This window comes from Lissotriton vulgaris, chromosome 10, assembly GCF_964263255.1.
Source record: "Lissotriton vulgaris chromosome 10, aLisVul1.2, whole genome shotgun sequence".
In the NCBI taxonomy this organism is placed as follows: Eukaryota; Metazoa; Chordata; class Amphibia; order Caudata; family Salamandridae; genus Lissotriton; species Lissotriton vulgaris.
The window spans coordinates 1,002,913,547-1,002,985,635 of NC_141698.1; the positions used below are offsets into that span (position 1 = coordinate 1,002,913,547).

At 45.9% G+C, this 72,089-nt stretch overlaps 1 protein-coding gene across 2 annotated transcripts; it reads right to left on the minus strand.

The window, feature by feature from the left end:
* Window positions 1–13,195: 13,195 nt before the first annotated feature.
* LOC147689135 (tumor necrosis factor ligand superfamily member 10-like) lies at window positions 13,196–58,646 on the minus strand. 2 transcript variants are annotated; one of them, XM_086942021.1, is made up of 6 exons: window positions 58,228–58,646; window positions 30,882–31,043; window positions 24,462–24,498; window positions 20,699–20,806; window positions 15,262–16,828; window positions 13,196–14,265 (listed from the first exon to the last, which is right to left on the minus strand). In XM_086942021.1, exons 1-5 carry the CDS (start codon window positions 58,468–58,470, stop codon window positions 16,371–16,373), a joined length of 1,008 nt encoding a protein of 335 aa, XP_086798147.1. In that variant the 5' UTR covers window positions 58,471–58,646; the 3' UTR covers window positions 13,196–14,265; window positions 15,262–16,370. The 2 variants fall into 2 exon arrangements, with proteins under 2 accessions (XP_086798147.1, XP_086798148.1); XM_086942022.1 differs by lacking the exon at window positions 30,882–31,043 and having other exon boundaries at window positions 58,228–58,643.
* Between the last annotated feature and the right edge of the window lie 13,443 nt (window positions 58,647–72,089).

Consider the following 72,089-nt stretch of genomic DNA (forward strand, 5'->3'; position numbering starts at 1 on the left):
GGGCTGGCCACAACGGGTATGGGCCAGGTTTGTAATGGCGTGGATTAAGAATCCAAGAAGGAACTAGCAAGATGTAGAGTTCCCTAGGGTAAAGTGGACGGGCATCAGTCTCCCGCGGAACGGCAGATAGTGCTTTGCGGCGTGCCAGGGGTTTGCTCGGTCGCTTAGGGGAAGGAGCCTTCTCAATGGACTCAGATAGCTTCCTTGGCCGTGAATCTATTGTGGGCCTGAGTTTGGCATTCTATTAAGTCATCTGCTGAGCTACAAATTCTCCGCATCCTAAAGAATTCTCCTTAAGGTATGCTTTTGATTAGATGACCAGGGTGGGCACTACTCGCATGGAGAATAGCATTTCCTGTGGTTTTCTTTCTATGTAGTCTAGTGTGAAGTATGTTGTTATTTATGAAGACCTCAACATCTAGAAATTGAACGGATGATGTGCTTATGTCTGCTGTGAAATTGAGGTTTAAATCATTGTCATTGATCATTTTATCAAAATCTAAAGCTGTCTCAGACGTACCCTTCCAAATCATACAGACATCGTCTATGAATCTCCAGTACTCTACCACATGAGAGTCATACAGTGACCCATGGGTGTCCCTGAGGACATGTTCCTCCCACCATGCAAGCATTCGTAATTTTGGGAGAAACATGCCCCAATGGCCACACCCCTTAGCTGCTGAAAGACCTCTTTATTAAAGAGGAAGTAATTGTTTTCCAGACACATCTTTATCATTTTAACAAGCATGCAATTATGATCACGATAATTTCTATTGCGCTTGTCTAAAAAATATTTAACAGCTTTGAGGCCATCCGCATGGTGTATACTGGTGTACAGAGTACAAATGTCCATAACATTCAGAATGTAATCATCTTTCCATTCTACGCCAGTCAATTTGGATAGGAAGGGACCAGTATCTTTTATATGGGAAGGCAAATTCTCTACAAAATCATGGAGAAAATGGTCCACATATTTAGGTAGTGGTTACAAAAGGCTTCGCTGGGCCGAAATAATGGAACGTCCTGGTACAGGTGTGACTTGTTTATGGATTTTCAGAATGATATATAAAGTTGGTATCATTGGAAATTAATTCTTCAAAAAGTTATGTTCTTGTTTGCTCAGCAAACCATCTCTTTTCCATTGGTTCAATTCTTTGTTGCCCATTTTTTTGAAACAGCGGATATCAGAATAAGAACTCTTTTTGTAGCAAGTGCTGTCTTCCAGTTGTCTCTTTGCTTCATCAAGGTATAAAATGTGTGGCCAGATGACAATGTTTCCCCCCTTGTCCGCTTTATTTATGATCAGATTGGAATCACTTCTTAATTTCTTCATTAATTTGGTATATTGTTTTTCCATATATCTGAATCTCTTTTTTTTGCACTAATTGGTATGTTGTCATTTTTTCAGATCTTCAATTACCATATCATTGAAAGTATCTATCGCGTCTTTGGGCATTAGCAGAATAAAGTTAGATGGGGGTTTAAAATGACTTATACAAGGGAGATTGCTCTTTATACTCATCGACAAAAGTTCTTCTTGAGTAGATAGTACCCTCTCGTCATCATCTCTAGCTAGCGCATTGACTGTTTTTAACACCCTTGCATCAGCCATTTAGAATAAGTTAGTTTGGCGCATCAGATCTGATATGTCTGTTGCTTGCTGCTGAGCTTTATTCAGTTTGAAATGTTTTCTTTAACTTTAAGTTACGAATTAATTTAAAAACATGAATTCTAGATTGCACATAGTTAAAGGAGTTTTTTGGGCAGTAGGAGAGACCCAAAGATAGCAAATGGGTTTCTGGCAACCCTGCATCAGATAAGTTGACCACCGTATTGTCAGGAATAGTTGTTAGTGTTGAAACTTTCACCATTTCTTTCCCCTGCCTCTCTTGGCGAATCCTCGTCCTTTTGCTTTTCCTTCTTTGTCTCCTTCGGTTGTTTGCTCTACGGCATTTGCTTTCGACTGTTGTTTTGTTCGGGGTCTGAGGGTTTGCCGACAGTCCTCGACTAAAAAACCCAGGTCTTCTGATGGGGTGTATCTTGTGAGTGTTTGATTATTTCCCATATTCAATCCTCCATCATCAGATTCAGTGCTGCTGGCTACTGAACTACTGTCCACCTCTGATTTGGATGTATTTTGTTTAGGTACCGCAGAGCTTTTGGAAATTAACACGTCTTTTTATGGTGTCAAATATATATATATATATATATGTATATATATATATATATATATATTCCCAAGGTAATCTTCCTCCATTGAAGTCGATTAGAGGCGACACAGCGGGGCTTTAGGTGAACACCATTTATTAACATTACGGGCATGACGCGTTTCGGAAGTAGTCCTTTATCAAACGCCCTTCCAGTAATCAAAGTGCCTCTGTTGCTTTTGTTTCCCCATTCAGTCTGTTTGTAATGTCCAATGCACTGAAGTAGTGTTGGGCCCCAGGTAAAACGTTGCACGGAGTCACGGACGTCTCTTCAGTGAAACTGCATTCCCCATTATGCAGTATTGCCGTGTTGCTGGTTATATATATATATATCAAACACACAGTCACTTTTCTCGCGCTCTGGACCAACTCCAGCCAGAAGAAAGCCAACGGACACGGACCAGTTGAAGTGCTCCAATTTTTATTTCAGGTGCAGTAGAAGCCTCATGACGTTTCGGCTCGCAAGAGCCTTGTTCACATGACAATGTTCAATTAGAAAAAACACCGTTTTATACTGCCAGTGATTGGATGAAATTTGTCACATGAGGGTAGTGTTATATCATAGTGAACATAGAAGAAGTACTGATAGGTCTTTAAAGTGCATATTTGAAAAACATATATAAAGACCAAAGTTTGGGATACAGAATTACGGTAAAATACCCGATTGTTGCCCAAAAGTCACTTTACATTAAAACAGAGGTAATTAAGCAAAATATATAAATCTCATCACTTCTTTTTCTAATCCAATAGGACTTATTTAAATAAACCTTTAAATAATTGTAATTTTAATTTATTTAAATTAATTAAATGCTTAATTACAATTCAGTTAATAGTTCTCTAGAGTTTCAATTTCATTTATTATGATGCTTTTATTTAGTATTTAAGTAAATTCCAACAATCAATTTATAAAAATCAAAGTATAATAACATTTAAAATACAATATGTTTACTAATTCTTTAAAAGTTTAATAAGGTTTTTAAATGTTGCCTTTACTGCACCATAGTGAGATTGTGGCTTCGGTTGTGATGTACTACCAGTGAAAAATTACTATTAATAACTTTACACTATTAACTTAATTTTAGAGGGCAACTAAGATCTTATGACTCAATGTTGATTTTTATTCTCGCCTTTTACTTTTAAAACCATATCATACTGTAGTTCTGTAGTTTGAGGGTCTGAGGTTCGGTGGTTCCGAACCCTTTCAGTAAAGGTCGTCGGAAATAGACGATTTTGGTGTCAGCGGACCGCAAATCACGAGTGCGGTGTGTACGAGTGTTTTCGTCTTAATCGATCAATGAGAACACTACGTATTCAGGGATTTCGTTTGAACTCCCTTGCGCGAGGCTGACCTCGCTGAGCCAGTTCCTTATTAAGCAGCTGATCAGATAAAGATCAAAGAACAGGACATTGCCGAATTTACAGTACACTGCACCCACCCTTCTATCTCACTTCTCATCTGTTTCTGCTCCTTCCTTTACGACATAACCACTTATTTGGGTTAAGGTTTTATGATGGGTTTGTCCGGCCTGATCCGACAGGATATTGGAATGCGCTTGATCATTTCTGGTGGGCTGGACAACGGAAAATGGGATTGTCGTCATGCACTACCTTTGAAACGTCATGATCTTATTGGACAGTTTGTGTGTAACCGATGCTACTTTGGAATGTGATTTTTGGCATAAAAGACCATGCTCCGCTCATTGAAATTGTGCAGTCTTTAGCGAACCACCCGTGTTGTGCTTCGTAGATCTCTGTTCCTGGTTGCAGCCAATAAACCTTGGCCTTTGACGTCATCGAGAAGTGTCCCGTGTCTCTGTTTGCCGAGGCAGGGGAATCCGAAGACTACGAGCATTTTCCCTGGCGCTGCTGGGTTCTAAAACCCGGTTCTTCAATACCCTGCTGGCAAATCGCCTTGTATCTTGTGTGACACCTTCAGCCATGCGTGACTTTTTAGGCAAAATACGTTTGTTTGCTGGGTTTTACTAGCCCAGCCTATAATGTTTACTGCAAAACATAAAGTCAATGCATTATTAGCTAAACTACAAGGATTGGAAGAAGGCGCTGCATGAGAGAGGCCAGTTTCTAACATGCACTCAAGTACATGATTGCAAACATATTCTTGGCAGAGTTTTCATTCTAAAAATATTCACTGTGCCATTCTTTATCAGAACTGATGCAATGAGGTGCCAGCGAGTCTCTGGAGGACCTTGTTTGACACTTACTCCCAGCCAAATTGTGCATCACCAAAGAAGTTACTGAAAGAGTGGCTCTGAGAGGTTCTGTTTCTGTCCCTTTATCTCAGCACTGTTCTTCAATGTGAAGTCTGCATTCTTCAGTGATAGCCTAAGCGCAGCTCCCAGAGCCTTGGCTCCCTAAATCCATCCATTAACCCTCCCCCACTGCACTGCTGCTTGATTTATTCCTGCCTGGCACACTATGGCTTATTCAAGCTGGTACCAAACTGGCTCGTTCACTTCATTTCCATGACATGAGGGTCAGCCGGTGGATAAGATACTTGACCATGCTCTGCGGTCTGGGCCTACCTGCTTCAAAGCTCTTTTTCTCAATTTTTATATCGCGAAATATTTTGCACTGAAGTTAAGTATCAATGTAAAGCATCGAACAATTATTGAGGCCGTTACCTCATTTCCTATGTCTTATATGAAAATGTCATTCCCCAGCTTTCTGCTCACTCCACTTCATATTTACCTGTCATGTATATTAAAACCTAAATGGGTTTTCATACCTGTTTTAAGTGCACATGCCTGCTAGGAAGTTCTCACAGAGTCCTATTAAAAGTATATGTGATGAATTACATATCTTTGTGTCTAAAATTGTTTTTACAAGCATACTTGTGTTGTGTGTGCTTGTGGCTGCATTTCTTAAATACATTTTATTGTTTGTGGCGGGCAATACAAATGATTTTAAAGTGTATTCAAAGTACAAGCTTGCCAAGTTCAGACCTATTGACTTTGTTAATGCTTGTTTTCCCTTGTCCTAGTGTTTTGGTGCCTAACAATGCATAGGGGCCAGTGTAATACTAATAGACAAACAGAAAATCCTAATTATCCTGGTCAGTGACTTTTTTAAACAAGCATCGGCAAAGCCAATAGGTCTCGCCTAAACAAGAGCTATTGGCTTGCCAATGTGTTTGAGCCATATTGTATACCAGCATGGCTGCTGTTTAGTATGGCTAAAAGTTAATATCTTAGAGGTGAGTAGAGCGGGGTGTCGTGGAGTGGAATGGCGAAGAGTGGAGAAGAGTGTCACAGAGTGGAGTGGCAGAGAGTGGCATGTATTGGGAGTGGCATAAAGTAGAGTGGACCAGTGTAGAGTACATTGGCGTAGAGTATCGCAGAGTGCAGGGGCATAGAATTCAGCAGCGTACAAAGCAGTGTTGTACAATGCAGTGGTGTAGATTAGAGTATTGCATATTACAGTGAGGTGGTGCTGAGTGGAGTGATGCAGAGTAGAGTAGGGTTGTGTAGAGTAGTGGTGTACAGTGCAGTGCTGCATTGTAGAGTATAGTGGCACAGAGTGCTGTAGCATAGAGTGGTACAGAGTAGAGCGACGTAGATTGGTGCAGAGTAGAATATAGTGTCGTAGAGTGCAGTGGCATAGAGTGTAGTTGTAGAGGGTGGAGCACTGCAGAGTGCAGTGGCATAGAGTGGAGTGATGCAGAGTAGAGTGCTGTGTGGTGTGCAGTGTATTAGCATAGAATGCAATAGTGAAGAGTAGAGTGGCGTAGAGCTCAGTGGCGTTGAGTGCAGTGTTGTAGAGTAGAGTCTTGTAGAGTACAGTAGTGTAGAGTGGCATGGAGTGCAGTTGCATTGAGTATAGCGGTGCAGAGTAGAGTGTAGCGGCATAGAGTAGAGTGCTGCAGAATAGTAGAGTGCACTGGAGTGCATAGAGTAAAGTGCAGGGGTGACTCCTCCGTAATTGCGGAGTTGCTTCGCCCCACAGGTCAGAATCAGTCACAGAAAAATAAAATGATATTAAAACAGAATTTGTTTTAAAAGAATCTGTGACGGGCTCTGGCAGAGGCGTGCGTGCGTCCAGGGTGTGGCTGGCCCATGATAGGGAGGAGTGGTGGGCAATTAGAAGTGCGCATGTGCGTTTGGCTGGCTGTCTTAGGCCGGACAAGCATACATGTGCACTTCTATTTCACCAAACCCAGCTGTGTTGCCCAGTGGGTTGGAGAAAAGCTGCTGTCTCCCAGGCACTGTCTGAGCAGCAGACCAGGCCACTCAGACCAATTCTGACGCTGCTGTCATAGCATGGGTTGGGTTGAAAGCCGGTGCCTTCCCAGAGACTGCCTGGAGTGAAGCTCCGAGGCAGCCGTCAGCATCAGGGCAGCAAGAAGTACTTTTAAAAAAAATATTATTTTTACCCTCAATTCCCTGCCCCATCCACTCCCCCTCCCCGTCAACCCCCTCCCCCCACTTTGGGTGTGCAGTAGCCCCTACTGTTAGAGTGGACTGGTGTAGAGTGCATTGTTTTAGAGGGTTACAGAGTATAGTGATGTAGAGAGCAGTGAAGTTGAGTGCAGTGGCATAGAATTTAGTGGCATACAAAGCAGCGTCATAGAATGCATAGGGGTAGATTAGAGTGGTGCATAGTAGAGTGCAGTAGGGCTGAGTGGAGTGGTGCAGGGTAAAGTGGCATAGCGTGCATTGGTGTGGAGTGATGCAAAGTGCAGTGGCATAGAGTGGATTGATGCAGAGTACAGTGGCACAGAGTGCAGTGATGCAGAGTAGAGTGGCATAGAGTGCATTGGCAGAGAGTTCAGTAGTGCAGAGTAGAGTGGCGCAAAGTTCAGTAGTGTAGTGTGCAGTATTGCAGAGTAGAGAGGTGTAGAAAGCAGTGGTCTAGGGGTGGTGTAGAGTACACTGGAGTAAAGTGCCGTGATCTAGAGTGCAGTTGTATAGAGTAGAGTGGCATATGCTGGAGTGGGGCAGAGTGGATTAGAGGGGCTAGAGTGCAGTGGCATAGAGTACAGTGGTGTAGAGAAGATTGTTTTAGAGTAGAGTGAAGTGGTGCGGTGGCTTCGAGCAGAGTGGTGAAGAGTGCAGTGGTGCAGAGTAAATTAGAGTGGCGTACAGTGGGCTGGCATAGAGTGCAGGGGCATAGAGTTGACTAATAAGAGTAAAGTGCATTGGCGTGGAGTGTATGAGCATAGAGTTCAGTTTTGCAGAGTGGCACAGAGTGGAGTTGTGCAGAGTAAATTGGAGTGGTTTAGACTGGAGTGGTGTAGAATGCAGTGGTGTAGAGGAGAGTAACTTCGAGTGCACTGCTATAGAGTAGAGTGGCACACAGTACAGTAAAGAGGCATAGAGTGAAGTGGGGTAGAGTGCAGTGCCATAAAGTGGAGTGGTGCAGAGTGGAGTAGAGTGTGATGGTGCGGAGTGGTGTAAAGTGAAGTGGTGCAGAGTGGAGTGCAGTGGCATAGAGTGCAGTGGCACAGAGTAGAGTAGTGCAGAGTGGACTGGAGTACAGTGGGACGAGATTCTAGAGTGCAGTGAACATTATAGTATCCAGTATCAAAACATTCCTCAAGCGGCAGTGGCTCTCCCAGCTCAGGTGAGAGCTAATACTAAATTATTCACTGCACTCTACAATCTCACCGCATAATGCTTTGCTGGGCCTTTGGTTGTCATTGTATTTTTGCCCATAACGTTGCTTGGGGTGCTACTAGGAGGATGGGACCACCACCGAATCGTTCAGCATGATATGCTCTTTGTGTTCAAGGCATCTGCTTGGTCCTCCCCTAGGTTAGGGTGGACCCCAAAAATCATCACCTCTCTCATTGCATGATATTTTTCAAAGCTCACTTTTGTGAATTGGTTATATGCTTTTTAGCATGTAAAGGTAACGTTGATTTATTAAAGGGTGTGGGTGCAGTAGCTATTTCCACTAATAAATCTCCGCTCGGAGTTCACATCTGTTCAAGCCCTTGTACTCATAGGTCTGTCCATCCTGACCCCCCTTAAAGGCATTCTGAACATCACAGGATAACTCATTTGAATGCATCATTTACAAAGCCATCGCAGACCGAACCATCACTTATCTTGCAAAAAAATCTTAATCTCTATTGGTGGCTCTCACTCTCTCTGGTGGATCTCAGCACAGGGGCGTAACACAGGCCACTGCAGCCCTGCGGAGCAGGGGGGCCCGAGATGCAGGGCCCCCCCTCAGAACAGTATTCAGCCCGGAGAGCTCCAGATTAAATCCAGAGCTGGGGCCCCTCCGTGTACCTTGTAGGGGGGCTCCCTCAACTTTCGTTACGCCACTGTCTCATCATATTTACAAGCAGAAAAAACAAGGCAGCAGCCCTTCCCATATTAGCCCCCAGGATCTGGAACAACATCCGTGTATCTATCAAGACTGCCCCAAAGTTGCTCCAGTTTAGGAAAGAGTTAAAGATGCAACTCTTTAAAGAATAACACATCACAACGCAGTAGCAGTATTCCTCTGCTCCCAGAACCCAGCTATCTCTCCTATCCCTCGACTATGCTTTTGTTTGACCATGTGTAGGCCTAGGGTTTTGCTAGGTTTTCATCATACATACACGAAATACACACGGACATATATACTATCATACATGGCCATGTAGCAGGCCCAGTAACTAGGGTGGCTGTGTAAATGAGTTGCATGAGGGTGGAAGAGCAGGGCCTGTGACAGGCTACCTTGGAGTCTAGAGGCACTAAATAAACTTGCATCGAACACTTTAACTATTTGTGCCTTGTATGGAGGTGGCTGTTTCATCTGGGATTTTCGTTTGTAGTCCCTTTTCTTTGTCCTTTGTTGTGTTCGTCCGTTTTCTATATCACTGATTATGCACCTCGGCTTTTGCATTAGAGATGCCTTGTGTTTCTGGAGACCTGCAGCAAGGATGTACTTTACGGCCAGAAGATCAGTGGGAGCTGAATGCTAAGTAGCTGAATTCCAAGGAACCCGACAGGATGCCTTAGAGCAGAGGTCTTCAAACTGTGGGGCGCGCCCCCCTGGGGGGGGGGGGGGGGGGGGGGGGGGGGCGCGTGGATGGGTTGCTAGGGGGGGGGGCGCAAATGCCTCTGCAAGTACATGTGAATGAGGATGGCCTGGAAGCCTGGAAGTGCAGCGATGTAGATTTGCTGCATTTCCAGGCTGTATTCATTTACTCCGAGCCCTTGAAATGAGAACTGAGATCAGAGTGCAGTGGGTCAAAGAGGTTGCTAAAAAAAAAAAAGTAAAAAGTACGTGTTTTTTGTTTTCACAGTCATGTAAATGCAGTAACAAGTTAATTGAAAAAGAAATGCAAGTTAAACTAACTGGTGATAAATGTAATCTTTTAGGTTATGAAACCTCAGTTAGTTAGTTACCATCAATCCAGATGTCTGTGTGTGTTAAAGCTGAGCGACACATAATTGAACCCTAATTGGCGCAGAGGAATAGTGACCTTTTTATTTATAGTCGGGCCATTGGAACTATGAAATTGTGTGGTTTTGGCTTTTTGCTTATAGTAATGGATATCCTGCATTTGCCACATAATTCGTCATCTATTGCATAATTTGTAGATTTTAACAAAAAAAATGTTTTTAGCTCAAACGGTTCAAAAGTTACAAAAAATGCAGCAACACGTTACCCCCGCAGTGGAAGGCCCTTTGTAAAGGTTGACCGGTCACTGTTCTGTTACTTATTGCTATATGTGGGTGTTAAACTGGTACTTATGAGGGGCAATATATGCCAGGACAGTGTTAACAAGTATAAAAATGACAAAATAATGTAGTAATGCTATCACAAAATATGAAGCATTATGCAGCATAATTCACCTTAGTTTGCTGCATAATCAAGTCAACCCTGCTGCATAATTTGGCCTTCTTTATAGTGCTATGAGGTCCCAGGCTACGACAAAAAGCATTGTGAATATGTAAGTCATTATTTTAAAATAGTGTTTACATAGTCTAAGCTAGGCTGCTGCAAAAAGATGCAGTGATTGAGATGAAACAAGTTTTTACAAAATTGTAAGTAATCAAATTGTATCCAATGCAGATACTTTTATAAGTGTCTCCATTACTCAAGATATCGGATAACACCCTACATTACATGTCAAAAAGAATACATCTTTGTCACCCTAAGCAGAGCGACTGAAATTATTCAGCAGAAGAGAACCACATTATGCGGCAGGTTTGAATAAATTATGCAGAGAGAAAAGGTAAACTATGCGCTGAATGCAGCACATTTTATGGTTAGCATAACTTTATTATTTTGTCAGTTTAACTCATGATAACACTGTCATAGGAAATATTTCACCTCATTAGTACCAGTTTAACACTCAAATACAGAAGTAAGCAACTACAAGATTACCAGTGAATGTTTGCAAATGGGCTTCCACTGCTCCGGAATACTTTGCCACGTTTTAAGTAACTTTTGTTCCATTTGAACTAGAATCAAGTTTTTGTTAAAATCTACAGCCTATGCAGCAGATTTTGGATTATGTAGCAACTGCTGCTGCAGAAACTCATACATCCAGTGGCCCTGGCTTTAAGTGAATCAATCTGTTAGCGGCGGGTAAGAAGTCTGGTTTCTTTTTTAACTTTATGCACTACCACCAGACCCGTCGCTTTTGTGAAAGGTGAGTCCATGGGGTGGCAGGTAGAAGGTCAGCAGGGTTGCACTCAGAAGCAAAGCCTAATCCTCTCGACTCCTGGCGCCTCACAGTAATGGTCGAGGAAAAAAAGGAAAGGAACAAGATTGATAGATTTTGCCAAAGAGATGGCCCAGAATAGAGAGCACTGTATGGGGACTCATTTTTAAGTTTAAAATGGCCAAAGACAGCTTCTTCAGAGAGGTACCCCGAAGAAGGGGACAATATAGGTGGCCTTTTTTTAAAAGGACCATTCGTCAGTACAGCAGGTACTGCTGCCAGGTGTATAAGTGGCCACTGCTGGAAGCAGATGCAGCAGGACTGGAGCCCAGGGGATTCAGGGGCCCACTGCATCACAATTATGGCTGTCTACCTTTAAAAAAAAAGGGCATAGGAGCTTATTTTTCTTTCTAACATTAGGACTGAGGGGCTGGTCCGTCATAGTGGGGAAGAGGTAAAAGATGCATAGGAGATCGCCTGCTACTCAGGACTGCAGTTATCATTAGTGCAGCAGGTGTAGTTGCATTGTGGTCCAGGAGTGTGAGGGGCTCACATCACCCCAATTACGGGGAGCAGTATGTTTGGGATAATACTTGTTTTTGTTTAATGTATTTGCTGCTTTATAAGTGTTATATTTCGCTGTTTATGAGCTACAGAAAAAGTACTCCTGAAATCATCTCATAAGTCCAGCATGCAGCCATGTCCCTTCTGCACCCCCAATCCTTTCCATATAGTTTTGGAGGGGGGCCCTACCTCAAAACATTTTGCTTAGGGGGGCTCGGAGCAAAAACGTTTGAAGACCTCTGCCTTAGAGTGAGCAACAGCGAACTCAGCAGAGGGGAAGGGTGTGCTTCTGTAGCCATGGACTTAAGAAAGCCAGTTCATCTGAGACTGGTATGGAGGACTTAGCGGGTTAACAATTGACATTATGAGATATACCACGGACAGCTAACCCAATCAATGCTACTGTTTTCCTACATGGGCTATGAGAGCAAAGAGATTCCTAGGTACTGTAGTGCACCTTATATTTCCCCACTTCTCCTTAGTGTGACGTGTACTGCACCTGTTAGCCTTTAAAATTCCACAGTAGTCCCTTCAAAGATCCCAGATACCCCATCAAACTGTGACTGCCCCCTACACGCCCATAGGTCCATAATAACCCTAAAAGATTCTTCAGTGCTTCTGTGGGGAGATATTTGTCCAAAAATGCCAGGCAGCAAACATGCAAGCCCTCTATCAGACAAGGACCCTAATTCCAAAGGTACATTTAAGGTATTCCCTCATAAACTCTTTACGTCTTTGACGTCAATACATCCTGAGATCCATTTACTGCCCCGCCAACTTTTCCAATACATCTTACTTCTGCCTCAAGTGGAGTGCACCAGTGCGCGTGCTTCCAGTGCAACACTATTGGTCCATGGTGCTTCTTCGATGCACTGCCCTGTGATGCAGTAGATGAACTCTGGAGGCAGGGCTCTGCAGTGACAAGTTTTAGGGAATCCTAATCTGGATGAGGTGGTCTGTGGAGCAAACTGTTCTCTATCTGTCTTCACCCCTCCTTAATCCAAGCTACTTTGAGTCCAGAGCTGTTCCTGTACTCACCTCAGAGAACCAGACTGCATCCAGCACATTTTAAGCTATGCTGTTGTGAGCCTTTAGTGACAGAGGATGACAAAAACTTTGGTGAAGTTTAATCTACTGCAGCCGGTGCTTTATGGCATACTGTGTGTAGTATGTACCACATGCAACAGGAGTGAAACATACATAGCCATCACCTCATAGTAGAGATCGTCCTGCTACAATAATACTGTTATCTGTGAAGTTTTTTTTGTACATTCTGTAAAATATCAACCTTTGCAAATGATTGTGGTGTTGAGGTATATAAACACTGATAACCACTGATTTTTAGTATTGGGAAAATACGAGAACATACCCAGTGGAATTCCTAAAGCATAAACAGCGACAGAGGAACCCCACCGGGGCATGCTACTTTCCAGGTCACAAGCAGCGGGGTGTGTGTCACGGTTAGATCCAAGATGGCTTCTCGCTCACCTTTTTTCTCTCACTCTAGGAGAGGGCTTTTTATTTTTCAAAATATAAATCTAACCTTTGTCTGAGCTACAACATCCGTCTGATTGTGAATTAATGAAGTGCACAGGTCATATGCAAATCATTCACTATTTACACAAGGCCTTTTCACTACAGGCAGCGCCTTAAGCTCACATTTTCTCACACTCACTCCAACTGAAACCCTGCCCAGTTAATCAGGGCATGTGGAAGGTTAAAATAGCCTTTAGACACAGAGGGCATTATTCATATGATAAAATTCTGGTTTTTGCTTTCTATGAACATGTAAACTGCATACTTAAAAAATGATTTAATGCATGTTAAGATTGTACATTACTTTAAAAAAAATTCAAAACTCAAAAACTATAAAATGCAGTTTCTTGGCTCTCACTTTGTAGACTCTGGCTCAGTGTCCGAGATACAAATCTCCATTGTCAATGCAACAGGCACTGGTTTGAAAAGTTTGTGTTCAATAGCTTCCCTTACCAGTCCCACATGTATTAACCACAAACATCTGCAACACAGATCACAATTGGGTTTTCCCCCTGGATTTTCAAAAAATTAAAATCCTAAAAGCACAATTTTTAACAGAAACCAAGTGAAGAGCAAGCGGCAAAGATATTCTGTTCCAGAGTACAGGAAAGCGTGCTGAATGTCCGGCTTACTACATTAATTCTGCCAGTAGTAGCAGAGTAATACACCTTGGAAGGTCACAGAATGTTACATAGTAACAAAGAGACTACAAGGAATGTATGGTCCACAGAGGCCACTGTCCCACTCCTTGGAAACTAATACATGCAGAGGCGTTCACCGTATGTCCAGGATGCACCAGTCAACGAGAAGATCTCCAAGCCGTCCTTTTCAGGTAAATTTACATTCAATGAATCTAAATACATGTAATGCACCTAATTCATGACTAACCTTAAAATGTGGAAGGGATACGGCTTTCGAACTTTTTAAGTACGCTGATCACCGCTGCTTAAAGGCTACAGATAAAGGCTGTAAACTCAACTATGCCCATAATTACAATGTAAAATAAATTTGTCATGAAATCTGACTATGTTGCTATGAGCAACTTCTGTTAACCCAAATCAGAAACTTGACCCCTTAATACTTCCCAAATATGCTACAATGAAAATTGTTGAACTACCAAGTTTAACCCTCATCTTATGTTGCTTTATGTACATTCCCAGTTGAAATTTACTACAATTTGTGCACTGGGCATAGAACCCGGTGTGAAATCACTTTTCTACTGCGTCTAACTTAGATGTTTCCTCCACAGGTAGAGTGCAAGTGAAGAGCTGCTGCCATTCTGCACCAGGTATGACAAATTTACTGTGGTTCAGTCCCGCTTGGCTTCCTTTACTCCACTTTCAAAAAAGAGAGAGTTTCCTAGAATTACAGAAAGGACTTGGTATCAGACAAACAAAAAAAGGGGGTTTCCTTTCTGTATGACTAACATTTAGTTTGTGACCAAAAGGACTACACAATAACGTAACTTTTTAGTGTTGTGGGGTGACACGGGTAATTCGATCTGCACAAAAACCTAAAGTATCTTTTTGTTTCACAAATTTTATTATAAAAGAACATATGAATTCATTTGCTACATTGATTGCTATAAAAACATTACATTAGTTCAGAGTATATCTTGCATACAATTTGAATGCACTGGTTACAATTAAAAACATTAAATACAAAACAATACACATGTAGAGCAAATTTTAACAAAACATTATAAAAAGATGCCGCAGTGAGTCCTTTGTCGACGCGTTTCGGTGCTTTAAAGCATTTCTAACACCTTCCTCAGGACAGACTTATTTAAAAACCAAGTTTCTTCAATCTAGAGATAAATACATACAATTAAAATCATATATTTTTTTGTGTGTCACACAAAAAAATATATGATTTTAATTGTATGTATTTATTTGTATGTATTTTTAGAACCTTGGTTTTTAAATAAGTCTGTCCTGAGGAAGGTGTTAGAAATGCTTTAAAGCACCGAAACGCGTCGACAAAGGACTCACTGCGGCATCTTTTTATAATGTTTTGTTAAAATTTGCTCTACATGTATATTGTTTTGTATTAAATGTTTTTAATTGTAATCAGTGCATTCAAATTGTATGCAAGATATACTCTGAACTAATGTAATGTTTTTATAGCAATCAATGTAGCAAATGAATTCATATGTTCTTTTATAATAAAATTTGTGAAACAAAAAGATACTTTAGGTTTTTGTGCAGATCGAATTACCCGTGTCACCCCACAACACTAAAAAGTTACGTTAGTGTGTAGTCCTTTTGGTCACAAACTAAAAGTTAGTCATACAGAAAGGAAACCCCCTTTTTTTGTTTGTTCCTTTACTCCACTGGCAGCAGTATAACTAGTCTCTCCTCATAATATTTAGCTATTTGGAGTAGACCATGCGAACTAGAGGTGAATAAGGAAAATTCTGATTGATCTCTCTGTTCTAAAGCTGATATCTGTGTATCACAACAGACCAAAAAAACATTGCTTCTAGGTAGTGCAAGAGCAGTCTTCATTTCAATTTCAGATCCTCCTGTGAGCTCAGCCTCTCACTGCATCTCCTTCCATTAGTGGTATTTAGTCAATTGATGTTTTTCTGCTGAAGAATGTCAAAACTGGGGTAGAATGGCACGAGATGCGGCCGTGTTCCAGGGTTCACTTTCATCAATTTGATGAAGTCCATCAATAGCCCCCAGTAGATGTCCATCTGGAGGATATTTGTTTCTTTTCAGCATTCCATGGAGTGTGTGCTTTAAAACTACTCAGTTGGGTGGGATTTTGAAAAAGACACTTTTGGCTCAGTGCTGTCCTAATAGAATAAGTGCAGGGTGGCTTCTTACTCGGCATTGAGGTGTGAGCCGGGGCCACTAACCTCATAAGAGTGATCTTTGTTCGGATATGGTTCACCATTTCACATTTTACAACTGGTCCTTTATGGGCCACAATGGAAGGCAGACTCAAAGGGATAAGACCCCTTTGAAGACGGAGAGTAATTAACTACCCCCCTTTGCCAATAACTACTTCTTTGTAATTGATCTCAGTGGAGTCCTACCTTTGGGTGGACTAGCCGACTGCCAAGATAACATTTTGTGTGTACAGCGGACCAGTTGTCATCATTATTTACTCCTTCATAAAGTGTTTTTGCTTCAAGATATTTCCTTTTTAGTAGAGTCTACTGGAAATATGACATGCTCATCCCTCCTGACCATCAGGAAGATGCGTTAGATGTTTGTACGTATTTAATGGGAGAGGATACTGTCTTTATAGTGGTCAACTCATTGTTCAATAAACCACTGTCTTAAGAGTTACACTGGTCTCCCATCTTAAGCACCATCGCAGTGTTTGCTTGGACAAACTGTGCCTCTGCAACATGCCCGTCGCCTCCTGGAAATGTAATGTCCAAGGTTAGACTCAATACTAAATGCCCAAAGAACTGCGTCTTTCTCTTACGCATCCAATTTGAAAGTCCCAAAGTAGCTGGCAGTCTCCTCAGGGTCAACCATCGCTAGGCTGGAGACAGATACAAAGAGCTCATCTCCCATCTCTAGCTGAAATACTCCAGCCTGATGTACTGAGTGTAGGCCGTACTCAGCATTGGGTGCCCAACACTTGGTGCCCACACCTTTGAGGAGCAGGATGGGGTGCAGATAGGAGGTCTTCTTGTGAATGCATTGTACAAGCTGTTGGCCAATGGCATGGGAGGTGTGCTCACTCCGGTGAGGGTATCGGAAGTAAATCTGAGAGTACACATAGTACTTGCCGGGCTGTGAGATCTTTAGCCTGCCCTCGTGGTAGCTGATGTTCTGCCGGTGCGACCAGATGTTCTTATCTTCCCATTGGCGGATAGGGTGCCTGCATGATTGCGGAAGGCTTCCAAAGCCATGACTTCCTGATGCAGAATCTCCTACAAAACAAATAGGTAACATTCAGAGACAGCAGCATGGTTATGAATCATTTATGTTACATTATACGTTATATTAAATAAAATAGGACAGCCTAGCATATGTTTAGAAGAAAAATGGAGACCAGCTCATGCCTTGTGTTCAGAGATTGCTGCAAGGAACAGTTGTAAAATAAACACCATCCTCATCTCGCTCTTCTCGTTCTAGCGTTTTTTAATCCCTTGCGAGCACATGACGGAACTACGCAGCTATGAGCAACAGGCAGCGTGTGCTCGTGACGGCGTGGTTCCGTTATGCGGCTGCCGCTCCTCCCACGCGGCATTAATTCCCCGCCTGTGCGGGTAAATTAATGAGCGGGTGTGGTCACGATGGAACAAGGCCGTCGTGAGCAAACGCCGCCCGCGACTCATGACGGCGTGGTTCCGTCATGAGCATGGAAGTGCCACGCTCACCCCCTAGCTCCCCCACGCCGCAGCGGAATTCGCGGGGCAGAGAAGGGGTTAAGGAACTCATCCATGCCACAGAGAGTGGAGGTTCCAATAAGGCCATATGCCTAAAACCTAGTGCAAGGAAGTCCACAAGGTGCGTGTGCGGAACGTGGCAGAGGCTTCCAACATATTACCTCCTGGGCCTACCAAAATCACCCTAACCTGGCATCATCAATACTGCAGCTACTATTTCGACCTATCTAACGCATCGCAAGGTAAGTTTAGGTGAAGAGTTATTTAGTTATGGTTAATAAATATACACTTATATTATACGTGGAGAAGTGTGGCTCAGGGGTTAGAGGCGGCAGACCCGGAAGCTGAGATCGGCCCTGGACCAGGGTTCAATTCCCCGCCCCGACGGGGGTTGGGCTCAATAATTCCACGGACTCGATAATTCTCGCTCCGGTGCCTACTCGACTCACGGGATCACACTCTGCGACTCTGGGCAATAGCTTGCTTAATCTCCACAACGGCCCCTTGCGGCGGGATGCCTGGCTTTCACCTTGTGGATACCCTGCCGGGGTGTCTCACAGGGTAATACCAGGACGGGTTCCCTAAGCAAGCGCATAGATGTGGGCGATTTGCGCTATATAAATACATGTACATTTACATTTACATTTTACTTATCTTGTTAAGGTAGTGGTAGGCGATGTAGTGGTTGCAATATTTTTGTAGGTTGCTATTGTTGTCCTTCATATAGTGACGTACAATTCTTTATACAGTATATGTGGTTATATAGTCGGTATATGCTTATGTCAAGCTAATAAAACTATTTTCTTATCTTTAACTTTAAGCAACTGTAATCCTTTGAATTTTAAGCACAGATGCATCCCTCATCTGGAGTACTCACTACTTGAGAAGATAACCTGGACTTTTCTGCTTTAATTGTTCACTGTCCTTTAGGAAAAAGGATAACCTTCGAGGCACCCTTGGAAACACTTTAATGCGGAAGTGCAGGCAATGTTTATTTTAATTACGTTTTCTATACTACACATGGATAAGTACAATATTATTATCATTATAGCACTTAAGGAATATTTGCATCTTTAGATGACTGTTTTTATGCACCATGTAAAAACTCAGAATGTTATGACAAATTGTAAGTATTTTTTTGCACGGTCATATATTTATAGCTTGCATAAAGTAAAAGTCGAAGTACGAAATCAGAATACTTAGTAATAGTAATAATTGTAAGTGCGCAAAACTAGTTAGATATAACTAAAATGAACGTTTAATTAGATTGGTTTTGTATTATTAAAACTGAAAGTGTTTCCATCGCTAGCTCGTGAGTACCTGCTTTGCATTCGTTAGAGTATGCGTTGCGTCACAAGAGGGTGTAATCTAGGTGAACACAGAGGCCTTCTGGACTGAATAAAACGGAGCGGTTAGAATGAGAAGGACTGCGAGGGGTGCATTCTCTCCACTAAGGCCCTCTTTCCACTGTGATAGGAAATTCCGATGCTGTAACGTGAAATCACTAATTTTGATAAGCAAAACTACAGTACTATTCAAAGTTCTCACCTACAAACCTACTTAGAAAATAGGTGTTTTGATTCCAATTTCTGTGATAATTACCAACTTTTTCTAGTGCCATATTTCGACAGGTTTGCCCTGATGAAAGTGTTCCTGGAAACACCAAATGTAATCCCACAAGCCAAATTGCAATTTTACTCGCAATTTCGGATTCAGACAAACACTCCAGGGAAATGTAAAGAATACCTAAGTTTGTTAAGTAACCCTTACATAGTGCACCCATCTCACACTCCATCATCTATAATGTTAACCACGTACTGTATAATATAAAACCCTGCCATAAAGTTCTACCTGACACACATAAGTACACACCAACTTAATTCGCTATCGACAAAATCAAGTTGTCATTTACAAACAAACCTTTTACCATTTTCCATATATATCACGCAATTCCTGCTTATTTTGTCTGTTTCACTGAAACCATGCCAGACATACATTTACATATACGTCATAGAATAGCCTTAACCGTTGGCTTTGTCGGAGCTTGCTCAGAAAAACGCAGAAAATCTGTGCGTAACAGACACCAGATTTTAAGGCTAAACCATAACAAAGTTACTGGGTCCATTTTATTGGGAGATCTGTAGTACCAGATCCCTTATGATACATAGGGAATTGTATGTAGGCGTATCTTTATTATCAAAGTATTGATACACATCTATTCTTCTAATTCTTTCTTCTATCCTCCAACATTTAAAGCTCAACCCTTAAAATGTCTTAATACCATCAAACAAATCAGCCAGCACAACTAAAAAACAATTCTAAAATTAGCAAAACCAGTTCTGCAATTGTTTCCAAATGCAGATGGAACAGACCAAAAAATTACCCTCGAGCATGGAAGATTTTTGAAAACTACCTCTGTTGATTCTTTTGATAATTACAGACTTGAGGCCAGACAAACAAAAGCCTCAGGCAGACAGAATGCCCTTTCTGCACATTAGAAAATAATCCATCAAGGGGCTGATTCACAAAGAAGCATGAAGGAGTTCCCAAACGACATAATGTGATTTTAATCCTATGCTTTGCATGCACATTTGATATTAGAAGATTTACAACCCCCCCACAGACACCCTTTGGAAGGGGACATGAATTGTGACTCGCCCAGAAAGGGGTGGAGCTCAGTCCTAGACAGCACCTCTCTGAGGTGGGATACATACCCCACTTTCAGAAGCTGACCAGGCCGAAGTGCAGTGTAAGACGGACTGTGGTGTGTACCCCCCCTGCCATTGTTCACCGAATTACTCTCTGCTGAGAGCGCAGTTTGTTTGTGGGCGCGCATATGGTTTGGGTCTGTGCCAGTCAGTGTTAAATTTGTAAGAAAATATGTGCCAGGGCCCTTGTCAAGAGGCAGCTCTAGCTATATCCACCCCTTGCCCATAACACTGCGGCCAATGACAATACCTACACAACTACTAACCATAAAGCTCCTACAAATGCGATAATTCAGACTATTCCAGGCCCCCAAAGCTAAAAGAGTGTTTTGGGCGGCAGGAATTAATCATTTTTAATGTGTATCGAATTAATAAATAGCTCTTCTTCTGCTCATCTCTAAATTACACAGACAGTGCTACCATGTGGCAGACCTGCATAAGCGTCCATGTTTAATATTAAGTGCTGGCCCTAAGCACCAGAAACCCCAGGCTTAAATTAAGCACTCGTGCCTGTCACAGAAAATAAGGGTGAGCATTGGTGCAGGGTAAAGCAATGCAACCAATTTGGATGCAGGGCCCCAGGATGTAATACATGCCTGACTGGCTGAGCATTCCTGGCACCCTCTGTTGTTTTGTGGCAATATGGTTGTGGGTTTTTAGCCTGCTTGGCAAGATTTCATCCCAGGAAGGATTCTGGACTTACCTTGATGGGGGGAGCTGTGATCTCTAAGTGTGAGATGAGCTGAAGGCTTGGAAGACAGACCTTGTGGCCTCTGGAACTCTGAACTGTTCACATAGTTCCTCCTGATATCTGGGGATGAAAGAAAAGTACAATAACTCTGGCTATGTGGACATAAACATTTGCCCCAGCCTACTGTGATTATTTAGCAGGGCTCTCCTCCACCCTTCCCTCCTCTCCCTTTATGATCCTATTATTACATCTTTAGCACTGCATACTGGGGATGGGTGTGGTATCTATTTGGGTTTAAATACGGTTTATTTGTCTGCATTTTGATTGGATGCACCAACAAAAACTTAAAACGAATATGACGTTTCAGTGTCATAAAAAATTGTAATATAGATAAAAAGAGAAAAATCATCAGTAATATAATAACAGATGAATGTAAAAATAATCTAGAGACAATATTGGCTTCATTTATATTGAGTATGAGCTACTGGAAAACTTTGATGCAAACAATATCTATACTCTTTGGGGGAGATTCACAAAAGCATTGATGAGTGTGGAAAGTAGTACTGCACGAGTGCCCCTTTCGGTACTCTTACAAACCTTTGTAAATTGGCCCCAAAATGTCCTGCTCCTACTTAGTAAAAAAGCAAAGAGGGCACATTCCTATCTGTTTGTACAAAATCTGCACAAATACTCTATGAAGAGTCTCATTATATTCCCATTTAAGATGTTTTAGGGCCAATTCACAAAGGCATTTAAGAGTATGTACAAGAGTAATGCATGACTACTATTCACGTACCCTAAAATGCCTTCATGAAATAGCTCTAATGGATGACAATCTAGCAGTCCCCTACAAGGAGCACTGCTGTGATGCTGCTTGTATTCCATCAGGGTACTCTGCTGAAGTACAGGGATGTACACATTCGGGAACATTTACTAAAAAGACCTGCTGCGTTGCACAGGAGAACTGTTTTGCAAGACAGCGAGAGAGCAGGACAGCGCCAAATCTACAAAGATGTAGACCTTTTTTTCACTTCCCAAGCACTGGCACTCACTCGGGCTGTCTAGCACCACGTGTACAGTCTTCAGATGGTTCAGAACAGTTCTAGTGGAAGGTTAAGACTTCGCTTGTGGTGAAAGGAAAGCCGTTTGGAAGATTTCTCTTCCTGCACAAAAATACTCATCCCCCAACGCAGGCCCCCTTGCACCATGGTTCAAAGGTGCCTGTGCTGGTGCATGACAGCCCATGGTGCACCGGCGCTGGAGAAACAAGTTTAAAAAACAGTTATAGTGACATGACTAAACTATACCAATATGAAAAAGACATCTCGTGTCCACTGACTTGGAAATTGTATACCACAATTTATAACAATCTGCTCAGAGGGTACCAATTCATCACAAATGTGATTTCTAAAGGCCAGAGAATACACTTTGAAATGTAAATATCTGGTCAAGGTTTGCTGTAGCTTTAGAGGATGTTGATTATCTAGGCCTAGTTTACGAAGCCCTTGTGCTACTCTGCATTGGGAAGGTGTGCCAAGGGTGGAGCGTGGGTGTTCTAACACACCCACACATGGATTCCGGTGCATTCGCAGATTTACTAAGAAAAGTGAACCTGGGAATGCAACAAAATGCCACCAACAGAGGTGTAACGACGAGAATCAATTATATTTCTCCTTGTTCTTTCCTCTTTGAAAAATTAAAATTGCTCTGAGAATTGTGTTTGTGCAGGAAGGTGTCTCTTCCTGAACAAAAGCAATCCAGCTTGTAACGCAGGCAACCTTGCACCATGGCGCAATGGTGCCTGTGTTGTCGATAGACTGAACTCAGTGGACCAGTTGAGGGAGAGCGCAGGAAGGCATTGTATCTTATTAGATATGATGCATTCCGGCTCTCGCCCTGTCTCCAAATGCAGCACAACGCAGCAAGTTGTCTTGCTGCATTGCTTCACATCTTAGTAAATCTGGCCTCTATTCTACTGAGTTTGACTCAAGGGGCCTCATATATGGGCCTTCCTACTGCGCTGCCCTATGGCAAAACAAAGGCAGAAATGTGCTGTATATATCAGACACGGCGTAGTCTTGTCCTTTTCTCCTGCTCTGGCGCATAGTGGGCTGCTGTGCGCCAATGCATGCACCGTTGCACCATGGTGCAAGGGGGCCTGCGCTGCAGGGTTGATTATTTTTGTTGAGGAAGGTAAACCTTTCTGCACAAAATCAATCAAAAGAGGCTTTTTCCTCTCTCTATGTGTGCTGCAGAATACAGCACACTTCTGCAGCACACATTGAAAGAGGTAAAACAAGGCGAATGAAGCTGTTTCTCCTCTTTGTGCCTACCATACACCTCCTGTAGGGAGGCGCAAGTTGTTGGTGCTGCCTCAGAGTTACAATTTCTTGTAAATCTGGGGCAGTGTCAAAAAGCCATGGATGTTGCTGGGAATGCCCCCAGCAACACCCATTGCATGCCCATTTGATGCAGAAAACTGCATTAAATGGAACAATATTTACACTGCAGCATTAAGCCTAAAAAGTGGCTTGGTGCTGCCTGGTAAATATGGAGCAGGCTCCTGCGCCACCAGAGTCTCACAAAAAGTGACGCACCGGTGGCGCAAGGGGCTTATAAATAAGCCCCAAGATCTAAAAATTACCAGGCATCTACCTACCCACTCGTGAATTTATAGTTTAAGGAAAACTGTAAAGGTTAATTAGCTGACCTAGTGAGAAACTATTATTGTTAGAACAGAGAGACTATGCTCATTTACAACGCTCTACCAATGTCCAAATATCAAATCGAACAGACTAGAGAAATAGTCGGGCTAGAGCTGACAATATATGAGACATGGGATCATTGAACACTAAAACAATGCCTCAGCAGAGATCTTTAAAGGGAGATTTTCAGCTTCACCAGTCTTTCTATCACTCCTGTGAGCCAAGCATCCTTATGGTGGTACAGACCCCTCACAGACCATCTATGTTCTATCTGAAAGGTATCTGTAGATGGTGGTGTTAGCTAAACTGTTTGCTACACCCTACCTCCAGAGTGGATCACTTATGAATCCAAGGGTTTTTTCTCTCAACCTTCAATCTTGTTCTTGTACTGGGCTCCAGGTCACACAGCAGAGCTACATCAAAGCTGCAGCAATGAACCAGGACCTTCCCATCATGACAGGCCAATGCAGGTTCCATCAATTCTTCACACATCTGTCCTACTGCAACTGCGGCTATTACCCAGCTTCCAGTGCCCATCCACCTGGAGTGACCTGGCACCAATCACCACTTCTCCATATCACTCTATACATTATCAGTGTCACTCCAACTCTCGACCATCTCTTCTGTGGCTCTTCTACTGTCTGCCTACACTGAGTCTGCAGACATGGCTGCCGGCCCCGGCTATCTTCAGCCTACCACTGGAGTCAAGCTATCCTGGCTGATGACGGCTGATAGTCAGAAACCGGTCCGAGGATGCTTGATTCCGGTCCAGGAAAGACATGGCTTGGCAGTTCGTGCTGGACTGTTCCCATGAGGCACAGGGTCAAGGCTGATTTGCATATGGCCATGTCTGAACTGGGGTGGTGTGTAGTGCAAAAAAAACATGGATTTAGGCCCAGATCTCTGTACTGGGGTGAATGTATGACTTTGTTCTGCATTCTGTCCATCAACTGTTGTTTTGCATATCTTCAGCCTGGGCATGGAATGCACTCTGCTTGCCAACTCACTAGGGCGGTGCAAAAACCATTTTGTGAGTCAGAGTGAAAAGCTGAATTTAGAAACAACAATACCTTTCTGAGCGCTGGATTGGATGACGTTTTCAGTCACCTGGCAAATAGAAAAGAAGAAAGTGAGCGTGTGAGCCTCTCATCTCCTGAAATAGGTTAATAGCTGGGTGTCAACATTCACAGTAATAGTTCCAACAATGGAACCACACATTTTTCGTTGCTGAAAATATTTGCCACTCATCCCCATTTTAATGATATGCAATTCAGTGGCCTGAGTAGGATGGCAAGAGAAGTCACCTCTCCCAGATGGGGAATAAAATCTATCTTCTTGTGGCTGCAAATTGACCTCTTTCGCAGGTGTATTAGCCCTTAGAGTGGTCTTATTTCTCTTAAGAGAGAGTGATACCTGAGGATGTGCCGCTTCTACATATTTTTTAAACGTGTTCTTTTAGTTTTAGTATTTACCTGCATTGCATGTCCCTTGTTTTTATGTAGCACTTCATGCCACATGCATGCCATCTCCAAGCACTGTTTAAAGAAAGTGTCACTATTAGCCAGTTTAATGGTGCTTCATTAAGGCCATCAAGGGGCCCAACCATGCAGGTGAATGTGTGCATTGTCTATGCTTTGTGTTCAGTGGCTCTAGTTTACTAAAAACTTGACATTTAGGGGCTGATTACAACTACAGTGGTCCATCCGACTGCCGTAGTCGTGGTGGTGGTTCGACCACTGCCACACTGCGGCAACGAGCGCCGAATTATGAGTGTGGTGGTCAGACCACCACAGGACCTGCGTCTGCTGGGAAGCCAGGATCCTACGGCCGTCGTGCAGTAGTCAGGGACTTGCAATATGCTGGCGGTGGTGCTGCGGCACCTCTGAGCATATAACGAGTTGGTTGTCCACCACCCTTTTCATGGCGGAGAGACCAACATGAAAAGGTTGGCAGAGAGGCAACAAAGGGGGCCCTTTTAGGGCCCCCTGCTGCTCCAGAGTCTGGGGGTGCATGCAATGTAAATTTGAACCCCAGTTCCTACATGATGAGGCATGCGCCACATGGTGCATGCCGCACTGTGCAGGAACATGCTGCGGCGGTGTCAAGCCTCTCCTGTGATCCTTCGACAGACACCGCCGTGGCACCACTGCCGCACCACCCGCCCACCAAGGATTCAACTCCGAATCTAGCAGGCGATATGATCACAGCTTTGGCGGACCTCCTGCGGAGCGTGGAAGTGGCTCTCCGCAGGGGGACTGCCAAAGTCGTAATCAGCCCCGTATGTATATGGCTGCTCTGAGGGGTCAATAAGATTGTGTTAGACATGACATTTAAGGGTTTGCTCGAGGTAGTTAGATCTTTAATTCAGAGACTGATTCCACAATGAGTGATGAGAAGTGCTGCCATGCAGAAGAGTTTTCTTAGGGAGACTTTTGCAGAGGTGGGGACGGGGGGCGCTTTACAGACTTCCGGGTTACAAATCCCAAGAGAGCCAGAGCAGGAAGGCAGATCGGCTGTGATCCGGCCTCACCTGTCCTCAGGGCTCGAGTCGGGGTAACACACCGGTGGACGGCATCCCCCCACTTATTTTACCGGGGGGACACCGTCCCCCCTGCCAAACAGCTGGACTTCACTCTTTGGCCTCTCTGGGATGAGGAGATAGGCACCTTTCATGACGTCACTTCCTGTCGTGATGTCACTTCCGGTGCCCGCGTCCCCCCACTTCTTTTTTGCGACTTGTGCCCTGTGGCCTGTTCACCCAAAGCATTGGAGCAGCTGGACAGAGAACGGAAGTGGCAGTACAGAAAGGAAGTGGTAGTTCCTATACTTAACAGCAGGGTTGCACCCAAAAAGAATGGAAGTACAAGGACTGTGTCAGGCACATGAGCGTGAATGTTCTAATTGGGCATTAGTGCACTCTTGTCAGAGGTCAAAGGGAAGGTATTTATTCAGCACCGTGGAATACTATGACCTTAGCCCTTTTCTGGAAATATTGACTTGCCAGAAACGCAGAATATTGAAGTTTTTTCCCATACGTACTCAGCCTTGCAAAATCTAAGAGGGTAAAAGTGGGGAATTTCGCATGACTTCGATTGTGAATCCGGATTACCACTTTATGCTTCTTGGATCGAGGCGTCATGTTTTCGTGCTCTGAATAGGCTGACTGAATTGCTATTGCCTTGCACTATTGACCTGCAGCTGGAGATGCTGTCCCAGCATGCTTTTGGACCGCTGCCTCCAGTCTGTGTCCAGAGTGTTTGTCCTCCATATGGACCTGCAACAGCTCAACGCCAGTTAAATCTGAGATCACATTTGGGACGGGTTCACAAGGATCTCTGGTGTACACTTCTCTTGCTATGTGCAATCCATCTTCTCTATGATTTTTAGGTCGAGCCTGGGAGCGCATGAGCTGCACTGCAAGGCCTCTCCGCCCATTTTTTTCATTGGCTTGTGTGTTTGTCTACTGTAAACTGTGGCTGTTCATTGGTCAATAGGCTTAGTAGTCCCTCCTTTTTACCGCCATGTCTCATTTTCTAACCTCCCATGGTGACACCCCCTGTTATGTGTGTTGTTACTCGCTAGGCTTTAATTACATCCTCCGATCACGATATTCTCAAATAGATTTGCCCTGCCTGCTGCTGGAAGCGTGACACACTCTCTCCTAAGGATTTTTAAAAAGAATTATAGCGTGGGTGCCTAACGCATTTGCATTGCAATAGGTCTCACATTTGCAAGAGTTTAACCTCTTGCGTGCTCATGACGAGCTGAGCTCCTCATGAGGCACGGTTGCGCTGTGCTGATGACGATCTGAGCTCGTCATGACCTCCGCGGAACGCCCACGCAGGGATAATTCCCCTGCTGTGCTGGGTGTTTCATTCAAACGGGCGTGGTCTTGACGAGCTGAGCTCGTCATCGGCACAGCGCCACCGTGCTGCGTGACGAGCTGAGCTCGTCACGAGCACCGCTGCGCCGCTCACGGCCCCCCTCCCCCCACGTTGCGGGGGAATTAGCCCCGCGGCGAAGGGGCTAGGCTATTGGCATTGTAAATGACAATGCCTTTTATTTATCTGTTTTTAAAAACAACACATCAATAAAAGGCATTGTCATTTGCAATGCCAAAGATCAAACTCTCGTAAATGCGAGACCTATTGCATTGCAAATGCTTGTTGCATTTCAAACTGAACCTAGATCTGGTAGATCCATCATATCATACAATAAATTGTAACCGGTCATTAATTGCATCCCGAAGAAGATATTGAAAGGGCTGTGGCCTAATTAACAGGGTGCAGCAAGTTCTGATTTAGTTGTAAAGAATAGATTGCACCAGAACTGGGATTAAAAGATGTCTGCAAATAGTGACATTGCCACATTTGTCCTCAGACACATTTCATCTATAACAAACTCTGGCAACACCAATAGTCCGGGCCTTGGCAAGCCTGTTATACTTTTTAATGTAATTTAAAAAACATGCAATGAAAGCAGAGATTGGCCTGCCAGTCTTGCACTTGAAGTGAACTACTTTCTACATGCACGTGCTTTATTTCTCAGTGACTAGAGTCAGTGAATTATGTGGACTGACCCATGGTAACAAGCTGTGTGCTGTGGTAAAATGTGAATGATAGTTGAACAGACCATGTATGTATATTTATTATGAATATTTGGTAAACATGAGGCTGGTAAGAGAGCTGAAGCTGTCTCTAGGGCAGACCTAAAAATGGTAAAAAAGACCCAAAACATTTGGCTGTTGAGAGTGCAATATACAAAACTACAGATTATGCCTCCTTAAGAACCCTTACCTATTTCATCGGAATTGTATATCAGTAAAACTTTGCATTTTTAGTGCATTGCATAGAATCCTGCTGCATAGGTTAAGTGAAATGATGGTGTTTATTCTAAAGATAGAAACGGGGAAAATGTACAGGACCAAAATAAATCTATGCATGTGGGGGGCTTCTGTCTATGCTTTTCACAGATTTACACATATGGGGGGATTCACAAAGTACTGTAGTAGCGCGACTAGAAACCAATGCAAGTTATAGATTCCAGGCAAACTCCTTCTCTTTAATACTTGCGCCCATTGAGGGCGTTTTGGAGGAGTAAGCCCTTCCTTTACTCTTGGTGAAAACATAGCAGTGTTTAAGGATTTATCATCCCTAACTTGCACACTTACCCCTACACTTTTAGCCACAGTACTCAAGGTTCACAGTTTTTTTACGAGTAGATTATCCTGCCCTCTGTTTTTTATCCAATTTATAATTGTAGTTCTGTTTATCCCATAACAAACGCAGGACTAAAATACTAAGATAACATGAAAACAAGTATTGACAAAGTCAATAGTTCTTGCCATTGAAACTTATAAACTTCACCAGTTATTGTGTTTTTCCCCTAGATGACTGCCATTCATGCTTGTTCAGTGACCATTTTTAAACAAGTGTAATTCTTGAGCAAAATCCGTTAAAATCCGTACTATTACAGATACCATATTTGAATATATTTTCAGAAAACACAAGAAAATCCATTTAAAGATGGCTGCCACAAATGCACTTCCATCCGCTGTGCCCATATTTAAATTAATTGATTATGCTTCAAGAAAATCCATTTAAAGATGGCCGCTTAAATGTGCCTGTAGGTCTATGGCAGTGATCTTTGAATGGATTTTCCTAGGTTTTAAGAAAATACATTCAAAGACGGCCACCACAAATGCATCTGGATCCATGGTTGTCATCTATGAATAGTTAAAAATATATATATTTTTAGGTGGCTATTTGCTGTTACAGCTGCAGGTGGCACTCAGAGCGTGAAGGAGCTGGGAGGTGGTACATTGATTTTGGGCGCGGGGTTGTTTTTAGAGTGTACTAAAGGAGAGGGGGGAGAGCCGGGTGAGAAAGAGAAAATAGTCCCTCTTTTCCACTGTAATGCATAGACCTACACCAGCAGCGGAAGAGTATATACTATAAAATTAAAACTCTTTAAGACTGAAGTAGTAATTTGCTTAGACCAACATAAGACGACTAAGGGAAGCCATTTACTCCAGAGCGGGGAAGCAATACAGACACAAGTGCCCCACAATCCTGAGTAAGGGGCTGCATAGTTGTCTATGAATGGGTTGGAAAAAAAAAAGGCGATGGGGGTGAGTACCCAAGAAGTGACAACTTTGCAGTTCTACCTAACATTCTGCACAGCCAAAACCGGTCTCTCCTGTAGGTGAACCCATGAATTCACTCATTTGCTATGCTTGTTACTGCAGAAAATGTGTCCACCTGGCAGATGTTTGCAGCAGTAACTTTAATTATGTTATCATCAGATTTCGATTCTGTTACTCACAACCTGTCATTAGCTGGTACAATTTTTGTGCCCAGATGTTTGACTTAGGGGCACATGTTTTTTAGTATGGCCTGCTATTTTTAAGATTCAATGCCCATAGTCCATGTTTTTGTTGTTATGGCAAATTCTAACCACAGCACATCTGTCTCCAAATACTTGCAAACCAGAGACTGCTGCTAGTTGGATGGAACACCAAACAGCTGTGTTTATTTTTCTAGACGAGTCACTGTTAACATGTTCATTGAACAAAATAGCATTGGAAAAACCTTGTGTGAGGGGGCGAAAAAGAAGGAGACATGGGAGAGGGGGGGTGGGATCGAAGGAACAGGTCATCAGATGAGTAGATAGTGTGGGTGGACTTACATGCGCGAAGTAGGGCAGACTATATAACTGCCTATTGCCTCTGAAAGACAGCCCTGGCTACTTCATTGCCAACTTGTTCCAGGTCATAAAAAGCAGGTATATCCAGTCCTGGCTTTTTTATCCAACAACACTTAATATGCTGGATCTTGTAGTTCCACGTTTTCCTTCATCAGTTGGATCACGAAATTCCAGCATGCAAAGTGGTATTGGTTAGCGTATTGGAAGGCCAAAGCTTGAAAGCCAAACACTGGGACATTCATAACATTACGTGTATATTGTAAAGTTTGCGTTCACCAAGAAGGGTATCTTGCTCTGAATTACACAGATGTTTATTGTTACCCAACTCGTTGGTACTCGTTTTTATCGACCTCAGAATGATGAAAGGCTGAGCAGACCCGCCAGGATTTGAGCCTGTGATAAAGGGGTTATACAATGGCGGCATTTGTCCAATACACAGAAGTAGGACTACAATTCTGCATCACCGGAGGCGCTCAAACGGACAGAACGTGAAAATATGGAAAACACAGACGATCAGTCGTACTAAAAGCAATTTTTGCATTCAGTATCATATGTGCTAACTAAACCATTCAACCCATAAAAACATGCCCCCCACCTCCTTTGCATTTGTCGGCCCGCCCTGAAAACCGAGACATGTACTAGATTTACGGAACTCTGCAAGAAAAGTTGATGAAAACCCGAGGCTGTGCCTGGCCACCCTGTGAAAGCCAGACTAGTTGAATGTTCACTGCTGTCAAGGGGGTGAGTTGACTAGTAGGTCGCGTCAGGAGCTGGTGGGTACTCACCATGCTGACGTAGGACCTGATGCTGCTGGCCATCTTCTGGCAGGGCTCGTTCAAGAGCAGCTCGTGCAGACCCGCCTCTGTGGAGTCAGCCATCTCTTCCAGGCTGTTGATCAATTGTAAGCACTTGAGCTCTTCCGAGGTCCCCTGGGTCTCAGCCTTCAGCTGAAAAGCAAATACAAGCAAAACATCTGGGTCAGTTTATGAGGATTGGAACTTGTAAATGCTGTACATCTGCAAAGGATTATGAAGTCAGGGGAAACAGCTTAACAAGCAGATATGGCCCTGCTCCCTTGCACGGGAGGTACAGGCTGTGCTAGCCACAAGCAGCCTTATCACAAGGCCATCACTCGTCACATTTAGAGCGTTCTACAGATCCCAGTCGAGCAAGCATTAGCCCTAAAAGTGAATGCAACAGGCTTTTATGTGCAATCCCAGTCTCGTGATCAGCAAATAATGCCTGGTTACTCACTGGTAATCTTCATTACTCCAAGTCCTGGTCTTCCTGTTCCATTCTTGGGCCCGACCCTCCCTCCCTGTTTCTGTTTGGGTGATTGGTTTGTGCTTTTCTTTTTTCTTGAGTTTTCTTTTGTATTCTCAGGATGTGTGTGCGATGCACTTCCCCGTTTATGCACTACCTTGGTGCTTCATATCTTTGTATGATACTCATGAACAAGTACTAATTGTTTTGAAAACGTGTGTTGTTTGCTTAGTTACAGATTGTTGAAAAATCAGGTGCTTCATGTAATATATGAATTGATGCCATGCCTGGCAACTGATCCTCAGTCCTGATGATGATCCCATATTTTTATGGGATCGAAACGTCGTCGACATACACTCTGACCTGTTACACTATGCTATGTAGTATTTTTGTTTTGGGTGCAGTAGTGTTTTGCTTTTAATAAGAAGTGACCTAAAGGTGTTATATTAATGTTGGTCACTGTTTGCTTGCCTGGATATGTCTATATGTTTTTTGTTATCAGTTCTTAACACCTGATTTTCTGTGCATTATTGTTTTTTGCTCATTGTTTGTTTGTATTGGTTTTTTTTGCTCTCTTGATCTTTGGTTTTTGAAATATTCCGGCTGGGGTAATTCAAATATTTTTTTGGTTCGAATTGTAGTATCTAAATTGCAATCTCTGATAATTGAATCTGCTTATGGAACTGATTTTTGTATCCAGAACAACTGTATTTAATTTTTTATTAAGGGTTCGCTGTCTCTAGAATTACTCAAGTACCCTTGGTCCCTTAACGATCTTTGGGTTTCCCTTGTGTAATATTAAAGTGGCACATTTGCAAAAAAGTAAATGAAAAAAATACTCAACCTGAGAACAAATGAAATAAAATGAAAACATAATGGAAAGCAGAGATTAGCCCACCCTCCCTGGCACTTAAGTAGACTACTTTCTTCGTACCTGTGCACATGTGGAAGCGCAAAATGCCATGACACTCCATGGAAAGAGCCAGTGGCTAAAGTGAGCCGATCTCTTGCCCTAGGTTGTATACTGTGCTTGGTGGAACCATATGTGAATGGCATTTCCACAGATCAATGGATGAAGATGGTTGAAAGCGTGTATGTGTGTGTGTGCTCTACATTTGACCAAAGCTAACTGGCCCAAAGACAAAGGGCCAGATTCACAAAGGTGTCACGCACGGAGCGCAGCACAGCACCCGAAGATAACGCGCTGTGTTGCGTGACAGGGAGAGAGCAGGAGAGCACCATATCTATAGAGATATGGTATTCTCCTCCCCTTTCCCTAGTGCCGGTTGCCGAGCGCCACGCACACCTTTACACCATGGTGCAATGGTGTAAATCAGAGTCTAGCATAGGTTGTGTACTGGAAGAGTTCCCTTCCTGTACCTAGTACTGTGTCTAGACAAGTTTAAACCCTTTTCCTTCTTTGTAATTTCAGTACAGTGCAGCACACATGCAAAGTCAGAAAAGCAAGGAGAAATGAAAGCCTTTCTCTTTTTAAATTTTTGACGCGAAACCCTGTCTACTAATATTAGTAGGTCGGGTTTTTCACCAAAAAGCATGGTTGGTTGCATGGGAACGCCCATGTAATGCCCCCTCGATGCAAAGTAATGTAAAGCAGTGTTTCACGCTGGCTTGCATTACGTGTTCATACAAACCAACGCAAATACAAATTTGAGGTGCGTTGTTAATCCCCAAAAAGGTTTTGCATCGGGTTTACGCTAAAAAAGTAACGCAAACCCGACGCAACCCTTTTTATATCTTTACCGGAACATTATATTAGCGATTGTAGTACCTGGCTGTGATCTGTGCAGCCACACACCTTACAAAGGTGCACCATGTGGCAGGCACAATACAAGGTTATACTTTATTTACTGATAGAAAGGCTCTTAGGATGAAAGGATCCTAATGTTTACATTCTTCTGTTCGCTTACAACGAGTATGAATTAATGATAATCCCAGAATAGAAATGGCTGAGCGTCTCCCAAGATTCAATGATGTTGGCCATCAAGCTGGATGAGGTTATATTACAACTTTCCAGTATCACATGGACCGCTCCAAATGTAAACTTAGACCAAAAGTCTAACTTTACGACTTTCGATATTCACAAAAGTAAAAAACGAATAGTATCTAGTGCAGAGTTTCCACACTCTGGGCGGAATCTGCGCATTAGGGGCGGACTCTCCACAACGAGTGCAGAGATTCCACTCCACACTCGGAGTTGAATCTCCGCACTTCGGCTGAATTGCTGCACTTGGGCGGATCTCTGTCCCAAGAGCGGAGATTCTGCCAGAGTGTGGAGATTCCGCCCCGTGTGAGGACGTAAAGTCTCTACTCGTAACTTACCTTTGAGAATGCTGAAAAATAGTAAAGTTAAACTTTTGGTCGACATTCAGACCAAAAGTCTAACGTTACCTTCGTGATTCGGGCCCTCTGTGTGTGTATATTGGTCTTTTTTTACATTATAAAAATAAAAAATGAAAAGAAAGATATGGTTTTGGATTGCAAGGCAAAGTCAATAATTAGAAGTTGACAGTGTAGGACAGAGGGGGGAAAAACACCATGGGCTGCCTTAGGTGGTGGAATTCACCGCCCAGTATGTCCTAAACATCTTCAAGGTTGCTCTCCAGTGGTGGGCATGTTAACCACTTGGAGCATCAAATATGTTGTCAGAGTCCAGGGAAAAGGCCAAGGGACAGTAACACCTAGCAGAGGTTCAAGAGCAGAGGCGTTCCCTGCACTGCCAGGTCAGTGCATTCCAACACTCACTCCTCTGGCCTACAAACTACCCGAGCAGAGAGAAACATTAAACCGGTCTCTCTGGATGTTTGCACGAAAACTGCCAGACAAGCCGACTCACTTGAGGTGGTAAGCAGCCAGACAATCTCTGTTGAAGATCCACCCACCAATCTGGTGCAAATATGTAGGGCAAGAATGCACTTTTGGATTCAGGTTGGTGAAAGCAAGCATGCTAAATCAGTGACACAGAGGGTGGCTTCAGGTCAGGATGCATATATAATACTGGCATTACACCTGACCCGTGAGGGATGACAGTGCACTATGAGCCTACCTTTTCAGTTCCTAAAAATGGCCCTGTTTAGCCAATAAAAGGAAGACAGAATCAGGTGTGCGGAGAAGGCAAGAAGATCATATTCAAACGTTAATCCTTTGATGCTTTGAGATACGGCCTGAAGGTAGCTTTAAGCTTCTCACCAGCCTCATGTTGCCCACAAAATCATAATAAAATAAGCATTGGCAAAGGCAGGAGGTTCGCCTTGGCTGCAAGCCTTTTTAGCTTATGGCTTTGACAGTGCTTGTTTTGCATTGTGATGGGTTTAGCAAATCACTGCAGTTGGGGGAGAGCTGGGCCCTCGAAATCTGAAAAAGAAATTGGCTAAAAGCAAAAATATGTTTGGGCCTCAAAAAGCAGATAGTACCACAGATGTCCTTGGCACCGAAGGGAACTACTTTGTGTGTGGGTGGGCTCCATGTGAAATGGTGGAAGGCCATCACTCACAGTGAAGTTAGCCAGTTGGTGAAGTGGGCTAACCCTTTGCCCTATGCTATATGCTGTGGTGAGCAGAATAAAATGCCAGTGGCACCATGACAAACCAGTGAATGAATAGGGCTGGTCAAAGCCTCTACAAATAAATATATTATACATACAGTATATTGCGGAGAGGAGTTGGCCTAACGGCTAGAGCAGTCGACTTCGGACCTGTGGAACTAGGTTTGACTCTCGGCAATGACGCTGAACCTCCTGTGATTCTGGGCAAATCACTTAATCTCCCCGTGCCTAACAACAAAATGAATGTGTCCTCATGTAATGCAACTGGTGCTATGTAAAGCGCTCTGATACCCGAGTCGGGTCATGTTCGCGCTATATAAAACTCTATAAAATAAAAAATAAAAATATATATATAATTTTGGTACAATTAAAAGTTCTTGAACATAGATTAGATGAGGCACTGGAGGAGTGCAGGCCCAGGGATGGTTGGGTAGGAGTCAAGGGACAGCAGAGGGCGGTGGTGAAGAGAGAAGACATGGGGGTGTTTACAGGAGAGATGGGAGAGTGGGGAGGGAGGAGCCATGGGAAACAGAGAGATATGCAGGGAGCAGGAGCCCAAGAAGACTGCTGCTGCCACGGGGCCTCTTTCTCATCCTCAACAGTGCGGAGCAATATTAGGAGGATCAGCTTTCTCTTTTTCCAATTACAATTTTCAGCAGGCACAATTCTAAATATCGTGAGTTTCTTTTTACAAAAGGGCTGATTATGTGATTTTTTTTCTTTTGCAAATAGCAAAATTGCAATATCCTGCGCTCGGGGTTTGAGCAATGTGTTAGCCAGTCATCCTTTCGTTGTCTTGCACTTTGAGTTCTATTCAAAACAGATGCACAAAGTTCCCCAAGGGGGTAGCATTGGTACAGAGGAGTGGTCTTCCTTCCTCTCTCCAGGTGTGGTTATATGTGGAAGTCAGGGGCAAGTGTCCCTTGTCGGAATTAGGGAAACCTCACACAACAGGCTGGTTTTACGGCTGCTGTCATATCACCAACCGATTGTTTCGTGTCATCATCGGCTTCCTGCTCCTACGTCAAGCCGGCGCTGCAATGCCTGACGGGTAGCACAGGGTGCTACACTTTTGTGGAGATCTTTTATTCCTGGCCGATGATTGAGTGAGTGTGAGGGGCCCAAGTGATAAAGTAGTGAGCGTGGAGTGTGGTGAATTTAAAAAAGGTTAGTGTAGTCTACTCTGGGCATTTTATTCCTGTAGCTAACTACCTTGTTAAAAATAGGAGGGGTATGGGGATTCAACCAGGCTATGTGTGGGAGACCCGTTCAACCCTCATTAGTGATCAGGTCAACATGTTTCATGCCATCACGGCAATTCGTCAGGAGCTAAAGTGCTCATAAACTTGAAAAAGAGCCCGAGGTGGGCTGGGGAGTTTAACTAATACAACCTGAGGGGTCAGGAACTGGAACAGGAGGAGTTCCTGTGTCGTAGTCCGCCCCTCAGTAGCTGTAGACGGTCCCCGCAGACTGCTTGGGTGGGACCTGCACTATCAACTGATAATCTTGATGGCGCGAGGAAGTTACCTCTGTACCTAGGCCCACATGACAGGCGCTTCTCGGTCGTGAAGCAACTGGCCCCCTCCTGTCCCTCCTTGTTGTTTATTGCACTTTGAGTTACAACACTTTGCCTGACTCATCACATACACACAGCCTCCTGCAACAGAATGCCAGGGATAGTGTGCCTGGGCTGCTGGGCCACTCCTTTATTATTTGATTTGTATATGTTTTTCATTGTTTGTATATTCCATATGTTTGCAAACAATGTAAAAAAACAAAACCATAAACAAACATTGCACACTTGCCAAAGCCAGAACAGTTGATTTTGGCAATGCTTGTTCACTAGGCAGGCTGACACCTGTAGGGACTGGGGTCGGCCTTTGTGGAGTCGGTTGCTCTAGTTAGCCAAATATGCATTTGAGTGCAAATAAAGACACATGTTGATGACGTTAGCTGTCAGTCAGTAGACATAGTTTGACAGAGGAAAGACGCAAGCTCCGAAAATAGACATGTGCAAATCAGATATTCACATTTTCTACAATAAGGTAAATCAATTAATTGTGGCTTTAGTTTATGCTTTAATAATGCACAGCCACTGGCCGGTAACAAAGGCAAAACCGGTCCTAGGTTGTATGTGATCTGTTCCGGGAGGACCTGGTTTGGCAGTTCGGGCTGCACTGTTCCCACTGGAGTAGGGTCAAGACTGATTTGCTTGTGATTGGGCACAAGCTCAGGTGACATGGTGTGCAAAATAACAATATGCGGCGCTGAGTGATTACCAGTGGCTGTGATTAATGCAAGCATTTCATGCATCGCTTTTTGGGTACTTTATTAATGCACACATTGTTGAATGAGATGCACCTTTTTCATTCAAAATGTAAAATTATCTCACGGTTAGCTCATGTTCCACCAGTTATAAAGAAATATATATATAAGGTGGTTATGCTTTATAATTATGTGCACAAGTGCTATTTATTTTAAACTTAATCAAAGTAAATTTTGTGTGTACTTATAGAATCAGTGTCTGTAACATACACACGTTTCATATTTTATTTTTTACATAATTATTCCACTTTTAATGTAGTAAAACGTTTCTTTGTTTTCACCTTTTCTTACATTACTTGTAAAGTGGGTTAACATTTTGTTAGTTTAGCTGCTCTCTGAGAGGACATTCGTGGGTACAGGTGGTTGTGCTTGTTCTTATTCAACAAATCCACTCTTGTTTACCCTATAAAATTTTCTTGCCCTCGGGAACTCTCTCTCCAAAGTTCTCTTGAACTTACTATGGTACCTGCTGGCTATTGGCCTCACCTCCATAATTAACCAGGAATGGTTTTGCATTTGCAAGCAGCCCGGCTCCCAGATCTAAGCATTCCAGAAGTCCTGGTCCCGCGTTCCCTTTCTACAGAGGAGAATGTGTGGACTTTGTAATAACTTTCCACGTGATAGTTTTGGGGATGAGTGTGGGCTTTTCACATGTATTTTTATGGGAACAAGAATTGCTTCGCCCATTGACAATAGTATGGCCACAGCTTCTGCCGGCACCTTTGATTTGGGGGTTAATCCCTCAATAAAGGGCAACAGCGCATTAAAGGGTAAAATAGTTTATTAGTTAATCATAACCAAAACATACATTTGATATTACCACCAATTAAAATTTTTAAAGTATAAAAACATCACATCTGGGACCCCCCCTTTCATCCCTCTCTATAAAAGCAGATAGAAGCCCAGCCTGGCTAATATCCCGAAAATTGCCTGGTGCTTTACCGTAGTCACCCAGCAGGGCTTCCCCAGAATGCCTAGGGCAATGGTGTTTGGCGGGGGCAGGAGTGCCTACGGATCAGACACTACTGCTTCCCTACACAGCCTAGACTGAGATGTCACTGAGAGGGGCCAGCCTGATGAACGTCAGGTGGGGCCACAGTAGTTAAGGGCAACAGTGGGTTGTACAGGGTGTGGATATGTTAGTATTTTTTAGGTCTCGCCTTTACCATTCCGCAGGAATGGGAAATGGGGAGAATTCAAGTCGGCTATTTTCTCTTCAAACCAAAGGGCTTTCAGCCCCGCGGTTTTCATGCTGTTCACGTGAACCACGTGATAACATGCACGCGCATTCAGGGCCAGCCAGCCCAGCACATCAAAGGGCTTCTCCTCCCCTAATTATTCATGGCCGGCCGCAGGCCGGCCGTACTTTCAGTTTCCCGAAACGGCTTCTCCTCACCTAATTAGGGGAGGAGAAGCCCTTTGATGTGCTTCACACCAATGCCCCTCACAGTCATTCCTCTTGTTTGTATTTGCTTTGGCTGCCATTCTAAGACTCCACGATCTGCTCATGTGACATGGTTGCTCCACAAGACGCTTTACACATTACACTCATCTGCCTGAAGTGGGAGAGCATATGTCATAAGTACATATGTCCTCTTCTTTTGCCTCTGAGTTTTAAACAAGCAAAGCTGGTCCTTCTGTACTTGCAGCCACTCACACTACGCAACGCCACTCACACATGCAACGCCACTCAACTACGCAAGGCCACTCAACTACGCAAGGTCACTCACACATACAACGCCACTCACACATGCAACGCCACTCAACTACGCAACGCCACTCAACTACGCAAGGCCACTCAACTACGCAACGCCACTCAACTACGCAAGGCCACTCAACTACGCAAGGCCACTCAACTACGCAAGGCCACTCACACATACAACGCCACTCAAGTCAAGTCAAGTCAAGTCATAAAACTTATATAGCGCACTACATACCCAGAGGGTTTCAAGGCGCTTAGGAAGGGGAGGAGGATTACTTGTCAAATATCCACGTTTTAAGCTGCTTTCTGAACGCTAGGTGATTCTGGGTGAGGCGAAGGTAAGCGGGGAGTGAGTTCCATGTTTTGGCAGCCAGGTATGAGAAGGATCTGCCTCCCATGGTGGTCTTGTTGATGCGAGGTACAGTGGCGAAGGCTTGGCTGGAAGAGCGAAGTTGGCGGGAGGGGGTGTAGAAGGACAGTCGAGAGTTGAGGCAATCTGGTCCGATGTCGTAGAGTGATTTGTGTGCGTGGGTAAGCAGTCGGAAAGTAATCCTCTTATTGACGGGTAGCCAGTGGAGGTCTTTAAGGTGACCAGAGATGTGTTCGTTGCGTGGGATGTCTAATATGAGCCTGGCTGAGGCGTTTTGGATTCGTTGTAGTTTCTTCTGGAGTTTAGCGGTGGTACCTGCGTAGAGGGTGTTTCCGTAGTCCAGTCGGCTCGTGACTAGAGCGTGGGTGACTGTTTTCCTTGTTTCGGTGGGGATCCAGCTAAATGTTTTTCTGAGCATGCGAAGAATGTTAAAGCAGGAAGAGGATACGGCGCTGACTTGTCTGTTCATTGAGAGTGAAGAATCCAGGATGACGCCAAGGTTCCGTGCGTGGTCTGTCGGGATGGGTGCATTTCCGAGGGCTTCCGGCCACCAGGAGTCGTCCCATGCAGAGGGGGAATTACCTAAGATGAGGACTTCTGTTTTGTCTGAGTTCAGTTTCAGACGGCTTTGTTTCATCCATTCGGCGACTTCTTTCATTCCTTCGTGTAGGTTAGTTTTGGCGGTGCTGGGGTCCTTGGTGAGAGATAGGATCAGTTGAGTGTCATCCGCGTAAGAGATGATGTTGAGGTTGTGTTGGCGAGCGATGGTCGCGAGGGGGCTCATGTATACGTTGAAGAGGGTGGGACTGAGTGAGGATCCTTGTGGTACGCCGCAGATGATTTCAGAGGCCTCGGACTTGAATGGTGGGAGGCGGACTCTCTGGGTTCTTCCGGTGAGAAACGAGGTGATCCATTCCAGTGCCTTTCCTTGGATTCCGATGTTTCTGAGGCGTTGTAAAAGGGTGCTGTGGCAGACTGTGTCGAAGGCTGCAGAGAGGTCGAGGAGGATGAGGGCGACTGTGTCTCCATTGTCCAGTAGAGTTCGAATGTCGTCTGTTGCTGCGATGAGGGCGGTCTCAGTGCTGTGTTTGGCTCGGAATCCAGATTGTGAGGGGTCGAGTGATTTGTTGGCTTCGAGGAAGGCGGCGAGCTGGTTGTTGACAGCTTTCTCGATGACTTTGGCCGGGAATGGAAGAAGCGAGATGGGGCGGTAGTTTTTGAGTTCGGTGGGGTCTGCTGTTGGTTTTTTCAGAAGGGCGGTGAGTTCAGCGTGTTTCCAGTCTTCTGGGAAGGTAGCGGAGTTGAAGGAGCAGTTGATGACGTCTCGGAGGTGCGGGGCTATGACGGAGTCTGCTTTGTTGAAGATGTGGTGCGGGCATGGGTCTGTGGGGGATCCAGAGTGGATGGAATTCATCAGGTGGATGGTGTCCTCAGTGGAGATTGGGTTCCAGGCGTTAAGGGTGTTAGCGGGGGGAAGATGGTCAGCTGATGGTAAGGTGGGTTGGCCTCCGGGTTGGTTGTCAAAGCTGTTGTGGATGTCAGCAATCTTGTTGTGGAAAAAAGAGGCTAGGGAATCGCAGAGGGTTTGAGAGGGGGTGATGTCGTTGGAGTTGGCCGAGGGGTTGGAAAATTCCTTGACGATGTTGAAAAGTTCCTTGCTGTTGTGGGCGTTGTTGTCAAGTCGATCCTTGAATGCTGTTTTCTTGGCTTTTCGGATCAGTTGGTGGTGAGTGCGGGTAGCGCTTTTGAAGGCGTCCTTGGTGCTAGTGGTTGGGTCTTTTTTCCAGGCCTTTTCAAGGGAGCGGCACAGTTTCTTGGACTTCTTGAGGTCATCGTTGAACCATGAGGCCTTCTTGATGCTAAGTTTGTGTTGACGTTTTTTCAGTGGTGCTAAGGTGTCGGCGGTGTTGGATAGCCAAAGGGTGAGGTTGGAGGCGGCTTCGTTGGCGTTAGAAGAGAGGGCTGGGGAGGTTTGAAGGAGCGATGTGGAGATCTGCTCCGTGGTGATTTTGTTCCAGTTTCTTTGTAGAGTTGGTTGGAGGTGGATGATGGGTTTCGGCTTGTTGTAGGTGAAGTGAACGCAGCTGTGGTCAGTCCAGAGGAGATCTGAAGTGTGGCTGAAGGAGACATGGTTGCTGGAGGTGAAGATGGGGTCGAGTGTGTGACCTGCGATGTGGGTGGGGGAGGTGACCAGTTGTTTAAGTCCGAGGTTGGCTAGGTTGTCCAAGATGGTGGCGGTGTTGCGGTCGTTGATTTTTTCAAGGTGGAAGTTGAGGTCTCCCAGAAGGATGTAGTCTTTGGAGGGGAGCGCGTGTGGGGTGATGAAGTCCGTGATGTCTTCACTGAATTTTGCGCGGGGTCCTGGTGGTCTGTAGAGGAGGGTGCCTCTGAGAGTGGTCTTGGGGTCGATGTGGATCTGGAAGTGAAGGTGTTCGGAGTTAGCGAGGTTGGCGTCAGAGCTGGTTGAGATGCGGATTGATTTCTTATGGACGATAGCGATTCCACCTCCTGTATGGTCGGTGCGGTCCTTGCGTGTGATCTTATAGTCATCAGGGATAGCGATGGCGATGTCAGGGGCGGAGGAAGCGTTCATCCATGTTTCCGTTAGGAAGGCGACGTCAGGAGAGATGGTGTCTAGTAGGTTCCAAAGGTCAATGGCGTGCCTGTGGACCGAGCGGGTGTTGAGAAGGATGCATTCTAGGTGGTTGGGGTCGGGAGTCTGTGGAGTGGTCGTATCGAAGATGTTGTCGGTGCCGATGAATTTGCAGGAGTAGCAGGAGAAGGGTCCATGGGTGTGTCCAGGAGCGGCTTGGACGCAGTTGGGGGCGCGACCGGGGTTAAGGGCTAGGAGGGTGGCAGCATCGTAGGTAACGCGGGGGGGCTGAGCAGCGCGAGGGGCAGGGGGTATGGCGCTGGGCGCGGTCCAGGCGCGGACCTTCGGCGCGGATTGGGCGCGGTCGCTGCGCGTAAACGCTGCGCGCGGGAACTCCTGTCATATATGGATGGTGGAGGGGGAGGGGCGAGGGCGTCTCAGCTGGGAGGCGGGGCGGGCTAGGTAACAGGACAACAACAACAAAATGGAGGGCGCTTGGGGGAAAAGTCGAAAATAGCAGCAAAGTCGCGCTGGCAATGTGGAATGACACAATAATTAAATAATATGCAAAGCGGCATACACAGCGCACAGCAGGCAATTCAATGAGGGCGCTTGGGGGAAAAGTCGAAAAGAGCAGCAAAGTCGCGCTGGCAAAGTGAAATGACACGATAATTAAACAATATGCAAAGCGGTATACACAGCGCACAGCAGGCAGTTCAATGAGCACAGATATCAGCACAGAGCGTTAGGAAAACGATACCGGCCCAAAGGGAGCGACCACTCGGCTGGGAAGCGTAGAGTGAGTCACGGTGCTTCTAGGTAACGGAGCGCTCTTTAACTTTGTGGGAGGGCGTCTCAGCTGGGAGGCGGGGCGGGCTAGGTAACAGGACAACAACAACAAAATGGAGGGCGCTTGGGGGAAAAGTCGAAAATAGCAGCAAAGTCGCGCTGGCAATGTGGAATGACACAATAATTAAATAATATGCAAAGCGGCATACACAGCGCACAGCAGGCAATTCAATGAGGGCGCTTGGGGGAAAAGTCGAAAAGAGCAGCAAAGTCGCGCTGGCAAAGTGAAATGACACGATAATTAAACAATATGCAAAGCGGCATACACAGCGCACAGCAGGCAGTTCAATGAGCACAGATATCAGCACAGAGCGTTAGGAAAACGATACCGGCCCAAAGGGAGCGACCACTCGGCTGGGAAGCGTAGAGTGGTCACACATGCAACGCCACTCAACTACGCAACGCCACTCAACTACGCAACGCCACTCAACTACGCAAGGCCACTCAACTACGCAACGCCACTCAACTACGCAACGCCACTCAACTACGCAACGCCACTCAACTACGCAAGGCCACTCAACTACGCAAGGCCACTCAACTACGCAACGCCACTCAACTACGCAACGCCACTCAACTACGCAACGCCACTCAACTACGCAACGCCACTCAACTACGCAATGCCACTCAACTACGCAACGCCACTCAACTACGCAACGCCACTCAACTACGCAAGGCCACTCAACTACGCAAGGCCACTCAACTACGCAAGGCCACTCACACATGCAACGCCACTCACACATGCAACGCCACTCAACTACGCAACGCCACTCAACTACGCAATGCCACTCAACTACGCAACGCCACTCAACTACGCAACGCCACTCAACTACGCAAGGCCACTCACACATGCAACGCCACTCAGCTACGCAAGGCCACTCACACATGCAACGCCACTCACACAGGCAACGCCACTCACACAGGCAACGCCACTCACACAGGCAACGCCACTCACACACGCAACGCCACTCACACACACAACGCCACTCACACACACGAAAAACCACTCACGTTGCCAATAGGTCTCGCAGTACGAAAGTAGGAGCCATTACAATTGCAAATAACAATGGCTTTCACTTTGGTTATCATTTTAAATACATAAAGGGCTTTGTCATTTACAAAACCAATAGCTCCAACTTTCCTACTGCGAGACCTATTGGCAACGCCAGTGCTTGATTTAACTTTTCTCCCAGCCAGATGGCCATGGTGTTAGCCACAGTGTAGCTTCTTTTCTCACAAAGCATGTGAATTTCCGCTTTGAGAGACCCCCCCCCCCCCCCTGATCCAGCAGTATTACTTAAAACATCACTTTGTACACTACTATCTTGAGCTAAATTATTTATTTAAAACACTGACGTAAATATTATTCCAGTAAGAATTTACAGGGGTAGGGAAGGGTGCAACGTTTGCAAGAAGGGCAGGATTGAATTTTTATTTTTCTGGATATTAACCAAGACATTTTTTACAAACATGGTGGTAAATGGAACTATTTTACATGGGATGGATTATCCTGGGAATCTTGCAGGGATCCATCTCTCCTGGACTTACTAGGACACATCAAATAGAAAGCTGTGTGTGGTGTGTAGCGACCACAATAGTGAGATGAAATATAGTCTCAACAAACCTTTTCTGTACTGACTTTAAAATATATGCCAACGAATCTTAAGAGCATTTTTCCAAAAGATGAGTTAGGTCGGAAGGCAGCGCCCCCACAGGCCTCCGCTTGCATTGCTTCTCGTGGTGGGCGAGCTCTCTGAGATGCTTGGGTGGCTTGCCTTTTCGTCTTGGGCTTTTCTTTGTTTGCTGACTCCAGACAGCCAGGACTGGCTGGTGCTGATGACTCAGCTGTTGAGTCTGCTGAGGGCAGCCTTGCTCACCCTTTGCAAGTCTGACCTGATTCACCTCATCTCACTTCCAGGGAGAGGCTAGAATGGTACAAAAGCATTCCGGTGTTTCCTTCAATTATGTCTGCTTCCTGGTGATGGCTAATCACCTCATCTCTGTGCTTGCAGCCTCCTCATTGGTAAGCATTTCACATGCAGGATCCTTGGAGGGCTTTCACAGCTGTATTTACATGCAAATGCTAGTGGCCGTTTTGAGGATGCAAAGCATGCTGGTCGAGATTAAGGATGCAACAGCATGTTGTCCATATGCATGCAAACACCCCTGTCAATTTCAGAATGCAGTAGCATGCGGTTCAGCATGCAGGCAAAGGCAAGGTGCAGTTTTGAGGATTCAACAGGATGCGGTTCGGTGTGCTGTGACAAGTAGACACTGTGAGGATGCTGTACCATGCTATACTATATGCATGTTATTTATCACTCTCAATATCTGTGTCTATGGCGCTCTTGAATTGTGCTAATGTACGTGAATGGTGGCTTCCTTATTCTCTGCATCCTATTTCATTTGTGTACTCCTAACACCGGCTATGAGAGAGTACAGTGATGAATGGACCATGGTGAGTCAACAGATACATCACTGCATCAGCACCAGCCTCAGTCTGTCGTCTGTTTGTTGGTGCAAACACTCCTTCTTAGACTCAGAGACAACTTATAATAAGGACTTGCTAGTATATAGTTCTCTAAAACCTTACACTTTAAATGCTGTAGAAACCATGGTGTCTCCCAAACCTTATACAGTGACGCCCGACCTGTCAATCTTAGAAGGGAAAAGGCAGAGCAGATCATACTAACATATGAAGCTGTGCCCAGGAAGTTACAATGGAGGTGCATTATCCCACTGAGCTACTTTACAATGCTGTTCGCATTGAACATGATGACATGTTATAGTCCCATGTTTTCCTGAAGAGTCGAACAGCGACCTCAGCTTCTTGTTCCGCGGTCCAATGAAAAGGCAGTTCTGTAAAGTTAGGTCTGGGGGTCACATCGAACCGATTCAGTGTAGGAACAATTAGGAGTCATTTGGGTGTTCATTGGAAATACATTTCTCAGCGATCTCAATGTACTTTTTTCCTAACACATTTCAGTCGGAAACAGTCTTACTGACTTCTCCTCATTTGCCAGCATTATATCTGGTGTTCCAAGCACAGCACTGGATTCCATGGAGGCCCACCTGCCGAGGCAACAAGCAGTCTCCATAGAATGCTAAACAATACCCCCTACAGTATCCTTATCCTAAGGTGCATACTTACCCCACCGCTGCAAACCCTCTTCACAAGGTCACCCACTCTCTATCGCCTTCCTGCCTCTCCAACCTGTTGACACAACACAAGATGACCTGATGCCCACGGTTGGACACCTAAATTCATTGTCTGCTTGGCCAGACATAAAATGAGGGGGGCTGTAGTCTAGCTTACAAGGCTTCAAACTGTGGGGCTCGCTTTCTCTGTCCTTAAAGGCAGACCCAGCCTTCTGAGACTAGAGGAAGGGCAAATGGGCACATGTGTCCTATCTGGAGTAGCGCGGGGACGCCCCGTTGGGGCAGCTGTGCGCTTTATAAAATATACAAATAAATAAATAAATATGGTGGATGTCTGTTTTCCCGACAGTAGAGCTGTCGTTGACACCACCAGTCTTGCTTTCAGGAAAACCTTTTTGTTAGGGAAACTACTGGTGAACCTAGTATTCAGACCTTCCAAAGCTATGTCTGACAGCGTTCTTGCTGCCCAGGACAGCTAGGTGAACCACAATGTTCCCAGGTGACAAAAGAGGAACGCGCCCGCTATGTGCTGGTAGACATTCTCATGTGTATCAGAGATGTATGTTCTTCATTTTCCAAGGACAGCTTGGAGGTCTGGCTTTGAAAAGTCAAAAAAGTGCCAACTGGTTGACTAGACTGGCATGGTATGGTGGACGAGCCATCACTCTCTTTATCGCCAACCTAGGGTAAATCTTTATATATGGCTGGCCGTCCATGACTGTGCCATCACAGGCGGTGCCTCTACTGGTCGAGCCACATGATGGGTGAGCCGCCATATGCCAACTGATCCCCAAATACTTGAACTCAACATGTTGCTTGGTTGTCTGGCAATAGAGTGACTTCAGCATTGATGAGAAGTGTCTTGTGTCCTTTAGGCTGAGGGTGAGGCGGTGACATGATACTGTGCCCTTTGAAGCGTAACCTTGTCACAATTATAAAAGAAATAATAATAATACAACTATTACTACCAATACTCAAAATAATAATTAATTGTTATTACATAGTGCCTCATACTGCACTTCTGTTTCTAAGCACTGTATTAACAGACATTATTAATATTATCCTATTTAAGAATATTGACACCTAGCAGGAGGTCTCGGTGGATCCCGAGGAAGACCACTTCAGAACAAGACCGAAACTGTTTCTCGGGAGCAAGGTTAGAGTATCGCATACAGAAACCAACAAAAAATATCAGAGTTATTCCACATTTCACAACCTGCCTTACTAGTGTTTCTTTACCAGGACAATACAGTGGTGCCCCGGTGTGTGGTCTCTAACTCCTTCCTGCCCGTGCTCACGTGACTGTCCTTTCTTCACAAGTTGCTCGTCCCTGCCCCCACACCATGGCCTCAGTGAGTGAGGCTGTGGAAGGGGCTCCGCTCGTTGTGTCTCGAAGAATGAGACATCTGTGCTTTCCCATTCGTGCAAAGCGTGATCTGCCAGCCCAGGAAGCACTCGGAAATCACAACAAGGAAGTGGAAGCAAGAAAAGAAGATGAACTTTCAAGACCCCCAGAAAACCCCAGGGGAACCGGTTTTCGCACTCAAACCTGAACTGGAGAAACAGCAGATTAAGGTGCCTTTAGGAAGCCCTTGGGCTATGTTTAGCACTTCAGTGTGCTATTTATGGAGGGACAAACATGCGAGAGCAAACACTGAGCAAAGCCCTGCAAGTTACAGTGAGCCCCGCAGAGTCAAGGCGCGTAGACTAAAACTGCAGCAGTTCTTTCTGTCAAAGAGGATTTTCTTTCATGAGCATACCTCTGCCTGGGAGTTAAAGGTGCACATCTTTTATTCTTCACACAGTCCCCGTATTGCACACATTAGAGGTGCACTGACCGTCGTGGGAAATTAGTGTAAAGGGAAAATGGAGGGCACATTGTCCCCATCAGATTGTAATGAACTATTAAAAGATAAAAGTATTTGCCGATGTTTAAGTGTGGTTCGAAATGTGGCCATATTTTTGTAAATGTTGCTTTTGCCCTAGCAGCATCGGGTCAAGCACTGATGTTTCCTTCAAACAAGAGAGCAGTGCACATAGGTGACCGTGGAGGTGAGAACAGAGGTGGGTGGGATGCAGGCAGCAGAGCGTGGGTACCATCTGGAGGCCATCTGTCAGGTCTGTAGAACCTGGGGGCGCGCAGGCTAAAGGCGCGCAATGAGGGACTCACACGGACACCTTGTTTGGTTCGTCGCGTGGTCCCGACTAACCCGGGGACACGCCCACCTTTATTTTATATAACGTACGCGGCGCCGTGCGCCACCGCGTATGCGCACGTCTACGTGCGCTGATCAACTAGACCGCAACTGTGCGGTCGCAACATTACATTCCTTTTCACCTTTGGTATGAACAAGACCCCCCCCCCTCAACAAAATGGTATTGCTCTGAGTGTTCAAACAAGTAATAAAACATGGCCATCCGGCCTGTTACCAGTCTCTAGTCTCTTCACGGTCTCTCAGCCCACTGCGTAGTCGGCCATCCGGGAGGAGGGCGCTGGGTTCCTTCTCAGTCCATAGCCTGCTGCTTCGCCACGGAACAGCACTCTCCGGGGTGGTTCACTGTGGGGAGTGCTTGTGCCCAGAGGGCTCTGGGGGCCCCTGGGGAGAGCGGCACTGGGGGTGCTGGAGGCTCGCGGTTCATCTGCAGAGTCCACGTCCCACTCCTGGACGGCGGCTTCGGGAGTGCTTTGGTTGCTTCCTGGCCGGGTTGGCGATGCTGTTGATCCCCCATTCATCTCCGAGCTAGCTGGATCATTCCGGGGGCTGGCAGCCTTTTTGAAGAATGAGACATTCCTGGTGACTGTTTCTCCCTCTCGCTGGGCGGTGACCATGGTCCCGTTCCGGGCAGTGACAGTCCATGGTTGTGGCTCAAACGGGAGCCTGAACTTGCTCCCTGGATACCTGTCTCGGACGTAGACCCGGTCATTTTCGGCAATGGATGACTCTTTGGACTTTCGCCGGAAACTTGCATAGTCATTAGACTTCTTCCTGTTGGACACAGTCCTCCATGATTCTGCACTGGTGGGGTTCCAGGTGGGGTGATTTGGGAGGGTGTCTCGGATTATGCGTCCCATCGTGGACGGACCTGGGGCTGCCTCAGTGGTGCGGTGTGGAGTAAGCCTGTACTCTCGGAGGAAGGAGTAGATTCCCCTTTCCACCGATGTTCCCTCAGCATGGGCAATCCGGATGGTTTTGTTCAACGTGCGCATAAACCTTTCCACTTCTCCGTTTGCTTGCGGCCATCTGGGTGTTATTTTCCGGTGTAGGATCCCCCACTCCGCTAGATACTCAGCAAACTCTTGGCTCTGAAAGGGGGGACCGTTGTCGGTCTTGACTCTCACAAAGATGCCATGGGTTGCGATAGTCTTCTCAAATTTGGCGATCACCTCTTTTGCAGTGAGGGATGTAACAATTTCCACTTCCGGATATTTCGTGTAGTCGTCCATGATGACGAGCATGTGTCTTCCGTCTGGCAGGTGACCGAAATCGGCGCTGACGTGTTCCCATGGTTTTTCCGGGCCAACTTCTGTGATGACCGGTGGCGGGTTTTCTGGGAGCCCCGCTGCTTGGCACCACTGGCACTCTTTGACGGCCCGTTCCACTTGTGAGTCCATGTCTGGAAACCATAGTTTGGCACGAAGTCTGCTTTTTGTTTTCACCACTCCCTGGTGTCCTCGGTGAGCAAGGGCAATGGCTTGCTGTGTGAGAGTAGCCGGCATCACGATTCTGGGCCCTCTTAGCACGCAACCCTGGCTATCAACTGACAGCTCCTCTTTGACCCTCAAGAACGCTTCCAGGGCTGTTTTCGCTTGCGGTGTTCTCTGGCCTAATGACGCTTGGAGCGTCTTCCACTCGTTTGTGCGTATGGCATTCGAGACAATCTGGAAGATCTCGTCATTTTGGGTGGCTTCGATGATCATGTCCAAGCTCATGGGGAGTGGCCTGGACCTTTCAACCACTGCATTCACATATGACTCAGTGTCTTCAGCATCCTCCCTCTCTCCCGGTGTGGCTGCCCTCGGGTGGCGTGATAGAAAGTCCGCTGGGTTGGTGGCTCCCGGTTTGAACTCTAGCAGGTAGTCATATTCCTGCAGCTGCAGAATCCATTTTTCAATCCTGGGCGGTGGTTTCGATACCGTCCCCCTGAATAGTGGAATTAGGGGTTTGTGGTCTGTTGAGACGGTGAACGGGTGCCCATACACGTACATGTGGAAGTGTCTGCACGCCCAGCGGATAGCTATGGCTTCACGTTCTATCTGAGAGTACCTCTGTTCCGTCTCTGTCAGCGATCTGCTGGCGTATGCAATCGGTGCCCAGTCATCTTCTCCTTGACGCTGTGTGAGGACGGCACCCAGACCGAAAGGGCTGGCGTCGACGGCGATGTTGGTCTGTTTGGAGGGGTCAAAGTAGGAGAGCGTCTTCTCCGCTGATAGGGCTGCTTTCGTGTTTTGGAATGCGTCCTCCTGCTCCTTGCCCCACTGCCAGGGGGTGGATGTCTTCGTGAGCTCGCGGAGAGGTCGGGTGATGTTGGAGAGGTCCGGGATAAAGCGACCACAGAAATTGACCATTCCTAGAAAGCTCCGCACCTCGGAGATGTTTGTCGGGGCGGGAGCCGTCTGTACATCCTTGACCTTCTCTGGATCGGGGGCAATGCCCTTGTCTGAGAATGTGTATCCGAAGAAACTGATGGTGTTGCGGAGAAATTGGCATTTTTCGCGGTGCAGGGTGAGGCCAGAATCCTTGAGTCTTTGTAGAACTCCCCTCAGCCGCTGGTGATGTTCTTCCACAGACTGGGCATATATCAGCAGGTCATCGCTGACGTTGAGTACGCCTGGGAGTCCGCTGAGCACTTCACGGATAGTATTTTGGAAAACTTCTGCAGCACTCGATATGCCGAAGTTGAGGCGGCGATATCGGCGTAGGCCCACATGGGTGGAAAAGGTAGTGATGTACCTGGAGTCTGGGTGGAGTGGTAGCTGGTGGTAGCCCGAGCGAAGATCTACCTTGGAAAACCATTTGGCTCCATTGAGTTCGCTCAATATGTCGTCAACAGTGGGCGTCAGGTGACGCTCTCGCTTGACTGCGGCGTTGGGCAGGCGCATGTCCACGCATATGCGAACCTGCCCTGGCTGTTTAGGCTTCCTCGCTACTACGATCGGTGACACCCAAGGCGTGGGCCCATCCACTTTCTCGATTATTCCTTGTCTCTCGAGACTCTCGAGTTCTTCTTCGACCTTCTTCCGGAGGTGGAAAGCAATTCTCCGGTGCCGAAGTGCCACGGGTTGTATGGATGGATCAATGTGCAGCGATACCTCTTTCCCTTTGAGGCACCCGATGCCCCTGAATGTGTCCTCAAATTCTTCGATGATGGCATCGAGTTCATCCTCTAGGACGGCCATGGCATAGAAGATGAGTTGGAGTTCTTCGGCGGCTTTTCCGCTGAGTAGCATGCCGCTCCCTTCTTTTGTCACATATATGGTGGAGGGGACTGTCCTGTCCTGATGACAGATATTTGTCTTGAAACACCCGATGAGTGGTATTGGGGTTTTCTGTCCATAGGCGAACACTCGGATCTTTGCTTTGCTTAGGGTTGGCTTGTCACGCAGTTGGTTATACACGTCCGCTGCCATTAACTCGATAGAGGCCCCTGTATCTATAGTGGCTCTCACCTCTTGCTGGTTCACTCTTATGCGACACTTCGGGAGGCGCTTTTTCTTCCTGGCCGGCTGATCGATGGCAAACACATAGTGTATGGGGTAGTCATGGACATCGTCGTCCATATCTTCGCTATCTGGGCTGTCTCTGATGGCGTGCGCTGCCTCCGTCTTCTGTTTCGAGGACCTGCATACCGAGGCGAAATGATTCCAACGCCCACACGCGCTGCATTTCTTGCCGTTCGCTGGGCAGTCTTTTGCTCTGTGAGGTGTGCCTCCACAGTATCCACATTCCTTCCGCCTTTCCTGTGGCTTCTTCCCTCCGAGTGACCGTTGCTTGGGGCGGACGACATTCACTTGTTCTGCGACGTTGACTTGTTCACTTTTAACTGGCCTGTGCAACGCTGCCTCCATGTGTGACGCTCTCGCTCTCGATAGTTCCTTGGAGCGGCCTAGTTTCAGGATCTCAGCAAGTGGCTTCCCATCTTCTTGGAGAATCTTGACCCTGAGATCGGATGAATAACAGTTCTGAATTATCTGACCACGTATCTCTTCTTGCTCATCCCTGAATCCACAAGTGCTAGCGAGCTCCCTCAGCCTCCCATGGAAAGCCTCTAGAGATTCATCAGCCTCCTGCCGGGCTTGGCGAAAAAGAAAACGCTCGTAGTCTTTGCTGACCATGGGCTCGAAGTAAGCGTTAAGCGCTTGCAGTAGCGTGATGTAAGTGTGTGGCGTGGCCTCTGTCAGAGTCTTGTAGATGCGGTGAATGTCCTTACCTCCTAGGTGCAGGAGGAGTGCTCGGCGGCGGTCCCTCGCCGTCCCCGCACCTTCAAAGTAGAAGTTGAGGCGCTCCGTCCAGTCTTTCCATCTCGGCGCCAAAGAGGCAGGTGCGCCGTCGACCACAAAGGGCTCGATTGGGGGGATGGCCGTCATCGTGGCGCGGGCACCGGTGGCTCCACTAGGGGCGCTGCGCTCCGGGTCGTAAGACGAGGCTCCTCCACGTGGGGATGGGCGCCACCGGCAGGTCAGTCGCTGCTGGGCACGTGTCGCGGTTTAGCGTGAATGTGCAACGCTGCCGCGTGTCATCCTCTGCAGGCGCTGTGACCAGGAGGCGCCGCGTGTGCGCGTGGCAGGGCGACCATGAGGCGGCCGCAGTCTCATGCTCTCATCCGGGTCTCGGCCGGGGCCTCGCCGGGCCAGGCGGGGCAGCTCATGGGGCCTGGGCCGGACCCTTAACGCAGTACGGGCCGTGCAGGGGGCACAGCGTGGGGTCAGACACCCCTCGTCGCCATTGTCAGGTCTGTAGAACCTGGGGGCGCGCAGGCTAAAGGCGCGCAATGAGGGACTCACACGGACACCTTGTTTGGTTCGTCGCGTGGTCCCGACTAACCCGGGGACACGCCCACCTTTATTTTATATAACGTACGCGGCGCCGTGCGCCACCGCGTATGCGCACGTCTACGTGCGCTGATCAACTAGACCGCAACTGTGCGGTCGCAACATTACACCATCCTCAGAAGCTAAGATATTGATGAGGTATTGATTGAAGATGAGAGTCATCAGTTCTGACTTCAGAATCAGGAGGGGGGGGGGGGGGCGTCACCAGATTCAGGAAGTGACCTGTTTCAGATCCTGACCTGACAAGATGGAGTGCTCAATTGTACCACTAGGGAGGTGATGCAGACCTGTGCAAGGACTGGGTGGAGTTATTTGAGGACAGGTGGGGTTGGTCAAATCTCCAGCGACCCTTCATCAGCTGTGAAGCAATGTGAAAGATGCTCTTCATAGGGTCTGGCGAGCTGGGAGCAGCTGCTGTGAACATATGTCAGGACCAGGACTTCAACAGCTGTTCTAAAATCTGCTTCAAAGGAGATACACGGTGGCTTTGCAGAGAAGGACGAATGGTACAAAGGACTTTTTATATTGTGTAGCTTTGCGTCCGGCCACCTATTTTTATGCATTTGCACTTTCTACAGTTCATGCATTTAACTGGGGGTTTCTCCAAGTTAGTGCACGTGCTGCAGACATAACAGCTCGAGAATGGAGAGGCAACCACTGCTCACTATTGACGAGCTGGGACTGCCTGCAGCTTGCCCACCAACCTGCAGACATTCATGCCTTTAAAAAAAAGTGCAATCCCCTAAAACCAGGCTGTGAGCGCACATTTTTATGATAGGGACCTGTGTGAGCGCACACCTTCATGACAGGACCGCGTGAGAGCGCACCTTCATGATAGTGACCTGTGTGAAATGCACATTTTCATGATATGGACCTGTGTGAGCGCACACCTTCATGATAGGGCCCCAGGTGAGTGCACACCTTCATGATAGGGCCCGTGTGAGAGCACACCTTCATGACAGGGACCTGTGTGAGCGCACATTTTCATGATATGGACCTGTGTAAGCGCACACCTTCATGATAGGGCCCCAGGTGCGTGCACACCTTCATGATAGGGCCCGTGTGAGAGCATACCTTCATGATAGGGACCTGTGTGAGCGCACATTTTCATGATATGGACCTGTGTGAGCGCACACCTTCATGATAGGGCACGCGTGAGCGCACACCTTCATGTTAGGGCCCCACGTGAGCACGCACCTTCATGATAGGGCCCGCTAGCGTTTACACCTTCATGATAGGGCCCAGCTTGAGAGCCCACTTTCATGATAGGGCACTCTGTGAGTGCCTACCTTCATGATAGAGCCCTGCATGAGCGCACACCTTCATGATTGGGCACCGAATGAGCGCACACCTTTATGATAGGGACCTGTGTGTGCGCACTTTTTCATGATAGGGACCTGTGTGAGTGCAGACCTTTGTGATACAGCCCCACGTGAGAACGCACCTTCAAGATAGGGCCCAGCGTGACGCACACCTTCATGATAGAGCCCTGTATGAGCGCACACCTTTATGAGAGGGACCTGTGTGAGCCCAGATTTTCATGATATGGACCTGTGTGAGCAAACACCTTCAAGAGAGGGCCCCACATGAGCACACACTGTCATGATAGGTGTAGGACCATACATGAGTGCACACTTTCAAGATAGGGCCCTGTGTGAGCGCACACCATCATGATAGGGCACTGCATAAGCGCACACCTTTATGATAGGGCCCCGCGTGAGGGTACACCTTCATGATAAGAGCCTGGTGTGAGCAGGCACCTTCATGATAGGGACCTGTGTGAACGCACACCTTCATGATAGGGCCCCGCGTGAGCACACACCTTCATGATAGGGACCTGTGTGAACGCACACCTTCATGATAGGGCCCCTGAACTAAACTGTGGATCTCAGCTGTTCTTCTACAGACAGGAAAGAGTTCTGCAGTTCCTGTCTAGCTGCTTCACTCTACTTTAAACTCTCCTCAAAGTTGTAATTTTTTATAGCCTGGGGAGTCGAAAACACTGGGCTGAGCTGTATATCATGAAAATAACCCTCCTCTCGCCTTTATTTTATTGCAGCAGACAATGGTACATTCCTTTCCCACAGCCACTTCCTGGTGCACTGTCGCTGTTAATATTAAGTGGCAGCCCTATAGCCAGGGCCATTGAAAGTATACAGCGGAGGAGGGCCATTCTATTCGGCAGGAGGGATTAAGTTACGTGGCAAGAAAGGCAAATTACGCGGCACAATACAGCACATTTTGTGATAGTCTTACTTCATTATATTACCATTTTTACACGTTAACACTGTTTGGGCGAACATTTCATCTCGTTCGCGCCAGTTTAACAGACAAATACAGCATTAAGCACCAGAAAGGTGACCAGTCGACCTTTGCGAAGGCCCTTTCACTGCACAACAAAAGACACTGCCAATTTCTTAGTGCCTTTTGAGCTAGAAACATTTTTATATGTAATCAGCCGATTTTGCAGCAGATGATGGATTCTGTGACCAATCCATAAAAATGTGGAAAACTCTCATCTGAAAAATAGCATAATTCCAGTGGCCTGACATATATAGCGCAAAATCTGCCACCTGTAGGGCATCAAAGCGCCTTCCTTGTGTCTGGTTATATTCTGCCTAATGTGTATTGTTCATGTTTATGACAAGTTAACCCAAAAATGGAAAAAGTTAAAACACCTTATGCGACTACGGTGTAAGATTGACACAGAGGGAAATTACTGAGAGTTGGGAACATGAGATCGGGTTAGACGAGTGGCCAAGGGCATGTGAAGCCAGTGTTCTGAACGTCAACTAGGTAGTAGACTTTAGTGGGGACCTACAAAAGTTTTCCTGAACACACATAAAAAAATTGGAAACTTCTGATTTGCAACTAAATGTCCTGGCATCCGTTGGATGAAAAGCGGGGAGTACCCCTGTTTGAAATTCTCAATTTGTGGAAAAAAGACGGCAAGAATAAGGCCGGTAATGTTACTGGAGAAAAAAGCAAAACTGAAAAAATAAGGGTTTACGTTGACAAAACATAAGAATGTCTAATCTCTTCACTTGCATAATCTATACAGTGCCTAACTTTTGCATTTGTAAGGTTTTGGAACCAGGTGCAAACGTCTCAACGCGATTTGTGGTTACGTACAATACCCATATATCAAGCATTCATGTATCTGGGCCAAAAGGAAATGTTTGTGAATTACCAAATATGATCATTCTACTTGTGTAAGTGTAGTTTATGCTATTTACAATGTAAGACTTTTTTGGGAGGCTCGTGAATCTAGACTATAGAACAAAGGAGGGGTGTGGTTAAGTAACTATGTAACGGCTGGTAGTAGAATCAAGAGATCTTACTTCTTCTGACTGCTTTGTGTGATCTTAGCCACATCAATTCATTCAATTTGCCTAATTTCCAATATGTGACAAAACAGGGTCTATTTAGAATTGGAACTTACATGGTCAGACCTATTGGCTTTGTCAGTTGCAGTTACTTGATTAGTGCTCACACTTCCCGAGCCTTCCTTCAGATAGTTCAGCATCAGCCTACAATGTTAATGTATGTCTGATGAGAGGGCTGTCCACGCCAACTATAGCAACTGTTTTATAAGGCTGCACTTTTATTTTCCAGAATTTAAGAAGTATTTCATAAGGGGAGATAAGATATTAGTTCTGCAACGGTTTTTCTCTTTCAATGGCCATGAAAGTTATTTTCAGAGTGCCTTCAGGCTCATGCCACCCAGACCTCAGTTTTAGGACAGATCCTCTATTGTGGAGCTGTGCTCACCGGAAGTTACGTCACTTTCCATATGGTATGGAGCTTCTCAACAGACACTGTTGAAAAAACTTTGCATCTGTTTTGCCTTGGGGATGGCAAACGTCCTGAGAATTCAGGCGTTGATGTAATATTAGTTGCGAGCGCATGCATTTAAATCCAGACATTCTGCACTCAAACTGTGACCTGCTTGTTATCAAAAAATTATATTCCAAATGTATCGTCTCAGTTTCAGGGACTTGTGATAGGCCCAGGTTACGTTGAGTCCCCAGCTCAGCCAGGAAGGCCAGAGTGGCCTTGGTCTGATAAAGGCTCGCAGCATTACATTCCACTATTTTGTATTTCCAGTGCCTTGAATTTGGAAATAAATGGCAAACACAAATTGTAGAAGTGTGCCACACAAGGTCTGACAAAACAAATTAACCCAGAACAATGTGAGATAACAAGATAAAAAGCATAAGAAAACATGACATAGCATAACATGAAAGACAGAGTGAACTTACTGAGTGACCTTATAGAGCACACAGCAGCTCGGAGAATGCCCCCGCACTAACATAACATACTCATTCCTAGATGAAAGTTTGAAAAGCAGAAAGATACCAAAAGATGTTCTCTTTCTAAGAGAAAATCAGAAGTCATCACCCTGGACATCACAAGGTGACATTCTGTATCCAAGCGACTGTGGTTCTAATCCTGGCTTTCACTATTGAACATTCTGTGTTATCCTGGGCAAACCCTGCTTCACTTACATGCCAATATATGAAATGCTTAAAGCCAAGCCCTACTAAACGGTTGTCTTGGGTGTGACATAAAAGACTCGATTTGTTCAATACACAACTTTAGTGAGCACTGGCTGGAACCCAAGACAACCTACTCTTCATGTGCACTTCTAAGTGCCTTGGAAGCGGATTGGCTGGGCACATCCCTACCTGCACACTCTCTGCACGAACCTACTTCCACGCGTGAACACGTCCACCTGCTGGTACTTGTCAATGTGAGAGCTCCAGGAAATCAGTGCTCGATGCACGTGTCAAGGGGCGGTAGTGTGCTTCTTTCCGAATACCAGAATATGTGGGTATTTGCCCCAAAATAAGAAGTGATGTTATAGGAGCAAGTTTGTCCATCTTCGCCTGGTCACTGACCAGAGGTAAGTGCACCCCTTAGACTCAGGCTGGTCAACTCTCCCTCAGACTCTAGCTAGACAGCTCTTCCTCAGACTCATGCTGGTAAGACCCCTCAAGGCTCAGGGTGTTCAGTTCACCCCTCGGACTCGGGTTGGTCAGCTTCCACTGAGACTCGCCTGGCCAGGGGTTATCTAACTTCAATGGAGTCTTGTGCCTGCAAGCTCTCCGCCATACCCTGGAGGGCCAGCTGGCCCCAACTTCCCTTCGCCCCCCTCATATTCGGCTTTAGTTGTGCCGGTGCCTGCCACCACGCTCAGACTCCAACTGGTCAGCCCCCTGTGGGCACAATCGGGTCAGTAACCTTGCCCGCAGCTCACCTTGGAAATGGACATGGTGAAGTAAACAAAGAGGCCGGTGGTGGAGGCGATCTGCAGCGCCAGGATGGCCATCACGGCCGTGGCGGGCCAGACGGGGCTGCACTTCTTCCGTGCCTTCGTCGCCCCCTCCTTCTCGGGGTCTTCCTCCTGCTTCCTGCCTCCTGGCGGGGGCATCATGCAGGCTGCGGAGTCGCTGCTGTCAGTGCGGTAGTACTGCTGTCCGTTCTGCTGGTGGTGTGCCATTGGGGGACCCCTGGATCACGCGCACACACAAACAACACACACACAAACCCAGGCAGACACACAAACAGAGGCAGACACACAGACACACACACTGCCACTCAACAAGGCGCCCGCCCCTGCCGGCCCGCTCGATCCCTCTGGCGCGCACACGGAAGAGGCAACTCTGAAAAAGAAACGCCGCTGCGGCTTCCAAGGAGGAGGGAAGAGGGCCGGGGGAGGGGCTGGGCCGGAGCAGCAACAAACTCCAATGGACCAGGGGGTGGCCCGTGCCTGGCACCCGAGCACCAGCCCTGCCCCTCAACAACACGGCCATGTGCGGGCGCACGGGTGTAAAACGCACTGTTTGCACAAGCTGAGAACTCCCCTCCCCCAACACATCTGTGTACTTCGCCCCTTTAAACTTTCAAAAGTTCAGGCTCCCCGTTGCTGAGCTCTGGCAAAGGAGGAGGGTTGAGCCGCCCAAGATCACACAAAGGCGCAGGGATTTGAATGAACGCATCAGCCATTCTTTCCAAGACTATTGTTGGGGGAGAGGCCGTGGTCCGCTGGCCAGTAGATTGCCGACTTTGGTGCCTGAAACCAGGGTTCGAGCCCCGGGGTCGCGTCCACATCCTGTGAGTCTGGACAAATCAGGTAATCTGCCCCTATGTGCAACAAATGTATGCTTGCACGAGTGCTCGTGTAAAGCGCCCAATACCTTCGGATCGAGCTCGTGCTATGTAAAACTGCGATATATATATATATATATATATATATATATATATATATATATATATATATATATATATATATATATATATATATATATATATATATATATATATATATATCGGGAATACAGAGAACGTAGACAAATACGGGTATCAGAACTATAAAGTCGTATAAAAGATGGAAAACATATCGAGTACATGCACGTAAAATCCGCGCAAAGAGACATTACAGGACCGGAGAAACAGCACCCATAGTACTTGTTAGCTCGAGTCTCGGAGCTTGGCGCCAAAAAGAAGACTGTGACGCTGTCTCCTAACTTTTGATTCAAACCCACGACGTCCACAGTGTAAAGAAGCAATTAACGCAGCGGGCGCATATTTAGCCCGAACCTTCACCTTCCCAGGCAGTTATCAGTTCAAAAGTGCTTACTTTTCGACCTCAGAAAGATGGAGGTGTGAAATGCGAGCTATTGTTATCAATCGTAGTATTAGTACTATCACTATTATTATTATTAATGTTATGATTGCTATAATTAGCAGTAATAGTATTACGACTATCATTACTAGTATATCTTCTTCTTATAATAATAATAATAATTATTATTTTTACAGTTATTGCCAGTCTTGGTATACCACTGTCATTACTAGATTTTCTTTTCCTTCTTCTTCTTCCTATTAGTTTTACTCCCCTCTGCTCAAACAATAATTATACATATGATACCATCAACAGTTATATTTAAATACATCTCTAAGCACCACTGATTACTAGCAATGTATTTCTACACTAAACCTGGTACAACCATACACATTCCAAATGCCGAACTTTCCAGATCCGTAGGGTCAAGAAGGAGAAACTGCTGCCCAACTTCAATAGTTTAATTCACACTTGACATGGGCGAGGAACGCCCGTTTGTTGACACTCGTGAGGTAAACCCATTTGTTGACACTTGTAAAGTGAACTCATGAGGTAAACCCATTTTTGACACTCGTGAGGTAAACTCTTGAGTTGACACTCGTGAGATAAACCTATCTGTTGACACTTAAAAGTAAACCCATTTTCACACTTGTGAAGTAATCTCATTTGTTGACACTCATGAGGTAAACCCATTTTCACACTTGTGAGATAAACTCATTTATTGACAGTTGTGAACTGAACCCATTTTGACACTCGGGATGTGAAACCCATTATTTGACACTCGTGAGGAAATATTTTTTTACGCTAGTGAGGTAAAAAACCCATTTTGACACTCGTGAGTTAAACTCATTTGTTGACACTCATGAGTTAAACCCATTTTTCACACTCGTGAGGTAAAATATTATTTTCCACACTCGTGAGGTAAATAACAATTGTCCACACTCGTAAGGTAAATAAATACCAATTTTTCGTACTCGTGAGGTAAACTCTTCAGTGGACACTCGTGAAGAAAAATTACGCCTAGCGCCGAAATCGCGCCCCTCCCCCTCGAAAGTGAAAGCAGACTGACTGGAGTAAACTTCTAGGCGTCAGCTCCGAGGGAAGCTGGGGAGGAAGGGACGGGCGCGCTCTTCCCAGCCTCTGGACCGTTTCCTTCAAGCTTTGCCAACAAGCCGCCCACGCACGTCGTACATGGCATTCATACCGGTGTGTCCAGGAATCCTGCGTAATATGCTTCCTTATTACAGATCTGTAAAAGCTGCTTACAGTCACGGGCCAGGAAGTTCTTCACATGTCTCTTGCCTTCAGGATTTGGTCGTAGCGGCCAACAAGGGTATCCAGGCGCTTCATGTGCACGTTTTCACCGCAACTCTGCATCAAACTCCCATCTAAACAAGTATTTATTCATGCACGATTTGAAAAAAATGCACGATTGCCTGTTTTCTAAAATGGTCAAATAATGGATGTTAAATAATGCATATTAAACGGAAGCCCACCACCAAAATCTAATTTTCTTATTACAGTATAGTATAATGGAGACATCACAATTCACCTGTAATAAGGAACTGGTGTAGCTACTCTACTCTAATAAATTATTACAGATTCTTGGTGACGTCACAAGCATAACATGTAACAGCTGCGTACTCAATAAAGGAAATAAATACTAGGTATTCGGACGCATTACAGCTAAATATTCCATACTCAGAATCCATGGCCAAGAGTTAGTTATTCCTGGTAACACATTTATGTTTAGGAACACAGAGGGGCAGCAATAGCTCTGCATGTTACCCACACATGTAAATGCCATTTGTAAAGCGCACAGCTACCTCCAACGGAGGTGTCCCAGCGCTGTTCGTATACCGCTTAGGAACACTTCCTGGTTTTTCCCTGTGAAGTGTCCACTCCTGGGCACCCCCAAGGTGGAGGCCAGGCATCCAAGCGATGTTGGGGCTGTTGTGGAGATTAAGCAAGCTATTGCCCAGAGTTGCTGAGTGGGACCCATGATTAGAATAGGCACCGAGGCGAGAATTATCAGGTCTGAGGAAATTGAGCCCAAGACCCGCTGAGGTGGGTATTGAAACCTGGTCCCGGACCAGACTTCTGCATCAGGGTCTGCCGTTCTAACCATTGAGCCACACTTCTCCACATCCGAAAGCAGACACTTAACTTTGGTGTTGGCTCACATAAAGCTACTGATGAGTGTGTTGGCAAGACAACACTAGCAGCTTACACAAGCTTTTATTATTACACAGCAGACTCCATGTGTCCTAGATAGTATATGAAGTCCGAAGAACGCTTTCATTAAAAGAAGCACTGGACAAAGCCTTTTATAATGGGCTGGAGGACTGGTTAAGGAGGGGGGCGATGATGTGACCCTATATTTTAGAAAGAAAAAAAAATACCTCAGATTTCTGTCACTTTATAGAAAGCAACCTTGCATTCTGCCTCATTGCTCTGTTGAGTCACCTTGAAATGTTTGGGTTTTGGAGACTTTCAGCTACTGGTGCTGTGGGCGCTATACTTAGGGACTGGTTCACCACAGCAAGCACTAGAAATATTAGTCAATCGATCAATCAATCATGGGTTTGTTAAAGCGCAGCTACTCCCCCAGAAGGGTCTCAAGGCACTGGGTGGAAGGTGGGGGTGAGGGGGCACTGCTCCTGGGCACTCCGGAGTGTCATCAGAAGCCAAGTGGGTCACAGGTCTTCCATTGTCTTTAAGAGTACGTGCAGTGCCGGACGCTCATGGTGTTTCGTCGAAGAGCCTGGTCTTGAGGCCTTTCAGGAACTTGGAGAGAGTAAGAGTCTGGTGGAGGTGGAGAGGAAGGGTGTTCCATGTCTTTGACACGAGGAAGGAGAAGGAATGACCTGGTCTTCTTGACGCGTGCTACAATGGCTAGGTAGAGCCATGCTGAGCGGAGCGATCTTTGGGGTGCGCGGAACGAGAGCGAGTGGTTCATGTAGGCAGGGTCGATGTTGTGGAGGGCTTTGTGGGTGTGGGTGAGAAGTTTGAAGGTGATTCTCTTCTCGATGGGGAGCCAATGTAGAGTCCGCAGGTGTTGGGTGATGTGGCAATGACGCAGTAGGTTGAGGACTAGTTTGGCTGCAGCATTCTGTATGTTCTGGAGTTTGTAGATGATGTTCTTGTTGATCCCGGTGTAGAGTGCATTGCCATTGTCCAGTCTGCTACTGATGAGGTCGTGGGTGTCAGTTTTTCTGTGTTTGAGGGGGATCCAGTTAAAAGTTTTTTGTAGGAGACAGAGGGTGTAAAAACAAGAAGAGGTGACGGCGTTGATCTGGCAGTCCATTTTGAGTTCGGAGTCCAGGCTGATTCCGAGGTTGCATGCGTGGTCAGTGGGTGGGGGTGGGTTCACGAGGGCTAAAGGCCACCAGGTGTTGTTCCAGGCATTGGATGAGGGCCCATGATGAGTACTTTGGTTTTGTCTGTGTTCAGTTGTACTCTCGATCAATGGTGAGGGAGGAAGGAATTAGTGATCCGTTCAATTCCCTTGTATAAACATCAACTAATCAAAAGCGGAAGGATCACTTGTCCTGCATTGGAGGATCACTTGTCCTGCATAACATTGGGTATGCGGTCTCGGTTCTAGTCCCAATAAAAAAACCCTCATTAACGTGTTGTTTTGTGGTTGTCTCTGAGCGGTATATTTACGTTCTCCGCTTCTTACACACGTTATTGCAAAATCATGGGGTTTAGTGGTTTTGCAACCTCCACCAGGAGGTAATACCCTTTGTTATAACAGTAGTGACCAGAAATGGTGCTCGTGAAATGGTGAAGTGAATTTAAAAGTCTCTCGGTTCCGGATATAACTTTTTATTCGTTCCGGGGTCTTTTGAGACAGTAAAACTAATGAAGGTGATTGAAGAGCTTGTTATGGCTCTATCACGCAATGATTGTGAAAAAGGTCGACATGTTTCAGCCCTTGTTCGCCAACAGGTCGGGTGGGCTTTCTTCAGGATCAGGGTGAGGTGAAAAGGTGAAGGATACTCCTAAGAATTACTTGGTGTATCTCATTTCAGAACATCATTCATTATTGTTCTGATAAGGTCCTTTATTGGTACCTATGAGAGAAGGATGTATAGAAAGTGATAGCTAAAATAAAACAAAGGGAAGGGATATGGGAAAACTATAACATTATTTACAGTGACATACACTATCCAGTGTGGTAGGGTATGATCGATTTTATACTCGCTCTCCAACCTCTGCACAGTGGGTCAGGTCAACTCTCTCAGTGGCTTAGGCAAACTGAATATTGTTCGACAGTCGGGTTTATGCATGGATATTTACTGTATCAATGTTAAGTGACAAACGAACCTCATTTCTCTTTTATAGGCACATTCATTGATTCTCATCAGTCATTCACTCATTCATTTTCAGGCTTGAAGGCGTATTTCATGTACCTTCTTTTTTTTATAGTTCATACATTCACCATATATTCAGGGAAATGGTTCATATAGCAAATATAAATAACACCCTATCCAGTGAGTGTCCTTCCAGCATGCAATTAGCTTCGTCGTGCTTATTTGATGCTTTCTTTTGTTTGCGAGGGCATGCGTATTGTAAACGAACTTCAAGGCATTCAAGTGCGTGATTCTGCGCGCTAGTACGACGCGTGCTCTCATTATTCACATACCTTTTTTTTGGTCTACTTTGACCTCATCGGAATCTGTGTGGGTCAGCGGGGGCCTAATATAACAAAATAGAACTCAGTACATCTTGTTTTCAGAGTGATACATTACGGTTTTGTAGCGGTCGTTCTCTCTGCTACCTTCGGCCACCTCATCACTCGGCTTGTGCTGACTCTGCCACTGCAGTCCCGGAAACTCGTTCTACTTCCGGGTTCAATGTTTTAGTTCGTGTGAAAGGATAAACATGGTTAAGAGACTGCGCTGAGTCTTTTTTTGTGATAAGATGTTAGTTCTGAAATATTTTTAATCCTTATGTGTTGATAAGTCGCACTTTTTACGATTATTTAAAGGGGTGTTATATTAGAAATGCTATGATTTCTGGAGCAAGTTATTGTTGAATGTATCACTAGTTCCATTTCACTTATAGATACTCCCCCATGGGATGCTATCATTTAGTCCTTCACGATCTGTGCACCCATCTTTGCTCTTTTTCGAAGAGGATGTTTTCTGCATTGTGGTCTTTTTGGGACAGGGTTTCCAAGACAACCCAGATTAGGTCATTTACTGTGTGTCTTGCCTCCAGAAAATGTGTTGACATTTTGGTTGTTGCCTTTTTACATTTGATGTTACTTTTGTGTTCACATAGGCGAAGCTTCACTTTCCTACAAGTCATGCCTATGTAACGTTTGTCGCAGGGGCATGTGATCATATAGATCACATGGCTTGTGTTACAGTTAGTGTGATTCCGTAGTTGCCATTTCAGATTTGGTAATAGTTGAATCTCCTTTGTTACCTTTGTTAGGTGGCAGACTGAACAAGAACCACAGGGATAATGGCCTGTGACTGGGTTGGTATTCCAAGGTGACATCATTATTGCTGTTAGTTTTTTCGGTTGGGGCCTGGTATGTACAAGTATATCTTTTAAGTTTTTGGTCCTTTTATTTGCAAACCTAGGTTTGGGCCATTTGATATTCGCAGATGTCAAAATTCTCCAGTTTTTGTTCACACTTTTTTTAAGATTGTTGCTTCCTGGACCATACGTAGTCACACATGTCAAAGTTTCTGTGTCTGGCTCATGTATGGCAGGTTCTAGGAGCCCGTCTCTGTTTTGATTACGTGCTCTCTTCTTGCATTTTTCAATAATTCTTGATGGATAATTCCTGTCTTCAAGTTTTTCACTGAGTTCATTCGCTTGTTTTTTGTATTCTGTGGTCTCGCTACAATTCCTGCGTAACCTCAGGAATTGGCTATAGGGGAGATTTTCCCTAAGTGGTCTAGGGTGATAGCTTGAGAAGGAGAGTAAACTTTTTTTAGATGTTGGTTTATGGTAAGTTTTTGTTTGGAGAGTGGACCCTTCTGCGTAAATGGTGATATCCAGAAAATCTAGATGTTTTTTATTGACTGTGTATGTAAACTTCAGCCACTCATCACATGCGTTTATCCAATTGTGAAAGTTTCTCAAGCTCTCCATATCTCCCTCCCAAATCAGTATGACATCGTCAATGTAACGACGCCAAAACAGAATTTGTTTTTGGAAGGGATTTGCCGGGTTGTTGATATACTGTGCCTCAAAACTACTCACATACAGCCCGGCTACGCTAGGCGCAAAAGAGCTGCCCATAGACGTGCCATGGCATTGCAAATACATGGTGTCATTATACAGGAAGTAGTTTTCTGTAAGAGCCATCTTGCAGCATTCTAACACAAAGTGTCTTGGAGTTTTGTGATCCCAGTCCAGCTCAAAGAGAGTTGTTTCTAACATCTCTAGAGTCTGTTGTTGAGGTAAGCTCGTATAGAGGCTCTCGACGTCTAATCCAACTAACAGCATAGTTTCTTCTGAATAGTTGAGAGTTTTTAAGAGATTGAGTAGATCCCGGGTGTCTTGTAGGTAGGTTGGTGTTTTCTGGACGATTGGTTTTAGGTATTGGTCCGCAAATTGAGACAGTGGTTCTAGTGCTGAACCAATTCCAGACACTATGGGTCTTCCTGGTGGTGGGGTACAATCCTTATGCGTCTTTGGTAAGGAATAGAAATACGGAATTCGAGGGTTAGTTGTTTCCAAGAATTCTGCTTCTTTTTTTGAAATCCAGTTGTTTAATTCTGCTTCCTCAGTCATCAATTTTATCGTCATTTGTAGTCTTGGTGTGGGGTCAGTGTCTATCTTGCGGTAAAATTTTTGATCAGATAGTAGGTCCAGGCATTGTCGGTTATACCCTTCTTTTGTGAGGAGTACAATCCCTCCCCCTTTATCCGCTTGTTTTATGATTATGTCTTTATCCTCTTTTAGTTCTTTTAGGGCCTGTTGTTCTACCCTTGATAGGTTTTGAAAGGGTTTTTTGATGGTATCTTGCAAATTATCTATGTCCTTCATCAATGCTTGTTCGAAAGTTATTATTTCGATGGGTACTTGTGAGTTCAGAGGGCAGAAAGTAGATTTTTTACGAAGGGTAGTATCTCCATCTGATGTATAGGGAGGTCGATTTTCAAAAAAGGATTTGAGTTTTAGTTTTCGGCAGAATTCAGCTGCTTCACACTTCATTTTGAAAACATCTAGGTTCGGTGTTGGCACATAACCAAGTCCTTTATTAGTACATTTTCTTGATCTTTTGTCAGGACTTTGTCTGATAGATTTACTATGAGGTTATTGTGCTTGTTCCCGCTCTCCCTTTGGTTACACTCCTGGTTTGTACTTGTCGTGGTTGCTCCTGCCAGGTTACTCCTCTTTGTCGTGGTCCTCGGTTGTACTGGCCTCTCCCTAAAAAAGGACGCCCTTGTTGGAAATTCTGTTGTTGCATTGCATGGTTCATTGGGGTTGGGCCCTGGAAATAAGGGTCCACCCACCCCTGAAAGTGAGGATTGAAAGGCGGAAAGGGGATCATTTGGTGATTCATTGGGTATTTAGGTATTCGCCACTGGTTGCGTCCTCGTCTATTGCCTTTCCTGTTGCGGTTCCTTCCTCTGTAGTTCGTGGAAGACTCATCTCCGCTCCAATCTGACCCGTCGGTGGAAGAGCCACTGTTGGAGCCATTATTGGATATATTCTCATTGGGATCGAAATCCTTGCTACTGTATGGGTGGATTTTCTCTAGGGAGAATTTCTTTAGTTCTCTTCCCAATTTTTGTAGCTTCTGTTGTGTAAGGTATTCCTGGTTCTGCTTCATTTCTTTATTGATTTCTTCCAATGGGTCTTTGTATACCGTTATGTGTACCATGTTATTCAGTTTGGTCTCTATGACTTGTATTTTGATTGTTAGTTCGTCAGTAATTTTCGTGGCTGTCTTTATTATCAGTACTAAATAATCACGGGTACATTTCCACGAAATAGCTGACCAGTCTTTACGAAAGGCTAGGTTTTTGAGGAAAATACGTGGAGCGTTGGTTACCCAAAGTCCTTTGGGTGCTGCGTTAACCCTCAAGTACTCGGTCATTATTATCCCATGGACCGCTGTTCTTACTTGTTCTTTTTTGAGTTCAGTTAATTCATCCCATTCAGTATTATTTGCCAAAGTCTGAGAGAGGTCCTTATCCAGTAACAGTTGAGGTCGAGCGAGTATTTCATCTATTTCCTCGGTTGAATAACTCAATCCTAAGTTGTCTGCCATCTTGCTTGCGCTTCCTGATTTTGGAGTGCAGAGTTGGTTGCAACTAGTTTCTCCCACAGCTGTGCGCTGCTCAATATTCTCGATCAATGGTGAGGGAGGAAGGAATTAGTGATCCGTTCAATTCCCTTGTATAAACATCAACTAATCAAAAGCGGAAGGATCACTTGTCCTGCATGGGAGGATCACTTGTCCTGCATAACATTGGGTATGGGTTCAGTTGTAGGCAGCTGTTCTTCATCCACCCGGTGACTGCTTCCATTCCTTCTTGGAGGTTGCAGTTCAAGATGTTGGGTTCTTTGGATAGTGAGAGGATCAGTTGCATGTCATCTGCGTATGATACAATTTTGAGTCTGTGTGATCTGACGATGGAGGCAAGAGGCGCCACGTAGACGTTGAACACAGTAGGGCTGATGGAGGATCCTTGGGGACCCCGCAGGTGGTTGGTGTGGGCTCTGAGATGAAGGGAGTTAGTCTGCCCCGCTGCGTTCTGCCGGAGAGGAATGAGCGAATCCAGTTGAGGGCTTTGTTCCAGATTCCTGCATTGTGGAGTCTGCAGGCTAGGGTGCGGTGTGATACTATGTCAAAGGTCACAGAGCGGTCCAGGAGGATGAGGGCTATAGTCTCTCCTCTGTCGAGGAGGGAGCGGATGTCAGCTGTCGCGGCAATGAGGGCGGTTTCTGTGCTGTGGTTCTTCCTGAAGCCAGATTGGGAGGAGTTGAGGATGTTGTTCTAGTCGATGAAGAAGGCGAGTTGGCTGTTGACAGCTTTTTAAATGACTTTCGCTGGATAGGGAAGTAGGGAGGTTGGTCTGTAGTTATTGAGGTCGGTGGTGTCCGCTAATGGTTTCTTTAGGAGAGGTTTGATCTCAGTGAGTTTCCAGTCATCGGGGAAGGAGGCAGTCTCGAAGGATTGGCTGATGATACTTTGTAGCTCGGGGCAATGATGTCTGCGGCTCTGTGGCAGAAGTATTGGCGGCAGGGATGTGTGGGGTCCCTGGAGTGGGTGAGCCTCCTGGTCTTTATGGTGTCTTCGTTAGTGACCTTGTTAGGCGTGGCGAGAATACTGCAAACAGTAATTCAGGGTAACACTGTCCCTGTCGGGATCTAGCCCAACGCGCCTGCTCAAGGAACTGCAATCACTGGCGGTCCTGGGGCGCGGAACTACATTTCCCAGAATTCCTGGCGGGAATCCCGGGATATCTGCCGGTAGACCAGGAAGTCCGGTGTCAGTAATTCTTTCCGGATCCTAGGCAGCGGCTGCTCCTCGGAACGGCGCCTTTCCAAAGGCTCCGTGTGTTCCAGTCTGACCGGTACTGGTGAGAGCGCTTTTGTGGGTCTCTGTTAGCGCGCTGGTTAGCGTGTGAACAAGGTGAACCTTTACATGATTTCTGATATCGAAATCACAAAGACTATTGTTGGCTGGAGATTTGCCTCGCGGCTGCGAGGAACTGTTGGTTTCTTATTTGGCATTGAGCTCGCTGCTGCGAGAAAACATTTGGGCATTACGAGCGTTCGCTCTTTGGGTATATTCTCATGAGGAATGAGCATACTGGTGTGAATTCAACCTTCGAGTGGCGGAGTGCAGGGGGGGATTGTTGGACCTCCACACTGCCGTCACGAACCTAAGGCTAAGGGTTCATGAACAATTGTGATTTTGTGGCAAAGCAATTACCAAAGCGGAGTGGGGTAGTGAGTGAACTACACACTGCCGTGTTTGGGTATTTTTTGGCATCAGCAAGGAAAGAAAGACTTAATCTGTTTCTGTTCGAATCAGATAACAGTGCTAAAGTTTCTAATATTGTTTAAGCACGGGAAGTGCCATTTCATTATACTTTTGGGATCCTTTTACCACTCAAACGTTTTCACAGTGGGGTAGGTTTAAGTCAGTCATTACTAGACTTTACGCTTCCCCAACCAGGCTTGATAGTAACCCTTTTCTTTTTGTATTAATCAGGAAGGAAGACGGGAGATACAGCACAGGGTGGTTAGAGTCAATTGATTTCAGGTGAATACATGTTGGTATGGTGTTAGAAAGAACTAATGAGAGTAGGATTGTTGGACAGGCCACATGAAGGGCCGCTCTCCCCCGGCCCAACCAGGCCCGAGTCCGGGCCCACAAGTACCACACACCACCATTGCACGTCCTCTGTCCCCTCAGGGACCCCTGCCCTCGAGCATGTCGACCTCGTGGGTCCGATCCACTGCCGGCCCACGCGCCCAGCCTGGGGCGCCATCTTGGACACTCCACCACGAGGCCGCCTGGCCCCCGATCGACCTCAACCCTGGGCCTGGCCAGGCCTCAGACCTCCCGGCACCACCATCCACCCAGGAGGTGAGCGGGCTACTTGGCAAGTCAATGGGAGAAAGAGGTGTCGATGGCTCTCCCCCGCCAAGTGCCGCTCGCCCATCGCCTCCCCGGGCGCCGGCTCCACCCCCCTGCTGGGTGTCTGGACTCCCTCATCCCGGACCTCCCGACCTCCAAGTGCGAGGGTCCGGACATCAAAGCACACCAGCCCTATAACTGGGGCAGCTCCAGAGCAGGAAGGCAGTTGTATCTTGGAGTCGAGAGACGCAAAGAGGAACTCATCCTAGACGGACTACTGGCGCTGCCGTAGCTCTGTCTTGTGCACCATCGTCCTGCCTGCTGGCGCTGCCGCAACCTTCGCAACCTCCATATCCTTCATCGTCGTCGGGACCTGCTGGCGTGGCCGCGGACCGTTTGTAACCGTCATCTTCACCGGGACCTGCTGGCTCCGCCGCGGACCGTCGTTTCCTTCGTCCATCTCGGGACCAGCTGGCTCCGCCGCGGCCCGATCATCTAGAACGCCGAGCTCGAGGATTGAGAGCTATATCCACCTTTTGGTAACAAGACTGTCCCGCTACCCCTTTTCCCAAACCAGAGACCAGAACCGAGGGGACCCCTGAGTCCAGACCTCCTTGTATCATTCATCGTAACTTAAAGAATTGCCTATAAAGTCTCGTTGAACTTTAACCTTGTGTGGTGTCCGTCTGTGGGGGGGAAGTTACTTGTCTGTACGATCGCTGGAGACGGTTCTCCCCGGAGACCTCTCCCCTTATTCTCGGCCGACCCTCCCGGTCCGTCTAACATTGGTGGCCAGCGGCGCGATCCGAATCACCGCATAAACGTACAGAGAGTAGCTCACCCCACGACGAAATCACAATGACAACTAAAGAAAGCGGATCAACTGAGAAGTTCCAGATGGAAAAATTGGATGAGTACAGCCATCGTGAACTAAAACAATTCTGCATCGAACTAGGTATCGCTACCACCGGACTAAGTACAAAAGACGATTTTAAGCATGCCCTAGAATCTTGGGCAGAAACCGGGGCTGCCGGAACCCCCGATCAAAGCACCACAGCAAAAACCACCACGGCCCCTGAAGAGCAAAGAACGGGTCTCTCGCAAGACGAGATCCAGGAAAGAGAAAAAACCCGACTACACGAGCTGGAAATGGCCCGACTCAAAATGGACGTTGAACTTAAGTTGGCCGAACAAAAAATTAACTTAGAGCACCTGCGTCTCCGAGAAGAAAGAGAGGAGAAACAGAGACAAAGGGAGCTCGAGGAAAAGAAACTGGCGTACGAACACGAGCGGAACCTAGCGGAGATCAACCTACGCAAGCAGAATAAAGGAGTAGGGGTGCCCGAGCAAACCCACACCCCAGGGGCAACAGAGAAAAAGGTACACATCCCCAAAGATGTCGTTCGAGAATACTTCCGAGAGGACGACATCCAACAATGGTTTAAGGCTTATGAAATCGCTATGACTGCACACCGGATCGATAGAAGCGATTGGGGAGCCGGTCTATGGGGGAGATTCCTCAATGAGGGCCGCGATGCCCTACTACAGCTCCCAGACCACCAGATGACCTCCTATGACCATATGAAAGCTGCACTCCTCACCCGCTATGGCCTCACACCCGAGATGTACCGTCAGAGGTTCCGAGACTGCACCCGCATCCCGGGTACAACTTGGGTGGACTATGTAAACTACTTTAGCCGAGCCTTCGAGGGCTGGATCAAAGGAAGCAACGTCACAACCTACGAACAACTGTTCAATCTTATGGTATGGGAGCATCTGTCGAACAATTGCTTCATTGAACTCCGCCAGCACCTCCTCGACAGCAAGTTAACGGATCCCCGGCAGCTCGCAGCCGAAGCTGACCGGTGGGAGATCACCAGAGTAGGCCGGAATGGGTCCTACGAACAGAACCGGAACAACAATG

Coding starts and splice junctions, on each gene's coding strand:
- LOC147689135 (XM_086942021.1), bottom strand. CDS start 58,470: ATGGCACACCACCAGCAGAACGGACAGCAGTACTACCGCACTGACAGC. Junction 31,044..58,227: donor TCACCATGTCCATTTCCAAG/GTGAGCTGCGGG, acceptor TTTGCTTTTCAG/CTGAAGGCTGAGACCCAGGG. Junction 20,807..24,461: donor CCAATCCAGCGCTCAGAAAG/GTATTGTTGTTT, acceptor TTTCATCCCCAG/ATATCAGGAGGAACTATGTG.